The sequence below is a fragment of the Chinchilla lanigera genome, unplaced genomic scaffold (genome assembly GCF_000276665.1).
Source record: "Chinchilla lanigera isolate Chin_1 unplaced genomic scaffold, ChiLan1.0 scaffold00092, whole genome shotgun sequence".
In the NCBI taxonomy this organism is placed as follows: domain Eukaryota; kingdom Metazoa; phylum Chordata; class Mammalia; order Rodentia; family Chinchillidae; genus Chinchilla; species Chinchilla lanigera.
Genome location: NW_004955493.1, coordinates 4,159,206 through 4,231,294, shown reverse-complemented (window position 1 = coordinate 4,231,294; position 72,089 = coordinate 4,159,206). Strand labels below are relative to the sequence as shown.

General features: G+C 41.7%; 1 protein-coding gene and 1 long non-coding RNA gene across 2 annotated transcripts in view; both read right to left on the bottom strand.

Moving 5' to 3' along the window:
- Hs3st4 (heparan sulfate (glucosamine) 3-O-sulfotransferase 4) overlaps nucleotides 1–366 on the bottom strand; it is a 222,580-nt gene extending 222,214 nt beyond the window's left edge. Inside the window, exons 1-2 of the mRNA XM_005405131.2 lie at nucleotides 293–366; nucleotides 36–161 (exon numbers count right to left, since the gene is read on the bottom strand). Coding sequence (XP_005405188.2) covers nucleotides 36–161; nucleotides 293–366 — 200 coding nt within the window. The remainder of the gene's footprint in view (nucleotides 1–35; nucleotides 162–292) is intronic.
- A 16,979-nt stretch (nucleotides 367–17,345) lies between these two features.
- On the bottom strand, nucleotides 17,346–51,286 carry LOC106146732. The gene is made up of 3 exons (XR_001231293.1): nucleotides 51,210–51,286; nucleotides 18,447–18,584; nucleotides 17,346–18,324 (listed from the first exon to the last, which is right to left on the bottom strand). It is a non-coding gene; the product is annotated as an uncharacterized LOC106146732 (long non-coding RNA).
- Between the last annotated feature and the right edge of the window lie 20,803 nt (nucleotides 51,287–72,089).

The window sequence follows — 72,089 nt, the reverse complement described above, 5'->3', positions numbered from 1 at the left end:
AGATATAAATACGGTTCCTACTAGTCATTTGTTACCTGTGTGACTTGGGTCGAGTTGTGGAACTTCTGTGGGTCTCGATGCCTTCATCACTACAGTGAGGGTAATAACAGGACGTATCTACTGGAGTTGTGGCCGGGACTAAGGGAGATAATACAGAGAGCCTAGCATGTAATAAAAAAAAAATTATCATTATTAGTGTTGTCATATACAGAAGAGTAATGAATCCTTATCAAACAGAAGTAAGCAGACTTTTACTAGGTTCTAGAAAACCCACCAAATTATCTCAAACTACAGTCTGCGAAAAAAAGTCCCACCAAGAGTCAAGAATGCTGGCCCTTGGACTCCCAAGTAAGTGCTTATTTGCATGATTTTAGCCACTCAACTGCTCCAAGGTTGTCTAAAAAATCCATTGAGACACTAATCATCCTCAGCCATTCTAAGAAGCTAATTCCTCCATTTCCGTCTTCCCTGGAAAGCCTGGTAGTTGGAAGATCCTGCTTCTGAGGCAACAGAGGGGACAGCCCAAACTGTGTTGGTTTCCAATCTAAATAAATAAATAAATGGAGAAATGAAGAGATCGGAGCCCCACCCTTCTGGCAAGGAAGACGGTCTATAAAAGCCAGTGCAAAAAGATTCAATTGTAATCCAACTAATGCATCTCCACAAGGGTTGTTCTCTGCTGCAGAGCACTCCCCATTAAAGAAATCAATTTACAATTCGACTTCCCCTGTTGCATACTGAAGTGGGGCCTGACAAGGATGGAAAACAGACTTGTGTTAAATACTGCCAATAAAGCCTGTAGCTCAAGGTTACAGCAGTCAAAGGCAATCCAGTGCCTTGGAAACCTTGAGTCCCTCATCCATCAGCTGATGTCAGTAGCTTCTAAAGGAAGCCATAGATCTGGCTCAAGAAGGGAGGTGCTGTTAAGATCAGGATTTGGGGCCAAGGTAACTTGAGGGGCTCGTTTTACAATAGGCTTTTGAAATTGGTCTGAGCTTCTAACTTATTGTGGTTGCTTCCGCAACCTCCATTCACTCTTTTTCTGTCAACAGAACCCACTTTATCTGCTCTTCTACCTCGGAGTCTGTGAGATCTCTTCAGAATTTAGCTGGCCCCCAGCTCTAGGAGCTAGTGCCTGCAAGTTCAGCCTGCCAGATCAGACCAGAACAGTGAGAGCTTCAGGGATGTACAGACAGCCAGAGGAAGGGAAGCCAGAGCCAGTCAGATTCAGAACTAGAATTTATTTTAAGTGTTTGGTTACAAGAAATCATCTTTCAGCTGGGGTGGCAAGGAGGACAGAGCGCAAGCCTAAAGCTGCTGGCAACAATCTCGTTACAACACGGCGAGAGTGGAAACGACTCACAGAAAAAGAGAGGCAAAAAATCAGACAGAGATCATCAAAATCTGATCTACCTCATTTCAGCTCCTAACTTAAGCTTGACCTGAAGACCAAGCCCTGAACTTCTCAGCTCCTAGATCCAGTAAGTTTCATTTGACCTGATTTTCAAGCAGTGTAAACGCACTTGTCATTGCAAAATACTTTATCACTGTCACGCCCAGGGAGCTGTGTAGCACAGATGAAGGAGGCCTGCTTAGACAGTGTTGGCTCTCTGTAAAACCCTATGCACGGCCACACTCAGCATTTCGTCCCATCTTCCAATCATCTCCAACTTTCCAACCCATGAACTGCATGTAGGCACATCTCCGTAGACTTCAAGTGATTGGCAGGAAAGCAGGTACACACTGCAAACCAAGTATCACTGAGTGCTGGTGACTCTACCTAGAACCACTCGTTCTCTTGCCATTTTCACTCGCCATTCTAACTACCAACAAGGAGTCTCTCTGTGTGTTTGGAAAGGCTGCTCCCAGGTTGTAGAATTCCACTTGGCCTCGCTTTTCACAAGTCAGTAGTTGCTGGACACTAAATTTCCCTGGGCCCAACCCCTTACCACTGGCCAACAGAGTGGAGTTAAGCATCCCACCTCTCCAGTCCTTTGGTGTGCATTGCTTTGAGGCATATTTTTAACCACATGTCTAGCTTCAGGCACTCCCTGTGATAGCTGGCTTGTTAATGCAGCCCAAATCAACAGCCTTTTCCTCCCCCTGTCATCTCCCTTCTACTTGGTGGTACTCCTGCCCCTCCTAAGTAAAAGACATATGCTCAGCCTCTGCTGTCCCATTTCTGCTCTTGCCTTGAGAACAGAAACTTCATCAAACGTCCCATTGGACACCTCTGTCGTTCCCCTGAAGGGAGCGTCTCCCCCCTTTTTTTATTAAACCATTTTTCATTAGGCCACCGAATCTTCTGCAAATCCCTTTTTATGATTCTTAGAAATTCATCTTTTCTCTCAGCCTTCATATTCCATGAAGCAAAACAAAATCTTAGAAGCTCTCACCTCCCTTACACCCACCTCTAAAACTTATCAACATAGTCACAGAGTAAAAATAAAGATCTTCCAGAAGGGAATGCTGTCACCACCCAAGTACGATTTACCTATAAATACCAGAGCAAAGGACGGGCCGCAGGCACAGCGCTGGTGTCAAGAGTGAAGCTGGAAGTCGCTAGCCGAGTCTTCCAGGTTCCCCACAGTCTGGCTCCTGCTCACCTCATCTCTCACCTGCTTGTGCTTCCCCGCTGGCATGTGATGTGGATCCAGCCATACTGAATGAACTGTTTGCAGTCCCCCAAAATAGGCTCTGCTATCTTCTTCCCTTCTGCCTCCATCTGCCTAAAATATCTTGTCTGCTCAGAGGTTCTTAAGGAACTTGCTTCCTTCTCACTCCCTCCAAACTCATGTGTTTCAGAACTTTCTCACCCTGCAGAGGGAACTTGGAGTGGATTGCTTTGCAAGACTGAGCTTCCTTCCCTCAGAACAGATGCTCAATCCAGGCTTGATGATACCGTGGCCAGATGTTACAGATGGGATCACAGATCTGAATAATGAAGTCATTCCCAGGGTTCAGGGCAAACACAACCATTATTTTAGGTGTTTTGCCAGATGACTTTAGGAGGTACGCAAACACGGTGGAAGATCATACTAAAATACACAAGAAGAAGGATACCCGTGTTGCATTTTTCTTCCTCTTTTTTGGTTCATTAAAAAGAGACAGTCTAATTTCTGATGCTCCTCTGTCTTAAATGCCTAGCATCTGCTAATATCTCAGACTTAACAGGCAAAAGCCAGAGTGCTAATATTGTTTTCTTCTTCATGTTGCGTGTGTATCATTCTCTTCTACTTATAGAAAGTGCTACCTTCTGCTTCTTTTCCACTTTTATGTTAATGATATGAAATTTTACTTAAGTGCAAAGAGTCAAAATCAACAAAGATTAAGTGCTTAAACACACACGCATGGTTATCAAGTGTGATATTATATGCGTATACACATTAGGCACTGGTAGTGTGCCTCATTGGATACAACAAAAATCTGTGAAGGGGATACTCAAATTTGTGGTGGTAAGACTAGAATGGTCTAGAGTAGCTAAGCTTGCAGACTCCTTCCTTCCTTGATACACAGTCAGTGTAGGAAGTGCTTGGGCGGACAATGCCTCAAGGGACGGCCCTTCCCAAAAGCTTGAAAATAGAGAGGTGGAGAAGCTAGCTAGAGCTGCTGCCCAGCTTCACAGAGGGCTTTAGAAATCAGGCAGTAATTTGAACTTTTCTTTCTACTCCCCTCCTCTTAGGGGAAACTAGGCTGAAATTTCACATTTCTGGATGATTTCAGAGTTGAAAAAAATTTTTTCAGCTACATTTGGCTCTTCTGAAGTACAAGGCAGAGGAAGTACCCATCTCGCTAAATCCCAGCTATGATGTAGGACAAAGGCTTTTCTGACTTTGATAAACAAATGAAGCTAAACATTAAAGAGGCTTTCTGATCCTCATTTAAGGAAGCAGCCCCAAAGCAAGACAGTTAGAACTTCCCAAACAGCTTCTGACATCAAGGGTGAAAAGTACCAAGTGGTTAAAAATGTCATTTCTATTCTGAAATGTGGCTGGAAGATATGCCGTGTAGGGCTTTTCTCCTCTGACCCTTTCTGATCGCTCCTTCTCCTACAGCCAAATCAGTCTGATGAATTTACTAAGGGAACCAGCCGCTGTTCACAACAGCAGCCGTAAACAAGAGGCCAGAACCTATGAAACACCTGACCGCTAAAGCTCCTGTTCCAGAAAAGAGGAGACAAACAGAAAATAAGAAAAAAATGCATGAAAAGTTAACTCCAGGAGAATGAGGTCATTTGAAAAATAAAACAGGAGTTGACGAAAGTTTGTGGGAGGGGTGCACACACTCACCCCCGCACGTGTGAACATGTGTGCATTCAGTGAGTGGGTAACCAGGGTAGTCACTGATCATCTCTGAAATATTTTCATTTTAGAGTTAAATATTGAAGAGATCAGCCGTGCAGGGTCTGAGAGAAAGGCATTCCTGGTAAGGGAACAGCATGCACAGTAACCTCGCACTGAGACTCTTTCCATTTTCCTCCCTTCCTCTCCTCGGTCAAAGGTTGACCCTTCTCTCCCTGCCTGCCTCTTCTTTTTTATGTGGCTGACACGGAGCTCTGAACTGGGTTGGATCCCTAGTCCCATGATGAACTAACCAAGTGACTAGTCTCGCTAATCTCAGTCTTCCTATCTGTAAAACAGTACCAAGAACGATGATGTCTGTTTCACAGGAGTGCAGTACAAAGATGATGGTTAGGAAATGCCCAGTCTATTCCCACGTAAATATTTAGCAATGGCTATTCAAATGTAATTGATTTGTGAAGCTGGACAAACTTCAGAGGACATCTTTCATGTGGGCAGGAAACATCTCACCCCGAGTTCTGCTCAAAGCTGAGCTGAATCTGAATTCCGATTCCCTACTTATTTGAATGAGTTTGGGATGGATCGCTGTGAAACTGAAGCTGATGTCATTTTCTTTCTTCTGGTTCCAGGTATTTCCTGTGGTCTCTTCAATAGCATGCATTTCGTATCCGCAGTCCTCAGTGTAGGGTTTTTCAGTAGGGATCCAATGAGAGAAACAGCCAGTGCTTGGCCTTTGAGGTTCAAAACAGGCCTTTGAAACTCGAGGCAAGGACTAAAGGCTTTGAGTTTTAGGAACCTTGTGTCTTTGGAGTTTCAAAGGACCATATCCAGGGCCAAATAATAGGCATAGAAGAAATATGTTCATTGATCTGGGAGAATGAAGTTTTCCTGTGCTAAAAAAAAAAAAAAGAAAGAAAAATCCTACAGGCTGGGGAGAAACAGGAGAAACATAGGGGTTGGAATCCGTCTGGCTGTCTGGTGAAGCCAAGTCCAGTGAAATATTAGAGTGAAGGCCAAAAATAGAGAGATGAAGGTAGGGAGGAGGATTTCCTTGCTCAATGTGAACCGTGAAAGTGAGCAGAACCCATGAGTTCTCCATCCTCTACTTATCTACAGTCTAGCTCAGTGCAATAAAAGAACAGAGCTAGACTTCTGGACTTAGAGGAATTTTATGGACAAAGGCAAAGGTAATCCTGGGAGCATGGCGTAGCAACATGTAAATTAGTCCTCCCGCAGACACCAGGCAAGTGCAACAGCCAGTATTTCTCTTGCGCAGGGCTCAGTCACGTTCAGAAATCCGCCAGTGCCCCAGACCTCACTTCGCACCGTCTGAATCACTCCGCATCGACAAAGCCCCTTTACGATGGCTCAGAATAGTCGTAAGCGCTCAAGATGGAATGGTGGCTCTAAAAGTCTAGCTGAATAAGCCTCAGCGCTGATGCTTCAGTGGGACTGAAAGAAGCCAGCATGAGTTCTCCCTGGAACTGGCAGGACAGTAAAACACATCTTCATTACACACTTTCAGTCAAAAGAGATTTGCTGGAGAAACAACCCACCATCCACAAATTAATGGCCCAGAGAAAAAGGAGCAGAAACTGCCTGACGTGAAGCTGGCATCATCCTCCGCTCCCTGCATCCCACAACTCAGATCTTCTAGACCCGAAATCAAATTTCAGGAACATAAGAAGCAACAAAGTGCTAGATGGGGGACTCTATGCAGCTTAGACTCCTGAGCTTACCCCTTGCACTTTCTAAGCCCACACTCCAGAAGTCTTTCACAGGAGCAATAACTGCCACCTAGAAGCGGAAAGATGGACAGAGGGGCTCAGAATGCATCCAGTTTGCCCTGAGATCCATGGGCGGTAGAACACAAGCCACTCACCACCAGCTTCCCTGAATTTACACTGCCTCTGTTTACACTGAGATCAAGAAGAGAGAAGGACAGATGTTCTTGCCTCAGTTTCCCTAAGGAGACAGAACTAGATTTAAAACAAAACACAAATTTGTCTAAAGATAATTTCACCTTAATCTCCCATGTCTAACAAACACTGAATAGCCCTGAAGTGCCTTTTAGAAATACCCCATGTTCTTTGGCCAAGATTTCTTTACTTACCTTCCTTTAATTTTGCAACTCTAATGAGTGACGCTTTGGTTAAGTTCCTTTCCTCAAAATTTATTTTAATTTGTACTGACAGACAAAAAGATGTAAACTCACTCAAAAATGGAGTTGAATACTGTTCAGTAGTGCTTGTCCTAAAGCTGCCTCTGAACATATTTTAAGTTTGGCTTGAAGGTTTTATCAGACACAGTGAACTGTAACCTAACTTGATGGGTGAACAGACTGTAACCTACTCTTCTAACATTTAAAGTCTCAGCCAATCAGAAACATTCCACTGTTCAAACCAAGTGTAAATAAGACAGACAAGAGTTGTGACCAATCAGACTCACTTCTGTTTCCTATATGTCATTTCCTTTTCTCTAGCTATAAAAACAACTTGCCTGGGAGGTGAGACTTAAGTATTGTGAACTTCAGGGAGATTCTAGAAATCACCAAAATAAGTCAGCAAAACTATAATGATTGTAATTTTGCTTTTAACAATATCTTGGTCATTAAGTGATACAGCTTAGATATATTTGGCTACAGGGACCCTTATTTCCGTCACAGCCTTCTACCATTCTTGTTAATCTTTTCTACCAGGACCTTCTTTCCTGTGAACTTCCCACTCGTTCACAAATGGTTGTTAAAAAACATTTAACGTGGCTCAAGCACCAATTGATTTTTTCCACATACCCCTTTGATGGGTCAGTCATCTATACCAAAATTAGTGTAAGAACACTAATACCCTTCATCTCACAGGACTTCAGGCAGAACTAGAGGGGACCAGCCATCAGTACAGCCACCACATCCTCCCAAACTATCCCGAAGTCTACAAAAATCCATTACTGCAGTCCTAACTGGGGATGTACTCTTAATTTAAAAGACATACCAGGAAGGAAAACCTCTGTAGTACGATGTCTCTATTCATTCCACACGCCTGTTCCCATTTTCACTCCATTATTTCATTTCTTAATTTAGCAAGCCAAGCACTCTATGAGTTATTTAGCAATTACTGGGGGACTCACAGGTCTAACACTGTGGTGAGGGTAGGAGGTAGCAAATGCCCATTAGCACCAGGGCCAGTAATGGCCTCATAATGCTGCCGTGCACTTAGCCAGATGAAAGCAGCTATATATTCTAAGGAATTTTAAAGGGTGTCACAAACCTTAATTAATTCTCAGTGCACTGGGAGGAAAGTATTTACTCCCATTTGAGATTCTGTGAACTACCACACAGAGACAGTTGCATGTCAAAATAAAAATACCCTTCAAAAGTTCACCTTCTAGTCTACAGAAGTGATTCAAATTGCATTTGCACCTGGCACCATTAGCTCATTCCCCAACTATTTACTGTATGTCAGCCACATGCTTGGCACAGGGCTAGGGGCTGGGAGCAACAAAGGTAAAAGGAGAGACACAGCCTCCAGTCAAACAGAACTTAGAGTTACAGGGATGAAAAAGCCCTGAATGTAACGAATCTCACACATTCATTAATCACACACCTCCTGGATAATAAAGGAAAGTTATCTGGCACTAAGACAGGAGCCTGATACGATCCCCAGTCTCAAGAAAGATCTCAGGTTTGGGTAATTTTACTACTACTTTCATCCACCTTTCCTTAGACAATTTTCTTAGCCTTTGGTTCCCCTATTAAACAGTGTCCCATCAAAATTCTGTTGAAAGACATACGGGCATCAGTGCACTGTGCCTGCCCCCAAGTAGGTCCTTAATAAAGGCGAACAATTACAGCTACAGTTATTAATTTCCATGAGCCGCCTAAACTGTGGAATCGTGGCTCGTCAAAGAAGTATAAAAAGTTCTGTAACTGTTCAGAACTTAATGGACCTCTACAGGCCTGCTAGGTGCAGTTACATTGAAGATTATCCAGAAGGGATCTAGGTGAGAATCCTGAGTCGGAAACACCCTCATTTCCTTTTGGGGGCTCTTCTGAAAATACCAGCTGGAAGACAGAAGCCCTGGAAGTTGTGTTTTTTTTTTTTTCTAAAACAGCCAGAGGACAAGGCTTTCCATAGTCCTTTCAGTAGCCTGCCGATAGAAGCCTTAAGATATTGCCCACCATGTTAGCCAGGAAAGGTGGTAATGTCAGCCTTGGCCTCATAGTCAATATTGTCATCAAGGACTCGAATAAGGACTGATAAAAATACATGTGTGTTACACAGCTAGGACTTTACCTTGTAGACAATATGTTATAGAGTGGAATCAGGATCCCAGAAGACCTCCACCAGCTGGTGTGGAAGACTGAATTACACAACATGAAATTTAACAGAGATAAATACAACGTCCTGCCCTCTGGGCTCAACAACCATCTGGACAAGTCTTTAATTGGGAACCAGGCGTGAATGCACCTGGCCAGATTTCACCACCTGCATGTTCAATACTAATCAACAGTGTGACGTGGTTTTCAAAGACAGATTATTGTTTGCTGCATTATTTCAAGTAGAGTTCTAGAACAAAGGAGGTGATATTGCTGTTCTGTTTTTCCTATCATTGTATCTTTGGGTACAGTTCTGATCGATATTACCACTCTTAAGTATCATAAAATAAATGTCACCAAAGAAGTAACAGGGACTTAAAATCACACCCTTGATAGTTGAAGAAATTGCGCCAAATGAAGACTGGTGGTGCATAACTTCTTTTTCCTAATTCCTAAGAAGGTATTTAAAAAGTAGCTTATTTGGGTCAAGTAAAGGCTGAACGCTGGGCATGACGCAACTCCTTCAGTTTGCCAAGACTCTGTTGCTATTTCCAATTTAAGATGAGTAAACTGAAACCCAGAGGTTGAAACACAACATGCGTGAGACGCTATGGCTTTGCGTGATGGACTTAGGATATGATTTAGCGCTTTGACCATAACCTACATGCTTTACGGAAGATGCACGCCTTCCCTGGAGATTCATCCTAAATCAAGTCAAATAGAAAAAATACCTCTTGGTTTTCTGCTACACCGGAAGCTCCTGAGAGACAGGGCGCTGTCTCAGTCTTCATTGCATCTCCGGTGCCTAGCTCATGGTAAAATCTAGCAAACATTTGCTGAAGAAATGAGCAAATTAAGGAATGAGTACAAGCCATGGCACTCCACATGGAGAACTCGCTATAGCAAGAACTACCTGTATCTTCACGGCGCAGGGCTGCCATAACAAAGTTCCGCAAATGGGATTGCTTCAAAGAAAGAGGTTATTTTCTCATCCATCTGGGGATGAGCAATCAGAAATAAGGGGCTTGGCAAGACCGTGCTTCCCCCGAAAATGCTAGGGAAGAATCTTTCCTTGCACCTTCTAAATGCTGGTGGCTTCATGCATTCCTTGGCTTGCAGCTGCTTCACCGCAATCTCTGCACCCACCCACCACATGGCCGTCTCTTCCACATGTCTATCTCTGTGGCTCAAGTCTTTCTTTTCTCCTAAGTACATGTGTCTTTGAATTTAGGGGCTTTCTTAACTCATTACGACCTCATCTCTGCTTGACCACAACGGCAAAGACTCTATTTTCAAGTAAGTCACATTTAGAGGTTCTGGAGAGACATGAACCTGGGGGAGGCTGCTAGTCAGTACAGGACAATCCCTGGAAAAGATGAACCATATTAAGAGGTAGGGCATGGTGGTAAGAGCTTAATAGTGAAGATGCAGGTCATAGAATTAGAGCAGATCTATGATATTATCCTTGTATTCAATAAACATTTGTGGATGCCAGCTTTTTATCTAGCACTGCCATGTAGCGGGGATTTTCCAACATGAATGAGCATAGCTTGATCCCTGGTGAGTCTCTAAGTCTGCTTGCAGGGGACACACGTACAAAGGAACAGCCAAATATGACAGAAGAAAGTCTACTCTGAAGAGCTACAGAACCCAGAGGTTAAATAAATTACCTCAGCCTGGAAAAGAAATAGAGGAGAATAACTCCAGTGTCAATGATGAGTGAAGTTCTCCAGGTTAAAAAAAAAAATTATGCCAACAATGTATTGTCTCCACCAAGGTTCCATCCTTCCCCTTTCTAATAAAAACACAAAATTTCACTGGGCGTGGTGGTGCATGCCTGTAATCCTAGCACTCGGGAGGCTGAGGCAGGAGGATCATTGTGAGTTCGAGACCAGCCTGGGCTACAAAGTGAGATCAAGGCCAGCCTGAACTGCACAGACAGACTCTGTCTCAAAAAGACAAACAACCAAACAAACCAACAAAAAACCCCACAAAAACCTTTGAGAGACATTTTGGCACTAATGCTTGAGTGGGATACCCTCACCCATAACTCCAAGGGTTTCAGGCCAGTCATTGTATTCCAATTCCTTGACTAATTACTGTTGGTTTCTGGGTCTATAGGCAAGAGAAGTAGGGGTTCCACTGCATTTGGTGCTGTAAGAATGTAGGCTTACAACTGCTAGAGCCATCTTGCAACCAGGAGAGAACCCTGAAGCTGCCAAAACTGACGGCAGATCCCAGGAATGGAGACATCTGTAGGACTCACAGCAGAGGCTGGGTTCTGATGAAACTGTTTATGTCCCACACGAGCCATACCTAACGTCGAACTCACCTATGGGCCTTCGTTATGTGAGTCAGTCATTTTATTTTATACTGCAGTATTCTTAAGTCAGCATGAATTGGTTTCCCTAGAAACTACAACCAAATGATTACTAACTGAAACAGCAGTCCAGGCTGCCGCATGCCATGCCAGAAAGCTAAAGGGACAAAAACATCAGTGTTGTGGTTTATAACCAGGTCTTCCCAAAGCTTCATGCGCTCATAGGGGAGCATATAAAAGGTGATTGCGTCATGGGGGCACTGTAGCTGAATGTGACGTCAGGAGGGGGTGTTTCTTGGAGAGGCAGCCCTCTGAGGGTATGACCTGGAAGGGCACATTTCACTTCCCAACTAGCATGACCCGAGCAGGTTCTCCTCCACCAGACCCTTCCGCCATGCCTTTCTGCCTTGAAGCAAGCCAACTTCATCCTGAAACCTCTGCAAAATGTGAGCCAAAATAAACCTATCTTCCTTTAAGTTGTGGCTATCAGATAGTTTATCCCAGAGACAAGAATGTGACTAAGGCGACCGTGAGAATGAGAAGGTAGTGCAACTGAATAAAGGAAATGGCAGGTGAAGAGGCTGGTGGAGGTGTCCTCCGAAGGAACTTCAGGTCCAGATGGGCTCTGATTTCATTGTGAATGTTAAGTCCCTTCCATTTCTGACATTCTTTAGTTTTCTGAGTTTATATCCCAGAAATGTTTCAAGAGAAAGGGAACATTTGCCCAAGAGTAGTGGCTCTGTCTGAGTTACAGCCGCTGACCCCAGTGTGCCAACTGATGCCATTAAATGCGGCTGGGCATTTTATCTGTATCCATCAATCTGCAGGGCACCAAGGAGTCAGTAAGAACTACTGATTTGCGTTTCAGAAGCACATGATACTAGGGTGAGCCTTGGCCAGGATCCCCCATCATGTGCAATTTGCCATGCATTCATATACAGGGTTGCTAGAAATTTGCAGTTCTGGGCTCCAGACAATTTGTAAGAGTAGAAAATAGAACCAAAGTCCGAAGTCACGGCTTAATGTACAGATAGTCTCTAAGTCACACAGTGTGCTCAGCAGCTGTCTCATAAAGGGGCAAGACTGCCCATGCTGCCAGAAGTCCATCCCACCCATTTCACACAGGCATACAGGTTCACGTGTCTACGTCTGCAGAGACAGCATGTCCACCACACTGAACAAGACATGGCTACACACAGCCTGCTTACACATGCCACCAGTGCCATGGAGGACCAGTGAATGGCACAGAGGGGGCACCATCCCTTCCCTCTTCAAACGGGATCAAGTGAATGAAAGAGTAGCAATTTTTTTTTTAATCAATGGGCTCACTCCCAGACAACCAAGTAGCAGAAAATAGAGAACAATTTCAGATCTCGTTAAAGCTATAGAAAAGTCTGTTGATCTGGACTTGCCTTGGTTTTGTGACTGTTTGACTGTTAGTTGTCCATTTAATCCTCTAAAGTATAGCTTGTGAGAGTAGTAACCTTGTCTTTTTCGATCACGGCTATATCGTATTTGTTTAATAATAGTAAACCAGTAACACTACACTGGAACTACAGTGAATCAGGCACTATTCTAAACATTGTGTGAGGGGGCTGGGGATTTAGCTCAGTGGCACAGCACCTACCTGGCAAGCGCAAGGTTGTGAGTTCGATTCCCAGTACCGGAAAATAAACATTGTGTGTGTGAGATGTCTTTGATCCAACAACCCCATGATAATCTGAGGCAGAAGCATAACAGCTTGCACAAGGCCAACAGCTAGTATGTGGTGAAGTCAGGATTTAACCCAACACTACATGGTTGTAGTGTTGCACGGAAGTTCATACTTGCATCTTCACTTCATGTATATTATCTTTAAAATTCCTCAAACATATTTTTTAAAAGCCAATGAATATTTACTACATACCAGCCATCTTCCTTTGTTCTGGGATTGAGCTATGAGTAAAAGAGGTGAGGAATTATTAAACACTTTCTAAATGGATGGATGGTTTAACAATGGATGGATGGAAGGACAAAGGCACAGATGAATGGATGGAAGGTATATGGGTGGATGGAAGAACTGATGAATGAATGAAAAACAAGGCAGGATTCAAATATGTGGAAAGGGTCCACTAAATATCATGGGTAAGGCATCAACTGAAGAAGCTATGAGTTTCTCTTGCTGCATCGGATGGCAATCTGTCAGCAGAATGTGTAAGGGCTCTAGGATTATAAAGCCTGGCTCCATGGCCTGGAGATGTACTTCAGAGGTAGAGCACTTGCCTAGAAGCCAGGCTCCATCCCTCTACCAACTGTGTGAATTGGAGCAAATCACTCAACCCCTTGGACCTGTTTCCTCACTTATAAAATGAGTATAACCCCAGCTATTCACATCAGTGATGTGACCTAAATGTTATTTGCTATTGTTTGGAGACCAGTTCAAACATCATCTCTTTTCTGTAGCTTTCAGTCCAGTTCAGTTCAATTCAACTATTTGACTTGTGCCTCTTAAACAGATTTTGTGCGGGAGCTAAAGGTGTAACAGCAAATTAGACAAATACAGTCCTTCTTGCATTGAAATAGGTATGAGTGTTGAGGAGAGAGAAGTGTGTGACAAGGGCAAAATGTGCCTTTCCTCCTTGATTTTCCTGCATTGCTTCACTTGGGTTGGCTACTGTAGTATACATTTGCTTCCTCTTTCAAACATGGCTCCTAGGCAACTACATGATGTTCACAGAAGAAATAACCGCACCACATAGATAGATACAAGGAGGGAGAGAACTGGGAGGCAATAAAGGCATAGATAAATGGGCACAAAAAGCTGAAGCGGTGATCTGTTGGTAAGTGGGAATGGTCAGGACTTTACAAGAGCCAATTCCAGGAGCACATTGTGAGCCCATGTCCACAAATGTAAGAAACGGAAGAAATAAAAATATCGAGTCAAAATTGAGCAACACCAGAAACTTCAAATGAAAAGACAAGAATGAGATGAAAAACAGCTCTCAACTCTAGGGGACACTGCTGGTAAAAGGAACTCTTTAGACAGCTAGACCCAGCAGGACAATTTACCAGGACAACCGTGGTATATTGAAAAATGGTCACCAATGTCTCCTGTCCTTAGAGATACATGCTTTTACCACTTGCCCTTGCAGTTCATCCCACAAAAGAAAAACCAATTTATTCATCTAATCTTGAAACTCGGCCTTGTCCAGGAGACTTGCTTGGTCCCTGGGACAACAGCAGAGGTAACAGCAGGAGAGTCTGAGAAGCAGTTCTAATCAGGGGATTGCTCTCTCTTAATTGGGGGATTGCTGGTTTGGAAAACCCCATCACCACTCCGTTGTGAACTTTCAGACTACCTAAGCATGACAGACCCATGGCTGAGTCAAACCTATTGTCTCGGCTGGCACAGAGTCAACTTCCAGGTAGGACTTGTACCAACCTATAGCAGGCAGCCCCTGCTAAGCTGTCAGCTGACTCTGCAGATCAGCTGAGGGGACCTTTCATCTGAAGACCCATACAGCCAGTCATGGAACCATGAAAAGTAAGAAAATTATTTTCAGCCACTAGTTTTAGGCTCACATGTTATATGTGTTATATTCTCACTGAAAAACAGGGACCCATGACTTCCAGCAGACTGAATGAATGTGCTACTGTGGATAAAGCCCTTCGTTATTGTCTAACCTTGAAGCAGAGAGATAATTCTGGGGAAAGAAAAAACCCTTCCCACCAGTATAAGCACAAGTTAACCACTCTGAAACTAGAGAGAAAGCTTGCATACAAACACAATATACAAGGGCCCTGCCCCTATCTGGGTAAGTGATCATATAAGGGACTAGAACAGAGTTAGGTCGAACTGGGCTATTTTCAATCACCACCCTCCATTACCACTGTCCAGCTTTCTATCCCTGGTCTCACAGAGTAGAATAAATACAGGCTTACACCCTCATTTTTACACACCAGGCTGAACAACGACATCACATCAATGTTGTCACTGGAAAGTACTGAGCAGGAAGTGCATCATGATATTTGTCTGACCTGAGCATGAGTCTTGGGCCAGAGAAAATCTACCCAAATACTGCTTTACAGCATCCAGTAAGAAGGAACGGCACCTATAGGAACTCCTAACCATATTGAAAAAGTCAAGACATAGTGCTGATTTCATTAATTTCTCTGTAGTTCAATTTCTTTGCTAGGAAAATGAGACAAACAGTAGTTGCTACTGTGCAGGGTTGTTTTAAGGATGAACTGAGATCAACTTGTATATATGCAAGTAATTGGTTCACCACCGTAATCACTCCATGTGTATATGGCATTAATTTTAGTATCTTCTCCCTCACCCCTGTCATCATCCTACACTCTTGACTCTAACAAGCCCCAAAATAGGCTTCTCAGAGTCTCTGCACAGGTAACATAACTGACGGGCAGTTGTAGACTGAAGACTCCACTAGCCTTGCCAAACTTTCTAAAGCTGAGTCTGCGGTCCTTCTGCACAATCCCCCTTCCTTCGCCCTCTCCTTTGGGAGAGTCAGACCCACATTGCAACGTGAATGCAATCTCCCTGTCACCTCCACTGCCCCCACTTTCTTTTCCCATTGAAGCATTCTTCCAAATTTTCTTGAAAATCTCATCTGATATTGGCACTAGCTGCTGCTTCTGGAAGCCTCAAACTAAGGTGCTGATGTGCACTGCACTCTATGCATGTTCCTCGATTTCCTCTGCTGCCTGTAACTCCAGGCAATATGCACCTCCACAACAAAACAGCTAGAGCCTGAGACCCAGGCTCTCCTTTCTCTACGGAACAGGAGAGACCAGGAAGAAGCATCATGTATCTGTCAAATACCCTCCATCTTCTTGCTTCTACCTTAAGTACACCTGGGCTCTCACACTTCTCCCGACCCCACTGCTACTGTCTTGGTCCGGGACACTATCCTCCTTGCTGGACTGTTGCTGGACTTTCCTAGCTGATCTCCCTTGTATTCTAGCTTCTCTCCAAACTACTTTATTAAAACTAACGATCCTATTAAAGGCAAGTCAGACTACATAACATCTCTAATCCCTGTCTTCCAAAGTAGTTTTCCATTTCACTCCATTTCACTCAGACTAAAAACTCAAGTTCTCACAACAGTCTAAGAAACTCACTCCCACCTTATTACCTGATTATTCCACTGTCTCCATTGGCTTCTTTTCCTTTCTAATCTTCAGCCTCAGGTAGGGGCTTCTTTTCTCCCTTGTTTTTATACAGATGCTCTTGAAGACAGTCATTTGATTCACTCTCTGGTCTCCAAAATCTTTACCCAGATGTTCCTTTCTTACTAAGGCACCCACTGGCCACCCTACCTGAAATCTGAAACTTCCTCATTCAATATTTTGTTTTAGTTTTTGTTATCTTCATCACAACCATGACTACGTAACACAGTTTGTATTTTACTTATCTGAGATATTTTCCATCTCTCCATAATAAAACGTGAAATTCTGTGAACAGGTAATTGTGGTTATTTTATTCACAGTTACAGTGGCAATACCATGTGGCCAATATAAGATGGATGGATGGCTGTATGGAAGTCTGGATAGAGGGATGGAAAGATGAATGGCAGGAAGCTGAGAAAGGGCTCTCCAGGGGCTGGAGGTGTTGTGAGACTGATACATGCATAAGCAAATGGATACAACAGCGACACAACTGATGCCCATGGGAAGAGAATCCATGGCTTTACTCTGCAATCCTCCTGCTTAGATTCAACTGAATTCATCCATCAGGCTGGGTGCTGAGTGTGACAATATAAAGTTGGGAGGCCTGTTGCTTCTACTTGTTCACAATATGCCAAAGACAGAAATAAGCACCCCAGAAAGGACTGAAGAATTAGAATGAGACGGCCACGTATCTGAATCTTGGTCCTGCCTAGTCTTGGCCAGGTTATTTAGGCCCTGTAAGTCATCTTTACTTCATATTTAGAAATAAGATAACAGCGGCTGGGGATATAGCTCAGTGGTACAAGCATCTGCCTATCAAGCACAAGGTTCTGAGTTCGATTCCCAGTACAAAAAAAAAAAAAAAAAAGAAAGAAGATAACAATATGTTAGGATAGCAACAGAGGTGTTCTGAGAATTAAAGAACATATGTAAATAGTGTAACACTTAGTCTAGAATTCAGCAAATGCTAATTATTCCTAGGGATAAATTATTCTGCATTTTTGCTTTCCCATCTGGTTATTGATACGGCCTGCTGATAAGGATTTCTGGGAGGGTACTGGGCTGATATCAGTAACGATTAGGAAATAGGAAACAATTGCATAAGTGTTAGCAATGCCGCCATCCTTACTGTGAGAGAATGGTGCATTCTGAAGACACCTGATACACATCCAAGATCCCCCAGTGAGACTGGGTTAGCAATTCAATTCCTAAGCCCTTTTGTATATATTTATAACATGGGGATATTTATTTATTTTTGCATCTAAAATAAGACAAAAAGAAGTCATACAAGTTTCTCAAAGTTAATAAATGTGCGAGTTACAAAACTAGGATCTGAATCTGCCTTCACATCAATGGCCTCTTGATTCCAAGGCCCATCGCCAGCTCTGGCAGGCAAAGCTGCCACAGCCTGCCCCTCTCCCCTTGTGAAGAGAGGGATGTTATTTCCCCCTCCAGGCTCTCTCTGTGACCCTGCACAACCAATGCTGTTTTTCCACGGAGAGAAAATCACCAGCCTGGTCCCGGGGGCTGTAACTCGGCTGCAGCCTGTCCTGCTCCCCAGGAGCAGATGGCTGCCTCTGAAGCCATCTTTCATTTAGCTCCATCCTGGTACCCCAGGAACTTTCAGTAATTACCTCTATCATTCTTACATTAAATAAGAGTGAATAAATCAAGATTCCCAAGGCATGGGATGAGAAGGAAGCACACCCAGACACACACGCACACAAGCGCTGAGATGCCACAGAGAGTTTTAGAGGCTGTGACACAGACAAAGACAATCTCAGGGCATCATCCTACCCAGGCACCTGCCTACATAGAAATCTTCTCATCCAATTTTCTTCCAGGAATATACAGTGTTTTATGAACCTCCTCACCCCCACTTTCCCTGCAAAACCATGGCAGGGGGCAGGCAACAACTACAGCGACAAGGGCAAAATATGTTTCTCTGAATTCCTAACACATTTTTAAAATTGACAATCTGAATTACAACACTTGCTCCTGAAAGAAGTAACTCAGGAGGAGTTTAGCCTCCGGAGGAAATGCGAGGTTTTTCTTGTTTGGTTGAATTGTGAACCTTTTCAAACTGATGTCTCACCAAACGGTCTCTGTTTATGAAATATTTTCTCCTGCAACTTAAACAGTGGTTGAGTTTCTCTTTCCTTGAAGACGACCCCGAAGCCTTGCAGGCTGTCGCTCTGTGTCAAGGTGCTCCTGGCTGTCTGCTGCAGGGTGGAAAAAGGGACATCTGTTGTCAAGGCCCGGACTCCTACGAAGGGAGGGAGGAGGAGGAAGCGAGAGGAGCAGGCTGTGAAGCCTGCTGTTACAGCCAGATTTAGTACCCTACCATGAATCTTCAATGTTTAAAAAAATCGGCTTTGTGGCATAGAAGTTTCTGCAGTTGCCGAAGTTCTGAACCCGCGCTCTTCCCTGCAGAGCATTCCAAAGGATGAAGCTGGTCCTGGCTCTTCCGGTCTTGGTAGCACTGCACGTCATGGGGGACGCAGGGAGAGGCAGACATGAGAGGAGAAGAAAGACAAACAAGGTGGATGTAGATTTTGAGTAGAAATATTGGTATCTAACGTAGACTATCCTCCCAGCTTTATTGTCTTATTTTCCTACTATCTCAAGAGAACACTATGGGGAATGTGTATCTACGTATCTCTATGCCTACCTTCCTGCCTGTGTCTGTCCACCTGCCAGCCAACCTATCTATCATCTATCTATCATCTATCCTCTATTATCTATCATCTATCTATCATCTATCCTCTATTATCTATCATCTATCTATCTATCTGTCTATACTTGATCTTAGCCAGAAGGCCGAGAAGCGATATATCTATCCACCTACCTACCTACATACCTGTGTCTGTATCTCACAAAGAGGAAGACTGGAGCACAAAAACACACTAAGTTCCTGATATATATCAGACTGAGAGGCTGAGTCATTTGCTTGTACATGGGTGAGGAGATTAACTCAGTGCTTCTAACTGCATTCAGTATTTTTATTCAGGACCTCACTGACTTAGTATTTCTTAATCATAACTACAAACAATTGCAACATTCATTCAACTTACATTTATTAAGGCACCTGTTATGTGCAATGACCTATGGCTAGTGAAAGTAATAACAGCCAAGTCTCAAGGATTAAAAATACCGTGTGTGTACTCAGCACTCTGTTTTGTGTGTGTGTGTGTGTGTGTGTGTGTGTGTGTGTGTGTGTGTGTGTGTGAAGGTGAACACTGATTGTACAAAGTCAGAGTAGAAGTGCAATAATGTAGCGCATATTTGGATTTTAAAGGATTTTAAAGTCAGTCTCATTTATTTCACTTATGAATATGGTCTCCAGTTGCATCCATTCACCTATAAAGCCCTGAGTTTATCTTTCTTTAGAGCTCAGTAATACTCCATTGTAACCTGAGTAAATAAAATCTAAAAGGTACAACAGATAATGTGAAAAGGAAAGAAACTGCTCAAAAGGAAAGAATAACTGGGATGAGGAAAAGAGAAAAAAAAAGAAAGGAAGGAAGGAAGGAAGGAAGGGAAAAAGGAAAGAAGGAAGGAAGGGAGGGAGGAAGAACCATATATATATGTATATATATGTATACATATATGCATAAGATAGCTAGGATAGTTGTGCTGCTAATTTCCATTGGTTTATGGAAAGGAACAGTTAATGTTTAATTGTTTGATCAATCTTGCATGCCTATATTTGGTAATCTGAGACACTACTTTGAAGATAACAATATGTAATACAACAACCATTGTTAATTTTCTATCATCTTGTTTTAAAATTCTGTATCGCTTTTATTGTTTGTTTGTTGTTTTGCTTTTGTCTTTCTTTTTTTTTTTTTTTGTCTTTTTGAGACAGGGTCTCGTTATGTAATTGAGGCTGGCCTTGAGCTCACTTCGTAGCCCAGGCTCGTCTTGAACTCACAACAATCCTCCTGCCTCAGCCTCCTGAGTGCCGGGATTATAGGGGTGCACCACCACACCCGGCTTCATGTCTTTGTCTTTCTTATCTTGTTTCTGTTCTTTTCCCTTTAAAATAAAATTTAAAATAGTAATAGTAATAAAAAGCCAGTCTCACTACTCACTAGCACAGGATAAAAGCTATTCATGGATCACTGTACGGCATCAGACCCACTTCTTAGAGATTCAAATCCAGCAGTTAACCGCACCTCTGCCCTTGCAGTTCCACAACCCAGGAGAAGTGGCTGCACTGGTTGCTCCTGGCAGCAGGGTTATTACCTTTTTATTGTGTTCCTTCTCCAAACCCTGTCTGACACTATCCTCTGCGAGTCCTCACTCAAACTCTGGGGAAATTCATGCACACTGTGGACAGGGGCCATCCCTCTGGAACCCAGGGCTTCGGGCCCAGGGCAGACAGAAGATGCAGGGTTTGATGGGCCTTCTTTAATCTCAGCAGGTGTTATGATTTCAAAGATCAATTTTATTTTAAAGTTTGCTTTAATTCTGGCAAAGAAAAGACAATGTAAGTTGGATACGTCTTTCTGCGGTCTGATGTGATTCAGTCCCGCTTCTCCTCTACGTCAATGGACAGAAGGGTCACATAGGGTGCTCCACCTTCTCATAAAGTGACAACCATGAGACTCAGAGATAGGGGCCAGGGATACACCTCAGTGGCACAGCGTCTGCCTGGAAAATGCAAGGTCCTGAGTTTGATTCCTGGTACCAAGAAACAAACAAGTGAAAAAACACCTCAGATAGGACAGTGAAGTATGATACTGATTATTAAAATCCTTCAGCAAGATCCCAGATCTGGAACAACAGATCATGCTGCTTCCTTGGAAGTGAATGTTATTTTTAATATGGAAGAGCAAGCCCGCTAGGCACAAACTGTGTCTCTTAATCTTCAGTAAGAATCATATACTACTTAAAAGTACAAGTTAAATTCAGTTCATGACATAAATGCAGCCTGAATCATGAGCCATGTCTATGGGCAGAATTGTTTCCCCTGACCAACTCATACATTCAAGCCCTAATTCTGGTTTCTCACAATATATCTGTATTTGGAGATGGAACCTTTAAAGGGCTCGTGGAGTTCTTTATATAGTTTGAATATTAACCCTTTCTCAGATGTATGGTTTGTAAACACTTTCCACAATTCCACAGATTGGTATACATAGTCTACCCATAAGGCCCCATGGAGTTGAAAGGAATGCCCACATAAAACCCTGCACTGGGACTTTTGTAGCAGTTTTACTTATAATTCCAAAACTTGAGAGCAACTGGGATGTCTTTCAGTGCATGAATGGCTAAATAAACTGTGGCATATTCAGGTAATGGAATATTACTCAGCTCTTCCAAGCCATGAAAAGACACTGGAGGAACTTTCAATACATGTTGCTCAGTGAAAAATAAAAGTCAATCTGAAAAGGCCACATACAATAGGATTCCAACTACATTAGGTCCTGGAAAAATGCAAAATTATAAAGACAGTAAAAAAAAGTCGGTGGCTTTCATGGGTTAGGTTAGGATAGACTAATTTGAGGGCAGTGAAACTATGTTGCATGATACAATAAGGATGGATACGTCACTGTGGGCTTGTCCAAACTCACAGAGGTACATCTCCAGGAGCAAACCCTGATGTACACTGTGGACTTTGGGCCATTACGGTGTGTCAGTATCAATTCATCAACAATAACAAATGTACCACTCCAGTGGAGGATGTTGGTAAAGAGGGAGACAAAGGGAGGGGCAGGAAGGACACAGATATTCTCTGTACTTTCCTCTAATTGTGATGTGAACCTAAAATGCTTTTCAAAGATTAACTGTTAAAAAATAAAACACGCAACACAAGCCAGATGGAATAGTTCACATCTGTATCCTAGCACTCTGGACCCTGGAAGGTTATACAGGAAGATCACAAGTTTGAGTCCTGCCTTAGGTCAGGAAGATAATATAGGTAATAGCCCCCAAATCCTGCTATATGCCCTCTCAAATAACTTGACCATGGTCTCACTTACTGGTCAGGTGCAGTGGTGCACACCCGTGATTTCAGCACTATAAAAGGATGAAGCAAAAGAATTACAAGTTCAAGTCCTGCTTAAGAAACTTAGTACGATCCTGTTTCAAATTTTAAAAGGGATGTAACTCAATGTAAAAGCCCTGAGTTCATTTCTCTGTAGAAGTGTGTGTGTGTGTGTGTGGGGGGGATGCTGCCAGAAGTTGCGAGAACTTGAAGTAATTGATTTCTTGCTTCCATTTTACACTCTGACTCCTAAACAACACAGTTTAGTTTTGCCATCAGTAGGTAGAATATATTAGAAAAGCAGATCTTAAATCTGGTTTAGTGTCCTGGTCCTGCATTTACTAGGTACCTTCTTTTCCTCTCTCTGTCTCGGTTTTCTTAACTATGAAATGAGGATGGTATACAATTCCCTCATGATAGGACCGTGAGAATTAAATGAGATGATACATGTGAATTGTCCTGATTGGCTTAGCGCTCATGTCATGGTTATTTGCAGCTATTCTCTTCTGTACTTTCTGTCTTGCCAGATATATATATTTCTTAAAACTGCTAGTCCATTAGAAATACAGAGAAGACTGCATTAATATCAGATGTTAAAACAAGGTTTTGCTTTCTCCCCTCAGAACCAACAAAACAACACTTTTTAAAAAATAAATTTATGGAAAGCACAAGGAGGTGTGTCAGGTCTACGGAAGGAGAATGTGGGAGCGAGCCCCACACTGAAGGAAATGACTGTTGTGTAGCAATGAGTAGCTCTGGGTTCCAAACCCAAAGAAAGAAACAGGAGAAGTGCCAGGTCTCCAGGGCATTCGCAAGTTAGAAAATTAAGAAGTTATATTCAGAGCAATCAGACATAAAGAGAGAAGACACAGAGACAATGTTCAAAGCACTACAGATACGAGTGAGAATTGTTGAAGTGATAACATTATGTAAAATTCATCCAACAAGTTGGGAAATTCATGCAAAATGAATGACTTCTTGAGAAAATATAATTTACTGAAATTGACTCAAAAAGAAGTAGAAAACTTGAGTAGACCAATAACCACTGAAGAAATTGGAAATGCTGTGAAAAGAAAAAATACTCAAAACAAGATGCTGGTGAAAGCAATTTGGGAAGAGCTATTAAAATTAAAAACACTCGTACTTTTCCTCACTGACATCCCACTGCTGAGAGTCCATCAAAGGAAAAGAAAGCACCAGTACCACAGAATGTGAGTTATGGCTGTTAATGCAGACGTGTTTGTAGAAAAAATACAAAAACCAAAACCAGGAACTTGAGAAAATGCCCCAACACAGAAAGTAATTGTCATGGTTTGGGGGACATTGCAAGGGAAGAACATAATACAGGATACATATTTTATAAGATTATTTATGATAGTCACTCAAAGAATGATATACAAGAGAGTACAGGAAATCTGTCCACACACTATAGGCCAGGAATCCAGCTGAGGGCCTGGATCCCGTGATAATTTCCCATGTGAGTCCAGCTGAAGACCTAGAGCTCTTAACAGTGCCTCCCACAAATCCACCTGGAGGCCCAGAGCCCATAACAATATCTCATGCAGGCCTGTTTCACAGATCTGAGCTGGGAAGGCCCAAAGGTCAGTGGTGGAATCTAGGAAGTCTGTGCCAGCGGGATGAAGGACCTGTGCTAGTAGGCTGAAGGATCTGCACTGGAGCCAGGAAGCAATGTGCAAAGTAAGAACCAGAGCTCCCCCGAAAAGTACCACAGCCATCCTCAGCAACAGTGAGGTCCAGAGCTCCTCCAATGGTGAAGACAGCTGAGTTCCCATCAGGAAAGTCAACCCAGCAAGCTTCTTCAGGAGACTGAGCTGTGCACCTTCTTCCCCTCCAGAGCCAGGAAGCGATACTCAGAGTGAGGACCTGAGCTCCCCCAAAGTGAAATGGAGCTATTCTCAGTGCCAATAAGTCCCTGAGCTCCTTGGAGGATGAAAACAGCCGAGTTCATCAGGAAAGCCAGCATGACGAGCTCCTCCGAAACAACCAACAGCTCCCAACAGCTTCTCAGCTCCCAACAGCCTCTCTTCTTCTCCAGTTCTGCCTTTTATGTTGCTAGCAACAGTCCCCAGGTGGGCCTCCCACACCCAGCACCAAGCTGACTCAGTTCAGCTCGGTGTTATAAGCTGACCACCAGTTGTCAATCCCCTACAATAATATAGCAATAAAAAGTGGGCTGCATCTCTATCAGTTGATCTGTAGCAATTTCCAGAAGGTACTGATACTGAAAAAAAATGCAGCAGCATGTGTATGTTTATTTCAACTTTTGCAAACAGTACTCAAAATATACCCATCACGTGTGTGTGACTGTATACGCACATTTGTGCCATTTTATAAGCAGAGATAGCGCTGCAGAAATATATACCGATCTTTAAGCATCAGTTATAGAGTGAGAGCTGGGGAAGAATTGAGAAGGAAAAGAATGCAAATGGAAAGAAAGGAATTTGGCAAAAGAAAAGATGCCAAAGGGCTAAATTAAGGATTCTAAGATAAGACGTTTTCATGCTATGATCCCATCTGTATAGAATTATATATGTTTACATCTCAGAGTGCATGTATGAGTGTGATCTAAAGACACAGTACAGCCAATGTTTAAATTTAAAACTTCATTACAGTGAAAGACACAATGCCATTAATCCCCGTCAAAATATCTCCCTCACTTCAAACGCAATGAGCGTCTGCTTCCTACTCTCTGAGGCAGTTCTGAAGTCTTGTTTCCTGAGTGTCTTTAGTCCCACTATTGTGGTTGCCTGGATGTCCTCAGTTAATTCAAAGTATTTGCTTTCCTTGGTCATTTTGAATTTGGGCGAGAGCCAGAAGTTGCACAGTGCCAGAGGCAGTGAATAAAGGTGGTCTGAGCAACTGCTTTGCAGATACCAATACGCAATATAATAACCATTGTTAATTTCCTATCATCTTGTTTTGAAATTCTGTATCATTTTAATTGTTTTCTATCTTTAAAATAAAAAAGTGGATGAACATGTACCGTAATGTTTTTATGAGCCCACCTTTCAGTTAGATGACACTCAGCAGCAGCATTCTCTGTATTTTGTGTCAAAACTTGGAAAGACACTCAGGAAAAAGAACTTCCAGTACTACTTCGGGAAACAGCCTGCATGATGGATAAGTGTGTTTGAAGCTAGGGAGAGTATTCAGGGGTCAGGGGTATTAACAACAAAGAGACTTTTATTATAAGAAGTTTTAAAATTTACACATTCACTGAATTTATTACACCTCATATATATGTGTCTGTTTGTTTTATCAATACTCACGACTGTGAAAAGTAAAAGCTCAACACCAAACATGAATAAATAAAAAAGGCACCAACAGACTTTTAAAAGACAGTCCTGCCCCACCTTGAAGATGCAATGGGAACCCCTAGAACTAAAAAGTAGAAAGCTTCTCGGCTTGTTCTGTGAATCCTAAAGGGGTAGCTGAATAAATATCATCTGCAGACCCATGAGAACTATAGCTTCAGCTCACTGGTGAAGATAAAGCAAACCAAGAGTCAATCACACCCAGAAGCGTATAGAGGACTCACAGCCCACAGCCACCCAGGGCTCATTAAATAATGTCACGAGACACCCTGTTTCAGTTACAGCACTTCTGCCCTTCCAACAACAAAAAATTGATCAAACTAAAAAAAAAAATCAATAACTTTTCTTGGATCCATCAAAGAACTAAAGTCACAAGGCAAACCACCACCTTGTCTTCCGGAGAGACTGGTGAATGGAGAGAGCTATAGTCAAGACTCCCTTATCTGGAGAAGAAGCCCCTGATCCCATACAGTAATGAAATGTTACATGGTAATTTTAACAAGTTGCTGGAGGTTGAGAGGGAAATCCCTCTCTCCTCCATAGCCCCAGTCATAGATGATCTCTGGTTTTCTGATCAAGGAGGTGTTCAACAATTCAGTTCCATTCTGAGACTAACTACTCACTGGTAACAAAGATCCCCCACCCTAGATTAAAGAACTCATTACAGTAAGACTTAACAACAAGACAACAAACAACAAGACACTTCAGATACGAGCCACAAATGGGGTGCCCAGTATACCCATACTCCCACAGTCACGTACACATTCAAAGGTCCCCACAACCAGTACATCAGATTTGAGAAATTACCAGAATGACTCACAGAAGTGAAGTAAACACTTAACTTTGTTTACAGGCTCGTCATAAAGGATACGACTCGGGAGACGCCATATTGAAGAATTCTCCACAGCGAAGTATAGGGGTGAGGAGGGTCACAGCTTCTGTGTCCTCTCTGGGACCCAGAACTTTCACAGTACATCACCGTGTTCACCCACCCAGAAGTTCTCCTTGCCCTTGGGAGAATTTGTATGCAAGTTGTATCACACAGACATAGTTGAGCAAATTATTGCCATTGGTGATTGTATTCAATCTCCAATCCACTTCCCCTCCCCAGAGTTTGGGGCGTGAGGCTACAAGTCACAGTGCTCGGACCAATGCCTTGGTCCTTCTGGTGACCGGTGGTCATCCTGAAGTTATTGGGGGATGGCCTTTGAGTGAAGTCACCACTCTAGCATACAATGCCAGGAAATTCTAGAGGTTTTGAAAGTTTTATGCAAAGAGCCAGGGACAAAAACCAAAATATACCAAAACATGTATGTTTTTATTATACTATAGGGTAGCACCCACACTTTTACCAGTTTTATCTCCAGAACCCCAGTAGCTACTCCCTATGTGAAATTCTCTGTGTCTCTATCTGGTTGGAAAAGAGGGAGAAGAACCACCACTGTGAAATATTTATTCCCAGACATACAGGGCTACCCTCCAAGGGATAACACTCGCAGAGCCTTATCTCACTTGCGGAGAGAGCATTCTCTTACTCCAGGCACCAGCAGACTTCCTGGCCAAACTGAAGAGAGGAGGAAATGAAACACTGTGACATCACAGCCCAATGACGTCAAAGCCCAGTGACGTCACAGCCCAGTGACGTCACAGCCCAGTGACGTCACAGCCCAGTGACGTCACAGCCCAGTGACACCGGCCCATTCAATCAACGAGATTTAATCACAAGGTCTAGAATGCTTCCCTCCACACACCTTGCCAGCCCACCGACTGGGCCCAGGGTTATAACAGCAAACAGTATCTGAAAGAACTACAAGAGACAGCATCTCTTTGAGGACTTGAGACTAGGGACATCTAACGTCAACAGAGGAAACCAAAATGCTGGAATACGGGAAACCTCTGGCACCTAGGGCCACAGCAAATCAGTCACAACCCACCTGATAGATTAACATGAAACTTCACCCTGGAGGCGTGCTTCCCGCAATTCCTATGACATAATACATCACATGCCACTTTAAATAAAAAATAGATGGCACGTTAAGAGGCAAAGAGTGTAAGTGCTAACCAACTACAGGGATTTTATTGATACTAATTATCTAACGAATAAGAAAATGGTATTTAATTATTCAAATAGACACTGGAAAAACATGCCATACATTTTTGCCTTTCCTTTTCTTCCTAGGAAAATTCCTAGAAAACTTGCTTTTAAACTGAAGAAAGAATATCTACCAAAAGTCTACAATAAATGTCAGTGTAAGGAAGTCCATAATATGATCCAGCAATCCCACTTCTGAGCATATGCACAAAAGAACCGGAAACAGACATATTTGGACACCTATGCTCAAAGCAGCATGACTCTCAATAGTTAAAACACAGAAGCAACTCAGGTGTTTATCCATGGATGAATATGTAAGAAAATGTGGTCTGTGTATACAACAGACTATTATTTAGTTTTTAGAAAGAAAACATTCTGTCATATCTATAACATGAGTTAAGAGGATCTGTGAAAAGATAGCTGTATCTTCCTCAAACAAGTAAGACACACAGGGGAAAAATATATCTATGGAAGTATCTTCAAGATGATCTAAATAAAGATTTATGTTTCTCACTGGGAAAATTTAATGCAAAGATTTTAAATCTCCAACTTAAAATCTCTATAAATTAAGTACTCAGTGAATTAGTTTTGAAGAGCATTTTTTCCAAATTGACCAGCTATTATTGTAATAAATATATTCAAAGTTTCATAAAAATAGAGGAAAAAAAAATAATGAGGGTCACATGTTCCATCTGCCTCACCAAAACATTCTGAAGCTAGGTGTGGCACACAAGGGTAATCCCAGAACTCTGGCACGCGGAGGCAGGAGGACCACAAGAATGAACCCAGATGGGGCAGCTGAGGGACTTAGAGTGAAGCTGTCTCAAAATGAGATAAAAAGAGCTGGAGATGAAGCTCAGTCAAAGGTCCGGAGTGCAATCCCCAGTACTGCAAAAGAAACACAAGTAAGAGAAAATGTCATGAGAACAGAGTAACATTAGTAAGATGGCAGAAGAGACGCTTCTCGCTAGCATTCATCTCCTCATCACCCCTGCAAAAAAATCAGTCTGAAAAACCCTTCATGAGAAAGCATACTTTCAGTAGAACTAAGTACTTTAATTCAGGTGACAGCGTATAGCTGCCGGAGCACAGAAATCAGGCAAGACGAGGACAGGAGGGTAGGAGTTCCCCATTACCCTCTCCATCTGCCCCAAATTCATGCAGCCTAGCATGGAGAGAAACGCCCTACACATTAGGGCAGACCCCTCCACCTCAGTGAACTCAGGCCAGCCCTTGGCAAACACAGACGTCTGGCTTGACCCAGTACCAAGCTAGTCCCTGAAACCCCAGAGCCCAAGCCAGCCAAGGAAATAAGACTGATCTCCCGCACAGACCCAGCTCCAAGGCAGCCTTCATCCCACCCGGTTCTGCAAGAAAGAAACTGCTAAGGAGAGTGTAACTGGGAAAGCCGTCATTCAGAAATGGAGGAAAGAGATGAAGAAAAGCAGAAACTGAAGGAATTCATCACCATGAGACTTGCCTTACAAGAAATGTTAAGGGTAATTATTTAAATTGAAAGGAAAGAACGCCAACTACCAGCATGAAGATATACAAGCATAAAACTCACTGTAAATGTAAGAATACAGGTCAAGTTCAGAACACTCTAACAGTAACAGCGTATGGATCACTTTTATTTCTAGTATAAAAGTTAAAAGATGAAAGTATTTAAAATAACTGTAGCCAAAAAGTCTGTGAATGGGTACAGAATATAAAAAGATATAAAATATAGCATCAGTAACATGAAATGTGGAAGAAGTTAAAGCATAGAGTTTTTGTAAACAACTGAAGCTAAGGCGATGCCAACTGAAAACAGACTGCAAGAGGATTTACGTAAGCCACATGGTAACCACAAAGAAAAAGCCTGCAGCGCTGCGGGTATAGCTCAGTGGCACAAGCGCCTGCCTGGCAAGCACAAGGTCCTGAGTTCGATCCTCAGTATCGCAAAAAAACAAAAAGAAAGAAAAAGCCTGCAGTCGATAAATAATAAAGTGAAAAGAAGCAAAGCATACTGATATAAATAAATAATCTTCAAGTCACAAAGGAAGAGAGTAAGAGAGAAAAAGGATCAAAACAACTATAAAACAGAAGACAAAAAAAGGGTCATAGCAAGTCCTTCACTAGTAATATTTTTAAAAAACATAAATGGATTAAGCTCTCTAATTAAGGGCATAAAACAGCTAAATGACTTTTTAAAAAAGATCTATACATACCCAAGCCTGAATCATGAAGAACAGAAAATATGAAAAGATCAATAACAAATAAAGTGATTGAATCAATAATAAATAAACTCCCAACAAGGAAAAGCTTAGGAGCTGACAGTTACAATGGCAAATTCTACCAAATGTTTAAAGCATTGATGCCACCCTTTCTCAAACTCTTCCCAACAAGTCAAGAGAGGGAACATTTACAAGTGTTTTTACAAGGCCAGAACTACTGATACCAAAGTTGACAAGGACATCCGAAAAAAAAGAAAATTACAGAACCAATAACCTTGATGAAGACAAAACTAAAAACTTTTCAACAAAATCCTGGCAAACAGATTTCCAAGCACAATAAAAGAATCATACACCAAGATCAAATAGGATTTAACCCTGGGATGCAAGGCTGATTCCATACATGCATATCAATAAATGTAAACCATCACACAACAGAATGAAGGATAAACTCCACATGCTCATATCAATAGACACAGAAAAAGGACTGGGCAAAATTCAACACCCTGTCATACTAAAATCTCTCAGCAAGTTCGGTACGGAAGGAATGCACTTCAAGATAATAAAGGCCATATATGCCACAATCACAGCTAAAATCAAACCCATTCATGAAGAGGTGAAAGGTATTCCTCTAAGATTAGGAACCAAATAAGGACATCCACTCTTACTACTTTGATTCAAGATAACACTGGAAGTCCTAGCCAGAAAATTAGGCAAGAAAAGGAAGTGAAAGGAATCCAAACTGAAAAACAAGTTAGTGTGCCTGTCCCCGGAAGACATATTTCCCCTCCCAAGTCTCTACCAATAATCTGTTAAAACTGACGGACAATTGCAGTAGAGTTCCTGGATACAATGAACACAAAAAACTCAGTTTCATTTCTATACGCTGACAGCAAATGACTTGAAAAGGAATTAAGAAAACAATGTCCTTCAGAAGCACATTTTTAAAATAGTAACCTGTTTAGGAATAAGGGGTCAGAATATCTCTATACCTGTAACAAAGCTAGTGGGAACAAGCATATTGACGCAAGAAAATATAAACAGGCTAGCGCGACAAAACACAGCAGTCCAGAGTTACAGTCCTGACTGCAGACAGACGTGCACAGCAATGCAGCTGGCGCTGATAATTGGAGACACCTGGTGTTACTCATGGCAATCACTAAGGTGGCCAGAGCCGAATATACGTTTGGAAATTTCTAAATGACTCAAGGCTTGCCCTTCTCATGACCATCACAAAATTAAACTGCAGGTAAAGACTCAGATATCAAAAACTGGAGTGACTGCTGAACAACGAAAGAGAACGCTTCTGCAATATTGGAATGGGGAAATACAAGACATGAAACCACAGGAAGAATCACTGGAAACAGTGATTGACTTAACCCATAATTAATTTAAAACATCTACTTGACAAAGATATTTTAAAGAAAGTTACAAGGCCAGTTCAAGAGAAGAAGCATTGTAGGAGAAATTATTTGTATACCATACAATAGAAACAAAATGGGTGTGCATAATATTTCAAATGCTCCTATAACGTATTTTAAAAGACAAGAAGAACGATTATTCATTTTTTAAAACAGAAAAAATTAGCACGGGATATCCCTAAAAGAATAAATGCGAATGGCTGGTAAAGATTTAAAGAGATATTTAAACATTCCTGATCATTAGGAAAGTGGCCTCATTCAACTTCGAGAAGAGGCTGGCCATAACTTCTTGTGCTCTTTCCAAAACTGGCCAAGTTCCCATCCTTTCTGCTATGTCTTCATTCACCATTAGCTTTCATTCCTTACAGAACTACAGTCTTTCCACTAACTTTGCCCTGTGTTCTGAAGGCTCATTTTACACTGCGACACTAGTTGGTAAAAATGTTAAGGAAATTTTAGCTCCTCAAAAAAAAAAAAAAAAAAAAATAGTATTGGTCTTCTAGGGCTGCCTTAAAAAGACACCACAAACTGAGTGACATAAAATGAGGACAATGTATTATTTCACAGTTCTGGAGGCTAGAAATGTAAGTCACAAAGTCAACGGGGCCACTCTCCCTCTGAGAGCTGCATGGCAAGAATGTTTCTTTGCCTCCATCTAAGGTCCAGTGGCCCCATTTCTTGGGCTGTGGCAGCATGAGATTAACCTTCATGTCTCCCTTCAGTGGCCTCCTCTCTCTGTGTGTTTCTGTGTCTTCACGTGGAGTTCTCCCTGTGCCAGTTTATTCTCATAGAGATATCAGCCATAAGACAGTAAGGCCTCAACCCACTCTCATATATGACACTGACTTACCTAAGTACATCTTCAATGACCCTATTTCCAAATACAAGCATATTCGGGGGTACTCAAGGAATAGAACTGAACAAATATTTTGAATAGGACACAATACAAACCCATAACACTGCACTCAACAATAAAAAGCAATGAACTATTAACACACACAAAGACTTAGGTGAATGTCCAAGGCATTATGCTGAATGAAAGAAAACAATCTCAAAAGGTTACATATTTCATGACTATTTATATGACATTCTCAAGAGACAAAACTACAGTGGTGGAGAACAGATCAGAACTTGCCATAGGGCAGGAGCAGGGGAGGGGTATATTATGCAACGGTTGTCAAAATTCACAGTGAATGTTTAAACTTTATAAATGTACACGACATGTACAGGTACCAATTCCCTATGATGAATGTGACCATTATGTATACCTAAAATGTACCAATAAACATAATTTTTAGAAACTGTTAAGTAAACTTTTAAAATATGGCATTATAATGATACACATCATCCTTAACCCCCCTCAAAATAATCCCCACGTTTACGACACTGTTATGCGATCATTATTGCCAGCTTCTGAAGCAGTTCTGGAAGTCCTCTTTCATGAGTGTCTGAACCAGGAATGATTAAAAATATGATGGCTGCTGTTGCTGAGTGCCAGCAGGCGGAAAGGCAGGCTCCTGAGAACACTGGACTGCTTCCTCTTCCACCTTCTCCTCCTGCTCTGGACTGGGGAGACTTTTGGCTCTCCCCTAGAGTCAAAGTAATTACGAAAGATAAACATTTTGAGTCAGTTCAGGACCTCAAAGCAGCCGTGCCAGTGCAGCTAAAGGCACTCAGTGAAGAAGACTCAAGAACTGCTCGAGAAAGTAGCAAGAATGATGGTATACATGTGTTCAAAGCAAGGGGAAAGTGTTCTGAGGCGGATTAGGGACAGTGGGTGTTTCACCGTAATAACTGATTAAATTCTAAACAGTCATCCTACTTTTGGTCATAAGTTGTAAAGAAGCCATACACAAGACTGGTTTTTGGTGGTGAACAAAATTGCTCTGTAGTTTGTTTGCAGCGGTGGTCACATGAATGTATGCACGTGCTTAAATTCACACAGTTAGATTGAGCGTAGCTAATTCAAAATGTTCCAAAATCCAACGCGTTTTTGAGTGCCAACACGATATCATAGGTGGTGGAAAATACCAGTTGTACAAATCAGTGGCTGAGTAATACCTTTGCTTTTGGATGATTCAACCTGTACAAACTTTGCCTCATTCACAAAATTATTTAAAATACTGTATAAAATTATATTTAGGCTACGTGTAGAAGGTGTACATGAAACATAAACTTCATGTTTAGATTGGGTTCTTAATGCTGAGATACTGAATTATATGTGATTAAAAATACAGTGAATGTTTCAAGTTTTCATAAAAGATTATTAGAGCAAAAGACATATTAATTCCCTTTAAAATACTTTCCTTTGCTTCAAACACACTGACAGTATTTCTTTGTTCTTGGCAATGTTGTTTACTGTAATAAGTTTTCTTTTTTTTAACTTAAACATTCACCATATCTTTCAATCACGCTTGAATATCTGCAAATGTTCCTAAACCTGAAAAAAAAAAAAAAACATGAAACACTTCTGGCTCCAAGTATTTTAAACTGTACTTAAAAGTGAGCTTCACTACATTGTAAATCAAGAAATAAAAAATTAAAAGATACCACAATTCAGAGTATTCTTGAACCTCTGCATTGTACTGGTTTCAATGTTCAGAGGTCCACCCAAGTATTTAGACTACAATGATACACTGTGTTGTTTGAGTCACATAAAATCAGCCCCAAGCAGAATACAATGATTCTGGCATATTCCCATCTTACATGTATAGCTCTTGATTTGATAATTTTTCCCCTATTGAGAACTGTAATGCAATATCATTTATTCATCATATACTTCACAAAAATTGATGATCACAGAGTCAGTCTGACAAAACCATAGAATTTCTTTAAACAAAAAAAAGAGAAATGGTTGTGCTGTGCAATCCTCATGTAATTAATATAACTCAAATATGAATTGTTTTTCCAGAGAATTTCATAATGACCCAATCCTTCCATTACTGTAAAAATCACTCTTTAGCACTGTCCTATGATCATCTTGTTCCACTACTCACACTGTAAATATTCAGCCCATAAGAGATAATTTGTGTTTTGTGTTCATTCAATCCCTGAGATATGTAGATTTCTGTCCAAGGCAATGCACAATTTTTATGCCAGGCTATTCTTGGTTCTCACATGTGGAATCTGAACAGTTTCAGTTCTCCTTTCACCAAAGTTCTCTGATCTCTAAGAATATACTTATGGGCATAACAACAAACACCTAGAATGCCTTGCTCCTAAGGTAAGTCAATTATGGGCAACCTGGCTGGCTACAGCCTCTCCTACATCTCCTTTCTCCAGAACCCAGTTCATAAAAACTTGGCCTGGGAAGATGGAACAAGTCTGAACATCCCAGGCAAGGTGACTGGGATGTACCAAGTAAAGGAGATTGTCCGCAAAGCCTAAAGCAAGCTGCTTAACTCACACTATCTGGATTTGAATCACTGCCGCAACACTTCCTGTCTCTATGATCCCAGAGGCATTAGTCAGCATCCAGGTTCTCCATTTCCTCATCTGTTTAATGGGGAAAATAAGAATAAACTGCTTCACAGGGTGGTGAAGACTCGGTGAGCCACTGCTCAGCAAATGAATGCATTCTACACAAGTAACTGCCAGTATCCTGAAAATGGCAAAGGCCATTTAGAGGTTTTATACAGGGAGTGACATCATATTTTGATTGAAAAAGAAAATCTCATTCTAGCTGGGCTGCAGGTGACAGAAGATGAGGAAGCACGTGATTGTGAGTAGCAGCAGGGTGTGCTCTCCTTTGTGAGACTGGGTGGTAAAGCAGTGGGAGGCACTGGGCGTGGATTTCACGTTCTGTCAGGAACTCAACCCAATCAATCAAGATCATAGCTAAAAGCTAGAGTTCAGTCTCCATGGATCACCCAAACAGAAACAGCCAGCATACATGTGGGGGTAGGTACAGGCTGTGGACGTGAACATGAAGGGTCAACCTGCAGAAGTGAGTGGAGACGTTGCTCTTCAGGGAGTCAGTAGAACACAAAGTAAAGGCAAGCGTTTCGGAAGCGTTTGAGCAGCTTCAGGGGAAAGAAGTCAGAGAAGAGATAGACAAAGAGATTTAAGAATGAAGCAAGTAAAGGAAGGGGTCGTAAGATCTAGTTGCCATGACAGACCTGTAGCTTTTCTCGTTTTGAGGATATCTAAGCGCGCCATATCAGAATTAGACCTGATTCCAACCCCAGCTCTACCACTTAGCTACTCACCCAATTTTGCATGGGTCCCCTGATGTCACTAAAAGCCACGTTATTCAGGTATAAAATCATATAATACAAAATGCCATGATGCTCCCATTGTTGAATCAGTGTTTAAAAGCCACAGGGTGTAAGAAACTCCAACTCCATCTTTTCTATCAAAGGATTTAAACTGAAGCTCCATCTTAAAACTCCAGTCCACCCTAGCTTGCCCTCCTGCATCCCTTATGGTAGGGTTTGTAGAAATGCCAGCTCAGTTTAAATTCTACAAAGATAGTTTATCAATAACCAAGGACTTTCTGTTCCCTACACCCTTTCCCTTCCAGGTCTTCCTTCACCTTAGTAACTCCTCCAATCCTCCCCTGGTGCCACTTAAACTAGTCAATCAAGATAGATTATGAACCTTCAATCCAACCAATAGGAAAAAGGTCAGCTGATCTCCTGTGTTAGAGATAAAAGGGACAACCCTCCTTTGTCCTGTGTACCTGGTACCTCATTGCTGGGTTGTGCTCATGGCCTTTTGCAAAAGTAAAAGCTTTGTAGAGATTTCCTAATGTCTGAGCACTTTATAAACTACACTGACAAACTGAGTCTAGGGATTTATTTCCAAAAAGAGAAAGACATGCAGCACATGTCTGTAGCCACCCCCCACTGTCATTACACCATGGCCAGATCCACTAAGAACTTCCAAAGTGTTCTCAGGCATTTCTCCTCAAGAAAACATATGTAACCACTAAAGCTGAGCAACTGAATAGCAACCTTTGGAACTAGTCTCCACCTAGGACGAATTCAGTGTTTCTTAGTCTAGCATGATTATTTCCAACACACCAGCTCCCGACACACCTGCTCATGCCCCACAGTGTTCCCTCCTGATCCCACTTTCCTCTACTTTGGTAACAGAAATTGTCCAAGTTCCCTGATGTCCTGCACCAGCTCTAGTGAAGCTTTCTTTGCTTTTAAAGGAATGTGTGTTTCAGCTACCTCTGGCCACTAGAATGTGCAGGGATGGGGCTAAGGGATTGAAGGGCACTCTCAAGAGTAGCCTAAGAGAAGAACAGTGTTGGGAATCATTTAGGAAGAAAGAGAAAGGCACACAATGGCTTGAGCCATTGGGCATGAAGTGGAAACAAGGGAATAGGACTCTGCAGCACAGGGCAGAGAGGAGGAGCTTCACTCCAACAGCCTTCTCAGGAATACCAAATAAGCACCGAGTGCTCACAGAGGTAGAAGAGTGGAAACAATGCTAACAGTCCTTTGTAATACTCCCTCAGCTGCGAAACAAGCAGCAGTGGAAGAACCAGAAAAGCCAGAGGCCAGATATAGTCACTACAGTCGTGTGTCCACGACTCATCCGACACACCCAGAAGTGTGCCTTATTAATCCCTTAGATGGCTCCCAACAATCAACTTGACAATCAAGATTAACTATGACATTGCCCAACCTGCCAGTCAGCCCCAGAGAAAAGCCAGTATATGATCTAAACTACCAGTGAGGGGCTGGGGATTTAGCTCAGCGGCAAAGTGCCTGCCTGGCAAGCGCAAGGTCATGAGTTCGATTCCCAGTACCAGAAAAAAAACTACAAAAACAAAACAAAACAAAACAAATTTTCACTACCAGTGAAACCCAAAGCCTTGTACAGCACGGACCATAAAAATGGGAATATACTTCATTCATTATTAGTGCCACAATTCTTGGCCATGGCCCAGTTCCCTTGGAAAGTTCCTCCTTGAGTGAGCTTTCCACGTCCAACTGCACATTTTAGGAGTACAACCACCTAGGATTGCCAGCCACTGAACTTTGGCAGTAAAATGAGAAATTACTCAACAAAAGGTCCAAGTTTAGTACAACGCTTTTTAATGGGTCGAAAGATACAGCATCTCCTTCTGCATGAAAAGCGTGTTTCTTCATAAAAATCCGCATTGTTTTCATCCTCTCCCACCATACTTGCTGGTCTCTCCTTAGCACAGAACTGTTTAAGCCACCATGAGAGGTTAGAGAAACCCTGAGCAGAGACCATACTTTCTGGCTGTCAGTGTGCCCCTCTATAAAACATCCTTTCCTTTCTCCAGTTTGCAATCCCTCCAGGTGCAGAAGGAATAACCTCAGAAGACCCCCAAATCTGTACTGTGCACTGCAGAACCAAGAATAGCACGGTCATCATAATTGTGTGGAGGAAAGAGGAAGTATTAGGGATAGAAAAATAAGAAACAAGGTGTCTTGGTTACTTTTCTCTCATTGCTGGGACAAAACACCCAAAGCCCAAAATTAAGGAAGGAAAGGTTTATTCACCTTACAGTTTGTGGAGGTTTCAGTCCATGCTTGGCTGGCTCCAAGACAGAGTGGCACATGGCACAAGGCAACTGTTCATGGTGGTGGAACAGCAAAAACAGCCAGAGCAAAAGGGAGGAATGGCAGCTGGAAAAGCAAGCCTCTTTGCCTCCCTTACACTGTATGCAAACTACCTGCCCCAGGGCAAGTGTAGTACTCATATCCGTAATTCCAGCACTGGACTGTGAATCAATCATAAACTCTAGAAGCCTGCCCCATGACAGCACGAGGCTTTGGGGGCACATCCAGATACAAACCATAACACAAGAAAATAAAAATTTGTTTTAATGTTTCAAGAATCTAGGAGCAAGGGGAACACACACACCTCTGAATATACTCAGAGGTTGGATTTACATGTAATGAAGGGATTTAAAGATAAGGAAGAGGGGTCCACCTACTTTGGGGCCAGAGAATTTTTGAAAAGGTTTCCCTTTTCAAAGGCTAAGTAGAATTTGTCAAGTCAGTCAACATGTGGGGGTTTTTCTAGCCCATTAAAAATGTTCAAATTTTTGATGCCATACATGAGTGTTTAGAAAGGACATTTATAGCTTCATTATAGAAGTCATAAAACAGAATAACCCCAAAAGATTTAAAATAAGACACAAAATATCATCAAATAAAAATGGCAGAAAATGGAATTGGTAACACAAACACCATAACAAATAGAAATTAAAATAAGACGTGTCAGTAAGGGACCCAGGAAGATATTTTATTAATATGTGATCCGTAAAGAAGCTCTCAAAGTCTTTATTGGAAATAAACTGAAACTTATTCACCCAACAACAGAACTTCAAAATATTTATTTAAAGCAAAACCACTCAGAATCTCGTGGAGAAAGTGACACGTCTTGCTCAGAGACTTATAGTTTAAAACATTATAAAGAAATAAGCATAGTGGTGCAGTCCTGTAATCCCAGCACACGGGCAGTCAGACGCAGGAGGACCACAAGATCCAACCCATGAGCTCAGCCTGGGCAACTTGGCAATTTAGCAAACCTTGACTCAAAAACTCAGAAGGCCAATGGGTATAGTTCAATGTAAAGGCACTGGATTCGGTCCCCAGTACTGAACGCAATATCTAAAGGATACCAAGGCTTTCATGAAAATGTATATTTTTGTGGACATATTACTGTATCTTCCATTGCCAGTGACATAATACCACAAACCAGGTGAGTTACAAAAGGAGTGAGAGAAAGAGTTATTTCAGCTCATGGTTCTCAATACAAAGTCAAAGGGCCACCTTTGCTGATGCCCCAGGCCTGAGGCATCTCCTGGCGGAAACATGGAGTGTGAATGTGTGTGAGTGTGTGTGTGTATGTGTGTGTGTGTGTGTGTGTGTGTGTACCTGGTCTCTCTCTCCCTCTCCTTAGAAAGTCACTAACTTTCAATCATACAGGCTCCAAACTGATGACTTTACCTAATCTTTACCACTTTCCAAAGGACCCACCAGTAAACACCGTAATTAGACTTAATTTCAAAACGTGAAGCATCAGGGGACACTCAAACTGGAGCACACATCTATATTCTGTACACAGAAAACCAATATCCTTTAAAAAAATTTATCAAAAAGTCAATGTGTTTATTAGGCCACTAACAAAATGTCAATAAATTACCCCAAAGTTGAACATTTTAAAAGGTGCACAGAGGAATTAAGGAGGTATGTTTAAAAACTATTAACAAATATCCGTTTGAAGATTTAAAATAGCTTTCTAAATAAGTCTTGAGTTAAACAGAAATTCAAACCTAAAATTATGACCTGTTCAGAACTAAAGAAAGAGAACACTACACATCTAAATTATGGAATGTAGCAGTAGTCTAAAAAAAATTTATGACTTTAAATGCCTGTATTAGAAAACATGGAAGACTGAAAGGGCACAAACTAAACATTCAACTCAAGGAACTGGAAAAAAAGAACAATTAAAAAAAAAAACTAAAGAAAGTAGGAAAGAAGAATGAATAAAGATACCAATAGAAATAAATGGAATAGAAAAGGGAAAAAAATAGGAGACTACAGCAATAAAATTAAATGCTCACTTTGTAAAAGCAGCAATAAAATAAATTCCTGACAAGATGGATCAAGAAATAAAGACACAAATAACAATGTTAAGAATGATAAAGAGGAAATAACTACAAATGTGGAGAAGCTTTACACCATATGTAAATTTACATCATTAAACCTGAAAGTCTACATTAGGTAGATGATTATTAAGAAATTATCAAAGAGGAAGAAAGTCAGCAAAGTATCTAACCCTCCCAAATCACTTAACCTAGAAGATAGTTTCACGAACAAGTTCTACCAACATGCCTATAACACATAACCTGCCCTTTATTGTGACTATTTTAGAACACTATAAAGACTAAACCCTCAAAAGAACAAATTAATGCATAAATCCAAACACCAAAAAACTGTATAATAGACTGTTGGTTTTAGTTTAGCAGAATCCTAATGCAGTAATGCATCAGAAAAAGTAGGATTTTGGGGGGAAGCTCTGATGGCCCATCAATAATGAGTGAGGGCACAGGATTTTGTTTGTGATTTATTCCTCTAGGGGTCTCTGGGTGTCCTAAGTCTCTCCCATTTTTCCTCTTGACCACAGAATAGCAGTGCTGATGGCATCTGTTAGGAAATGAACCATCTTCACAACATGAAAGGAAATCCTAGATGTTCATTTCCATAAATGTTAAAAATTTTGATAGGTATCTGCCTGAATGCCCAACAAAAACTCACAGCAAGCTAGAAACAGAAGTTTTATTTCATCTCATAAAGGACATTTAGCCCACATCCAATGCAAAAATCACACTCAGGAGTGACACACATAAGTATTCTTTTTAAAATACAGAAGTTGAATGTTGTTAATATTCAACATTGTTCTGGATATTACTGGCATTGAATCAAGTTTTTGAAAAAACTTAAGGCTATTAAAATTGTAAAGAAATCCATTAACGTCATTATTTGCATATGTTATATTTTTTTTACCTAAGAACTCCTAAAATCAACTTAATTTTTTAATTAGAAATTTATTAAGCTGACTGATTACCAACAAAAATCAGTAGTTCTCCTAAATATAACAATGAGAATTTATAATGGAGGCTATATGCTAATTATAACAGTTGATACAAAATTCCTGGCAGTAGATGTAATAAAAATGTACAAGATACAAGGAAAATAACCCAAACATACTGGGGTATATTAAAAATCCTTACATTAAAAGATACACCATGTCCCTTCATCAAAAGGCCATGCACCAATGTCCTATCTCAATGTAACTCCACTAAGAATCCCAATATAATGTTTTAATACAATTTAAGAAACTTCTGGCTGGGTGTGGTGGTGCATGTATGTAATCCCAGCACTTGGGAGGCTGAGGCAGGAGGATTGTTGTGAGTTCAAGACCAGCCTGGGCTACAAAATGAGCTCAAGGCCAGCCTGAACTGCAAAGTGAGGCCCTGTCTCAAAAAGACAAAAAAAAAGAAAGAAAAAAGAAAAATAAACTGCTAGTAAAATTTAAGTGGAGAAGGACAAATGAAAATAGAAGTCCCCAGGCCCCTCCCCCAAATTCTCTGATGTTGGGAGAGGGGGGAACATACCCGGGTATTTGCCATCCTAGCAATCAGCATGAGGACAAGCAGAATGTGTCAGAAGCTGTAGTAACGGAAAAACTGCTTCTTCTGGAAAGATGAGTGAGCGGGGCAGAACAAATAATGCTGAAATAGACCACGCCCATGTGGAAAACTTGACTGTGTTATAAGAAACCTCGCTCCCTACTGGGGGGAATGGAAAGTATTTTCCCATAGTAGACCCTGAAAAAAATGAAATTCCAGATTGATTTGTACACGTAAAATAAATATGTAAGAAACAGAACACTAAAATCACAAACAAAAATAAAAAGAAGATTCACTACTTCAAAATGTACGTACCTGTGAGCCAAAAGGTACTCTAAATAGAACTGAAATACTGAAGGCAAATTGGGGGAAAAAAATACAAGGAACTGGGACAAAGAACACAATGTTATTCATACCAAAGTGACAGGGAGTGTGGGGCCTTAACTCAAAACTCCTTATCAATTTCTTTTGACTTCTCCTGGCTCCATTACAGACATTATAAATGTCCTTGTAGCGCAGGCTTAGCCTTCTGATAAGAGGGGCAGATGCCACCAGCACTGCTAATCTAAGATCAAGAGGAAAAAGTAGAGACTCAGGACTCAGCAGAGACCACTAGATTAGAAAAGAACAAACTCTTGTGCCTTAACCTCTACTCATCAGTAGCATGATTTGTGGATTTAGACTTTCTTCTGAGGCAGACAGGAATTTAAAAGGGGTTCGTGCTAAAACCCTCGCCTGTTCACTTGGGCCTGCACATGCTCAGTAGGTAACTTAAAGCAGAACACAGCTAGGTAACTAAAAGCAGAACAAACCTGGACCTTCGTTTTGTATCCACAGCCTTAGAACTCTGGCTGTAGGTATGTTAATCGTTTGGCAGAAGTCTAACATCCCTAAACTGACCTACTGTTCTATCTCATCCTCGTTTAAGATGAAGGACACGAAGGTAAGAGTAACTAACGCAACTGTCAGGATTCATTACGTTGTCTGTTTACCAGCTTTTGTAAGGTTCGGTTCTAGACCTCCTCCCTGGAGCAACTGCTAGAAGCCTCCAGCCGTTATCCTGAACCAGCAGTCAACTGAGTCCTGGAAAAGCAGAGCCTCAGAGGATTCACACTGTCACAAACAGTGAGAGTCACTTCCCGGGGACTGACCTGTACCTCAAGCCATGAGGATTCCTCCAGAGCTGTGATGCCGGGACTGAGATAATGACTGTCTAGACTCCAGCCCACCTCAGTACCCTGTAAAGTAATCTCTGTTCTTTTGTGGCTGAGCTGCTCCAGTCCTCTTCATCAGAGCCGCCCTCCTCGGGCTACTCTAGCCGGAGCCCTTTCCTTATCCCTCCTCTTACTTTCTAACTGAAACTCATGCCTATCAATGCACACCATAGCTTTAATTTACTTGATCACTAAAGCAGAGGTCCGTGATAGCTGGTGACACACAGAGACCCCAGGGCCGAGAAGACTGAGGCCTACGAACAAATGCCCACTGCCTCCTGTCTCTAGGCCTCACAGTGCGTTCAGAAAAATAAATGTTTATTTGCTTAAGTCACTATTCATCTTATTCCTGTTCCTCAGAAAAGATGCTTCCAGTTACTAACAGCAGCATTTAAAAAGCATTGTGGGAATCACTACAGTAAGGACAAACAATCCAACAGAACAATCAGTAAAGATCAGAATAGATAACTTAAAGGAGAAGAATAACAAAAGGTACACCAGACTCATAAGAATAAGCTTGTTGTCAGGGACAGAATAAAATAGTGAAACAGCATTGTTTAGCCTTCAGATTGGCAGAAATGAAGATAGACAGAGGAAGAATTAAAATACCTAGCGCTGTCAGGGAGCAGTGCATCATCGCTATCATATGAGATTTCTTGGCACATTCGTTTTGAAAGTTCATTTTCAGAGAGATAATCAGAACTAAAGGGTCTTCCCTTAACCCAGTGCTTCTACCTCTTAGACTCCATCTTACATTTTTTAAATGCATGTGCGCACAAAGATACAGGTTCAAACTATTGTTAATTTCCTATCATCTTGTTTTCAAATTCTGTATCATTTTTACTGCTATTATCTTTAAAATAAAAAATATATGTTCAAAGAGACTCACTGTTGGATTGTAATAAAAAAGAGCACTTTACATATCTAATACCCAAAACTTATGAAGAAGTTTACTTTGCCTTATGGTTTTGGAGGGTTCAGTCCACCCTGGGTGAGATAGCTCCAAGAAAGAAAGGGCAGGGTGGAAAGGTCAGGCAAAGAAAAGCTCCCAGGAGTCAGAGAGTAAAGGGTGGGGCCAACGGCAAGAACACACAATCCCAGTTCTTTCCCCTAGAGGCTCTCCTCCTGCAAACCAGGCCTCATCACCTAAACAGCAGAGTCAGCTACGGAGTCCTCAATGAATTAATCCACTAATGACAGCAGTGACTGCATGTTCTAACCACCTCCCAAAAGCCCCACCTCTGAACACAGGAGAACGGGGGGAGGCATCACAGATCTAAACCACAACAAATGGCTACATGAATAATCACACACAGCAATTAAAAAGAGTAAGAGTAACTTTATGCACTGACATGGAAGAATGTCCAAGACATATTGTTTTGAAATAAAGTAAAATTTCAAACATACTTTCTCACTCAATAAATAATTTCTGAGTGAATAAAAAGGAATTTCTACTTGAATGAATGAATGAATGAATGAATGGATGTTCTCAATTTCGTTTAAGAAGCAACAAAACTATGAACATATCTTGCAAAAGCATAGAGAAAAGTCTAAGGGATTGTGTACCCAGGCATTAAAAAAATAGATACATTTAAGAAGAATGAAAATGAACTAGGTTTGGTATGAAATGTAGCTTTCTGCTTTAATGCTTCTATTTCTTTCTGCCTTCCTTCCTTCCTTCTTTCCTTCCTCCCTCCCCTCCTTCCTTCCCTCCCTCCTTTCCTTCTTTCTTTTCTTCCTTCCTTTTTTTAATTGTTACTGGGGATTGAACCCAGGGCCTTCATACTGAGTTATACCCCAACTCTTTTTCTTTAATTACTTTAAATTTTGAAACAGAGTCTAAGTTGCTATGCTGCTGAGACTGTACCAAAATCTTGCAATCCTCTTGCTTCAGCCTCCCTGAGTGCTAAGATTACAGGTATTCATCACCTTGCCCTGTCTCTCTCTCCTCTCTCTCCCTTCTTTTTTATAAACATATATTCATTTGGGAAATTTAAAAAATAACTGTGTGAAAAATCTGCTGAGTGTTCAGGGAATTACTCCTCTAACTGATTTGCAGGTGAGCTCAAGAATACAAACAAAAAGCTTACATTGTAGCAAAATACTGCAAACTGCTCCAAAAGTACAAGATATAAACTTTAGGACACTGGGCCAACTTGAAAGAAGCCATTTAAAACCCATTAAAATGAAGTTCAAGCAGTGCCAAGCCAGACCACCTTGCACAAAGCAATGCTGGTTCTCAGAATGATAATGCAGGCCAAGACTTGCATGATAATCAAAGAATCCTGCATGCAAAGCCACAAGGCACTGCCACGTGTGTAACAGGACTCATTAAAGGCCATGACTGAAAGACTGAACCTGATGGGAGTTGTTAAACGTAGGCGGTCATTCGACGGATCTTCCACAATGTTTATTTCCAGAGCCTCTTTGCCGAAAGAGCCAAGATTCCTTTGCCAGCTGGTCTCCAAAGATATCCTTTTAAACCCGAACCCCCCTGCAAACCATACCTCCCAGCATTCGTCCCCTTGTCGTGCTTCTTCCTTTCAAATCTGTAATGGTGATAGATTGTACTTTTGACCAACAAAATACTGTAGAAGTAAAGCAGGTCTACGCTTTTCTCATAGCCTTGCATCTTCCACTGGGAGGCTTAGAAATCCTTCTTGGAAATTTGCTGCCCGTGAGAGGGCAGCAAGATGGAGATCACCACATTGTGAAAACCCCAAGCAATATGGAAAGTCACAGGGAGCACTCCAGAGGACAGCTGTCAGCCACTGGGAGGCTAAGCCCAGGCGAATCCTACTGGAACTGCTCAAGAGAACTAAGTACTGCTCAGCTGAGATAAATTAACCCACAAAACTATGAGAAATAATAATAGTCTTTTCCATCTACTACATTGGGGGGTGGTTCATGTGAAGCAATAGATAATGGGAATAATCAGTCATTTTCCAAGGAGAAAATGATACTAGAGCGGGGATGAATTGAAAGATATGCTTTAGAAGTGCAGGGAAGCTGCGTGTCAAGATTTAGCAAACAGTTTGCATTTATTGTTTATATTGCGGATCTCTTTATATGGCTAATTTTATGAAATCCATTACTTCAGAAGCGCATCATTATTAGTCCCATTTTATAGGTCAAGAAACCAAAATTTTAGAGGGTTAAAATAACTAGTTCAAGATCATATAACTAGTAAACACTAGAGCCAGCACATTTTCATAGCACTTATTCTCTTGGGAAATACAAAAAGAATATGAGCAGATATTGAAAAGAAAAGTATGAGCAGATATTCAAAGCAAAAGAACTAAGCTCCTTAAGTTCAAGGTAACTACTGGCCCTTAAAGATCCTGATTTCTAGGATTCTGATGGTTGGAGCCATATCTGAATGACTTCCTAATAATGAGGTTAATAAAGCACAAAGATAAAGTAAGTTTTCACGGTGAAGTCAAGTAATTTACTAGATATTTAAAACATACCAGTCCAGGTCCTAGTTTCTAAGGAAAGAAATTTTCTAAAATCCGTACACACATACTCGAGTTCCCCCTTCAGGAATCACTCTCCACAGTGGAAGAGACACAGAAGAGAAAAATCACATTACAGTGAGGTAAGCAGAAAAATTAAAATCTGTATGAAGTGCTTTAAAAGCGACTGGAGAAAGCCTACATTAAGTAATGCAATTATCTTCATTTATTTTAACATAAACTCAGATCTTTCCCTACGAAATTCTTCTACATCAATATTGTAAGTATTTCATTCAGCCTTAAACAAATGGGTCATAGTGCCATGTGTAATACCCAAATTTAACCCAAATCTCCAAGACTCCCTGAGGCGACCTTTTCTTCAACAAAAGACAACGTCACTGGAACCACTTCTCTGCCCAATGGAAAGGGCACATTCTGCAGCTGGACCCACATATGATCAAGAGTCCAAAATGTCAAGGAGCCATTGACTCGAGAGTTTGTGCCAATGCATTGGAAATACGGTTTCTTCTCGTGGTGGGGCTGGGCGCGGCCCCAAAGCGCCAGATGGTGCTGGGTATTCAAGAATAAAGCCATCTGCACAACAACTCCTTCCCTGGCCGTTACAATTTGTACTGATTATAAGCCTCCATCAGAATGTCTTTGGGATGCTTATCCATGGATATTCCTGTCCTATTCATTACAGCTCTGAGTTTGCGACTACACTTGCAGCTAGAAGACCAGCAGAAGCATACTGGAAGGATATGCTCCACACCAACCATCTGTGCAGGTCTTCATGTTCCTCAGGCCATCTTTATTTAAAACTCATGGACTATGAACATGGGTGTACATATATCACTGTGGTATGATGTTTTCAGTCCTTCTGGAAAAGTACCCAGGAGGGGAATAGCTGGATTGAATAATTGTATAACTAATATCTGCAGGTTTATTCAAAGGAACTGTTAATGTGTAATTGTTTGATCAGTCTTGCATGCCTATATCTTGTTATCTGTGCAACCATTTTGAAGATGACATTGTGCAGTATAACAACCATTGTTAATAACCTATCACCATGTTTTGAAATTCTGTATCATTTTTTATCGTTCTCTATGCTGTTTTGTTTATGTATTTGTTTTAGGTATGTTGGTTTTTTTAAATGAAAAACAAAATTTATATGTACATATAAGGATACCTGGAATAGGTGTATTGCTGATGTCTGTGGCTTATTGAGAGGAACAGACAAAGCTTAAAATTTTCTTTTTTCTTGACCATTTCACACACTTGAATCTGGTAATCTGAATGACTGATCTGAAAACAATATGCAGTATAAGAAACATTGCTGAACTCCTACCATTTTGTATGGTGATGATCTGCATCCTTTCCAATGCTTTTTTTTTTTAATTATTACATTTTTTACTTGATACTGTCTTAATTGTTTGATCAATCTTACATTCTTACGTCTAATGGACTGAGCAACTTCACTGAAGATAACAGTATGTAATGCAGCAACCAATGTAAATTTCTATCGCTTTGTCTTGAGGTCATGTATCATTTTTGCTGTTTTACTGTTGTTTTGATTTTGTCTTCATTGTTGTTTTGTCAGTTTTTTAATTTTTAAAATAAAAACAATCACGGACTAGAAGACAGTTTAGGCTCACTCATGAAGGCTCATCAAACAGCACAAAGAACTACACGGGACCGACCCTGATTCTGGATGAAATCGAAAGGGGAAAAAATTAGAAGAGTTAAGTACAAATTTCATCTAGCCAACCATGAGACTCATCCGTCTCAAACAAAAAGTCTACTTGACCACACACAGCTTACTGATAGGGCTTGGCAGCTATAATATCTAGGTGTGGCCTGCAAGCATAAAACTATATTGTTTATAGGACCCAAGCTGCACGACTATGTAATTCCTTAGAAGAGGATGTTCACTAAGTGATGACATTCTTTTCTGAATCAGTTTCGGCCCCTGTAGGTTGATACATTATTTCCTCACAGCGCACAAAGCACTAAAGCACTCATAAAATGAGTTAATGACCCATTTAAAAATGCCCTTTATGGAAAAATTCACTACTCTGTTCTAGGAAACTGCCATTACATTATCCTTACTGTTATAACATCATAGCATCTAAAAACTATTTACATGGAAGCACTGTCTAGTCTGGAAGTTATATGATGACCAACAATCTATGTGATACTGGGAGTAAAATACACTATGAAAGTTATTCTTTATAACTTATCAAAATACTCCTTATTAGAAGAGTCAAGACTCCATGTCGTGTTCATAAGTCCATACCCATGGCAAAGCTTCTGAATTGTAGCAGATTGCTTCTCAAAATAGCTCAGAATAATCCTACACCAACCTCAAATTTCTCCTGCAATAAGCAAAGCTTTTTGTCAGTTATCTGCAACAAAGGACTTCCTGGTAACATTTTAAGGACGTTTATATCACAGACATTGAAGGAACTGTGCACAGGAATCTTTTTGAGACTATCTCCATCACACTCTACCATGTTCTGGGTAATTAACAAAATGTGAAAATGATTAGGAATGCCTCAAGTTGTTAGAACTGATCAACCAAAAAGAACATGTGGTTTTTATTGGTTAACACATCATAGCCATATCATTCGGGATGTAATCACTGTAATATAAGACAAATACAGCACATATGTATGATCTCCTTTCTGCCTTAAATTTCTTCTTGCAATCCCTACTGCTAGTCTTTTTCCCACAGAGATTGGACCTTCCTTAAAACTGATCCCAAGTGCCATGGTATACAAAGTTCAAAGCCCGAACTACCTTTGTGATCATGACTTGGCCAACACAATTAAACATTCTTCCAAAAGGAGCATGTCAAGGGCAAAAAGTCCTGTCCTTAGATTCTTACGGCTGGTGAAACTCTCACTCTGACAATTTATCATGTACCAAAATGTGAAGAGAGTGGTGATCACTGACCACAACAGGTAAGGCCCTGTATTTTTATAAACACTAGAAAGAACATAACACCCCAGTGTGAGGAACACGATAAAAGCCAAGTACACAGCTCACAGAGCCTTCTCCTGTGCTGTGGAGACTGGAGGTCCCCATTCAATGATAGCAGTGGGCAGGAGGGTGGAGAGGATGTTTTCCTTTTCCCAGTGAACCCTCACAAGTGCTAAGACACCACGACTAACTATCCTAAAGGCAGAAAAAAGAGAAGACAGGATTAAGTGATAAACGCTTTTATCTAAACATGTGACTTTAAGCTTCTCTTCATCATGCAGAGAGAAGACTGCTGGTAGAAGGTCCAACAGTCTTGTAAGCTTCTTCGGTTTTCTCTATGGCGTCCCAATAGAGCCAGACACTTTTTCCCAAACAGCTACATAAATAATAAAGTGATGCACTCCCTACATTCCATAAATATATTACATTTGTTCCAAGAAGTTAATCTTTATAGATCTATTTAAAAAGATCAATACCAAAGAGGATATGGAACACAGTATCGGATGTACCTGTGTCAAATACTTGAATTTCCACGGCTTTTTATACGGCTTGTCTCCTGCACTGTGGCTGGTCTTTCGATGGCAGTGGTGGTTACCTGACAACTTGAAATCCAGTGGACACCTCAACCTGCCAACCCGTGTAACCAAAGGCCCCATTTCACAGTGCCAAGGCCAGCATGGTTCCATTTTATTTATGTAGAACAGTGACACCTAGTGGCAATGAAGGCAGACCACAAATGAGAATTCTCTGGTGGCATCTCCCACCCCTCAAGGCAACGAATAGAAAAAGTGACCCTAAAAGGGCTTAAGAATTTTCTTCGCTTAGCACTGGCACTGTTCTAAAAGTACACAGTGATTGATGAGTAAAGGCCATTGCAGTGAGCTGGACCTAGTCCAAGTTGTGTGGAAAAGTGCAGACCCAGCTATAGTGTTCAAGGGTAGCACGGTCCACGAAAAGACATGGAAGGTACTGGTGTTCTACAGGTGCAGCATGAGTACACAGGGCCAATGGAGTTCCTAATTAGTCAACTGGACACTGGTAGATCATCAAGAGAGTATAGATTAATGGCAGCTGAGGAAATGTTGTCAGTTACAGACAGATGGGAAATGTGCTGCGAATACGAACTGCAATCATATGCTTCTTGGTTTTCCACCCCTAGACTATGAGTTTCGTTAGAGCTGGAACTATTATCTTTCCCTTTTGTTAGAACCAGCTATGTATTTCTGACAAATGGCAGGTACACAGTAAATCTTGAATGAAAGACAGAGAGGCAGAAATTAAGAGAAATAATCAGGTTAGTTAAGTTCTTCTGGGGAGGCTGCAAAAGATGAGACATTTCATTAGAGCTAAGACAATTTTAACGGACTTGATATAGTTAAATAATAGTGGTGATAGTAGTTGATATCTACTGGGTACTCGCAATGCACTACTCAAATGTATTCCTCTATGGGTAATCCCATTTAACATCCGGGAAACAAAAGCATGCTTACACAGCTAGGGAGCTGCAGAATGGATTCTAACCCAGTAGCGTGGTTCCAGAACTCTGGCCCCATGTTGTACTGCCTACTCCAATAAAAAGGGTTACATTCCAGTACAAGTATTTCATTTACAGACAGAGTTCTTTAAAGAATGAGACCAACTAGTCCACTGAAAATATGATTTACACACACTTCTTCAATGATTCTGTTACAGACACAGAATCATACCCTCTCATGAACCACAGAATGGGCTCTCCTGGTAGGAATTTACATACCCTTTCAGATAGTCGAGGTAGGGTCTGAGCCCTTCCCACCTCCAAGGTGCTGGACTTCTACAACTCTGGCATATTTGACACAAAAAATTCCCTCTGTTCTTCCCTCTGGTGTTTTTCTGAGTGTAACAATTTTGTTTTTAATTATTCTAATTGCATATATTTGTGGGTTACAGGGTGATAAGTCAACACATGTACACCATGTATAACATCAAATCAGGATAGTTAGCATTTTTGTAAACATGTTACCGAAATATCACACTGTGCCTTGTAACTATGCATAATTATGTGTCAACCAAAATGGTTAAATACATTTAAGGATACGGAAATGACAACTACTCCCAGGTTGAAGAATGAGATTCCATCGTTTCTTAAGAGGCCTAGAAGATATCTAGAAAGTAGACCTCATAATTTTTTTTCACATATCCCTTATTCAGCAAACACTATCTCTTACTGAGGCCATAGCCAACTCTGATTTGCTTCCCTTGGCCATTCGGAATGAAAGTGAAATGTAGACACACACTCACCTTCAGCATCTGTGTATATCTCATCGAAACATGAATGACCTGGATGGTACCCAAGGAGTCTGGGACCCCGAAACAGTCTGCAATGGAAATATGGTATCTGTGGTAACTCTACTCCCCAAAATATGATCAGCTGTCACACTGAAGAAGGAAATCTGGTGTCACCTAAGTTCCACTTAAAATTATCCGTTAACTGCAGATTGGATGAGCAACCATAACTGCTATCAACCCATCCTCACTCAAGAAAAGCTGAGGGCAAAAAGGTCCCCCAGAGAGGAAGCAAGCACCGAACTGTGTAACTACTCCTCCTAAATGCTTTTCTCACTATTTTCACCAGTGTTACACATGAAAAACAGCTGTCAAATACGTGTTGTTGTCAAATATGCACCTGAAGATCCTCTTAGTAATTCCAAAATCACCATAACTATACATGGCGTAGGCCTCCTTCCATCTCAGTTCTTGCTACCTTGGGTGTTCTACTCCTTACATCCTTTATTCAAGAATTATGCAAGGTTATACCCTGGGTCTATTGTAATTTAGCATTTATAGTTCATGGCGCCTCTGGGACTGGATTACCTCCCTGCATGATATTGTTTTTCATTTCTATGCTGACAAACACACCATTTCAACTGTCACATAAGCAGCCAGTTCAAACTCTACTGTTATTTTAGCTCCATATTGTCAAACAGGTGGATTTATAAATGTGTTACCTGAAGGAAACCTTCCCCCTGAACAGCAGAAATGGAGACTTTATTTATTTATAATTATTTGTTGGATTTGTACAAATGTTCCTGTTGCTAGAAGGCCTCTGGCTAGATACAAATTAAAACACTTTTGAATGTAGTGAAAACAGCAGTGGCATCATTTTAATTACCCATTGGGGGACGGCAGGCAGCGAAGATGTATTTCTTTCTTTCTTTCACTGTATAATGTGACTGCCTGCTTAGGGATACAAACTTCCCGTCTCCGTGTCTATGACAAAGACCGTTTCGCCACCTAATGCATCTTTATGTGATTCGGGAATCTCACTGTGCCCGGTATCTGGGCAGAAGAAGTCAGGGGAACAGGAGAAGGAGAACTCATTCGGTTCTATTTTGAGTCCCCAGCACCCACTTTTCCCTTTCTAATCATTTCCTGAATACTTCTGGTTTTGGGGAGAGGATTATTCTCTTCCATTTTGTCAGCTTACGAGGAATGTAATTCAGGATGACTTTTTCCCAAACCACAAAAGGGCAGCTCCTCCTCCCTCTCTGGCCTGAACCTGGCTATGGCCCTTGCTGCCTGGCTCTCCAAACAAGTGTGGTATTCCTATCTTCCTTAACATTCCTCAACTGACTTGGAATTTCCCAACTAAGTTCTTGTCTGCCTACTTCAACGAGCTAGCATCAATTGCCACTGCTTGTCATCAAGAAACTTGGCTTTATAGAGAGTGAGTTAAAATAAAAATAAAGGACCTAAAACAGCATAGATTACCCTTTGATATAGAAGAGAAGACGTTGAGATGTTTACAGTCTCAGACAGCCTTGGATAAATTAGAACCGCACCTTTCTTTAGTAAAAAGAGCGCAGAATAGCGAAGTATGCACCTTCATGAAGATGTGATTTTGACTTCAGACTTTGATACTGATTGGACATGAACAAGTTTTTTAAGCTCGCTACTCCTCGGATTCCTCCTGTGTTCTCTGAGACCTTTGATGTGAAATGCATGAAAAGCACTTATCCGGGTCAATGGCACATGGAACAGTGCTCAATAAATGTCAGCCAACGAGATTCCTTTCATCATCTGTCAACTAAAGAATAAGAATATCCACACTCACTCTTCGAGTCATTCTCAGTATGAAATGTGTAAGGCAATATTTTGAAATATAGAAAAAGTCCACACATAGGAGGTCACGAGGCGGTGTGCGCCCAGGGATTCTTCGGGCGGGGGATGTTCAGCAAGTGCGTGCAAGTTCTGACGCTGCAAGAGGGGAAGGAAAAGCTGCCGTGGAGGCTAAGAGGAATATTTTCTAAAGAATCTCTCTTTTCTAAATTAATTAGTGATGTTGCATTTTAGACATTCAAACAAATATAAAGAATAGTAAAAGCCAGCCTACCTATCACTCACCGGAGAAATGAAACCTTGCTAATTGTGACGAAGTCTTTTGCATAGTGTCTCATCCTGGCACATTCCCTCACTTCTCTTTTAATATCTCTGTATTCATCACCAAGTATATATAATTGTATACGTGTATCCTGTTTCCTACATATTTAAAGTGTAATACAAATGTGTGACACATGGAATGGATCCTTACATAACACGGTTTTCTGTTTCTTTTTTCTCATAATAAAGTTTACGAGACACAAGCATGGCAGGGTGCAGTCTTGCTCAATGATAAATGGTAAGACCCTGTAGGGCTCTACCATTACAATTCCCTGGTGATGGGCACCAGCACACTTCCTAGCCCACTAGAACACTTCCTAGCCAACATCCTTCCACTGCTCAATGCCGAAATTTCTCTATGGCAGTACTAGTCCTCAAACTTGAGAAATGACCATCATCTACTAGGGGAAGGAGGTCTTATAAAAGAAAGACTACTGCACAAGATCAAGATAGTTGATTTTAATTTAGTGGGACCAGTTTAGTAAGACACAACAATTTTCAGCGTTGAAAATTTCCCGGGTTGCTATGGTCTGTTTCCCTTCAAAACTCATGATAAAATCTGATTCCCACTGTAAGAGAGTATGGAGTGGCGATAGGGCCTTTAAGATGTGGTTAGGTGAAGGGAGATTAATGCCTTTTGAAGGGACTAGTAAATGAATTTTCAGTCTCTCTGAGTGGATTAGTTACTCTGAGAATAAGCTGCTATAAAGCTAAGGCTGGCCTTCACGTTTTGTGAATTCCACACATCCTCACTTTCCTCTTTTCTTTTTACCATGAGATGAAACTAATGTTACACACACAGCTGGAGTTTGCCACCTCTAGAATCATGAGCTAAAATGAACCTCTTTTCTTTATAAAATGTCAAGTCCAAGTATTTTGCTGTAGCCACAGAAAACAGACTAGGACTCAGGTGATACTGACATCACTGAGGGGCCACAGATGAGAACCTCTGCTCAAGGCTACATTTAAGAGAGAGTGGTGTTTCGTGCAGTATAAACACCTTCAGCCTTGCTAGATATCATCAAGTCATTCTGTAAAGCAGTTAAACAGAAAATGTTAGTTGTTCCCATTTTCCAAATTCTCACCTATCCTAGAAAACCATCTGTACCCTGATTTTCAAAGTTGCTAATGCAGGTTCTCTACCAGGAAGTAGGATCTTCATAGTGGAATAGTTTCATCACACCTAGCACACAGCATAATTTGCAAAGGTTTTTTTTTTTTATTTTAAAGATGAAAAAAACTAACAAAACAACAATGAAGACAAAATCAAAGGAACACAAAAACAACAACTCTACATGACCTCAAAATAGCAGATTGGCCAGTTTCAGGGTTCTGCTACAATATCCTTACCTCAGGAGGAAAAACACTCAGGTCTAAGAGTCAAGAACGTTCACAGAGCGTCCCTCTGTGAACGGGTCACGCTTGGTGACTGTTTATTAATTCCCTTGCATGTCAAGTTCTTTTTCTTTCATTACTCCTCTGTGCATATCCAAACAGAGCTCAGGCTGGCTGAGGCCCACCCGTCTGCTGGGGTTCATGTTACGTGGTCACTTGGGGTGCCTGTTGTCAAGACAGCAGGAGAAAACCCACAAAAATGAGGTTTCCACCAACACCACACCCTTGATCTTGTTCAACTTTAACAGCAGTCTGTGGTGCAAGCATCATTATCTCCAATGATAAAGTGATGATAATAATGATGATGATAACAGGAGCTAACGTTACTCCCCATGTATGAGGCACTGCTCTAAGATATTTAGGTAGACCAGCACATTTCTTCAGCTTTATGAAGTATAACTTGTATGTAATAAAATTTACCCATTATTTTAAAAATCTTCCTTATAATCCACAGTATGAGTACCGGCTCTCACCACTTCATACACACAGCAAACATTTAGAGCACTTAAATGATGTGGTCCCAGTCACACCACCAGTTAATGAAATGCAGGCCCAGCTGACTCCAAGATCAACTTCCTTCCCTTCTGCAGCTGGTCATTACAGGACCCTTCACTTCCTCTCATATGAAATGGAATCCCTGCTTTAGGAGCATGCAAGTTCAATGTTGTTTCTGTTAATTCAGCTGAAATGAGTCCCAAGGATCCCAATCTATGAAAGCAGAAACACACAGGGAACTATGTGAAGAATATTTTTTTTTTCCAGAGAAAACTGGTCAGGTTCAATAGAGCAAATCTCCAACTGGAAAGCTGCTAAGGAGGGCTGGGAATAAACATGAAATTTAATTTGCAAATATATTTTCTGATACCTCTCCTGTCAGTCCGACGTCTACTTGATGTGTGCCCACATCTAACAGCTGTGAACTTCAACTGTTTTTCTGTAACTGGTCAGAATTACTGCTCAACAGAATATTCACATTCAGAAGCCTATGTCTTCCCCAGACCTTATTTTTTTGTTGTTTTGGGAAATATAGAGAGAGCTGCAAATTATGCTACCAGACAAGATGAATGATCATGAAAACAGTCAGCAAAATTTTTAAAAATGGACAAAGGAAAGATATTAATATCCTTTCTAAGGTAATCACTACTTTTTGTCCAACAAAGAAATTGCCCACCATTTATGGTTTATGCAAATAATATACGTGAATGTAGAGGCTGCACAGTCTATGTAGATTTGCATTGAAATGTTTGTGGAAAATACGTGCCAATATATTTTAAACCTTTCCCTCATATAAACACAAAGATTTCATAAATACACAGCATCTTGTTCTTAAAAACATTTATTATAATTTTATGCAATGCAAATCACATTAGAATAATTTTTTTTTGCTAAAACAGCAATGTCAGCAAAGTTACAGGAAAATTACAGAATTACATCAACCTGAGCTGACGCCCTCCTGTGTGGTGCTCACCGGGATGGATGCTTTTGCAGTGAGCTCCTGGTCTCGCAGTCAGCCCAGGGCCTCACTTCACTCGCGGCTCCAGCCTTCACTGCCTGACCCTCTAAAAACAAACTTCCTTTACTGTGGGCTACAAATGACATCCCCTAACTGTAATTTTATTTTAGGATATGAGAATCAACCCTGATGACTAAGGAGCAGGGTCACAGTAGAGACTTCTTTAAAGTGACCAACAAGCAGATATGAGAGAAAAAGATGTATGTAATTAACTGGGAGTCTCCTAATCCTATCTTCGCTCACATATTCACTCAGCTAAGCACCTGCTATGTGCCAGGTATGATTCTCTCATGAAGCCAGAACAATGAGCACTGCAACATGGACCAAACCCATGTCCCTGTGAAATTTAGTCTTGGGGCAAAAGCAGACTTTAGGTAAGCACACAAAATAAGCCAAGATGATTGACTCAGACAGTTCTGAGTAATGGACCTGCCGTGGCTGGGTTGGTGGGGATCTCTTCATGGCGTGAGGGAACACTTCTCTTTAGAGTGACATTCGAGACCAAATTTCAACTGAGTTGCAGTCAGGCATATGCTGCTGAACGGAAGCACTCAGGATACAGTGAAGGCAAAGGCCTGAGGAGAAGTGAAGCCAGGGGGCTGAGAGGAAGGGAGAAGGGCGATCACAGAATGGCCACGGTTCTGGAGGCCTCGGCATAGAGCACAGTGCTGATTCTAAGTGGATGGGAGGCCACTTTGTTTACGCATGGCTTTGAATATTCTGCATGCTGCTGTGTGAAGGACAGATTGAAAAGGAGAAAAGGCAGCCCAGCTGCAAGGCTAGTACCACTCAGGCTGAGAAATGGAGGAGCTCTTGGGCCACAGGGATGCAGATCAACCTGGGTTATAGCAGTGGAGAGCTGGAAGAGACAGAACTTGCTGATGGATTGAAGGTGGAGAGTGAATGGATTGAAGGGCTCAAGAATAACTCTGTTTTTGATGCCAGCATGTTGGTCAGAGAATGCTTTCTCTTTTGGTAAAGGAAAAACAGACTTGGTGGACATCAAGATCCCATTTTACAATGCTGATGACATCTCTGACGGTAAAGGGCAGGTCCATCATTGGATACTCCAGGAGGAACTCCTAGGAGAGGTGAGGGAGATAGAAATCTGGGATATTAAGACAGCCTGAGTGCTACAGTTTTAATGCCCCTCCAAAAACTCACATTGACATTTAATCCCCTTTGTGAGATGTTATGAGGCTGGAAAATTGAGGCAGCTACGGTAGCTGGAGGTGCAGTCTTTGGGAAGTGTTATGGTGGATACACTGTGTCAAGTTGAGAGGTCTAGAAGCTTAACTACGTGACTCAGCAGTTTTACACCCTGGGGTGTAAAGGACATGCCCTCACCTTTAGGAGTTGTTCATGTGTCAACTTGAGAAGTCTAGAAACTTAACTAAGTGACCCAGCAGGGGGCCACGGTCCTTATACTGTTCACATCCTCATCCTGTGCAAGAGGAGAGCACAGAGAGAGTGTGAGTGCTACACCTACCCTAAGGCAGGTAACCTTATGATATAAGGGAGGAAAAGAATTTGTTCTCGCCCCTTTTTGCTCTTGCCACTTTTGCTGTCTTCTGCTACCTCGAATGGTTGCCCTGTGCCATGCCACCCTGCCTTAGAGCCAGACAGAAACCTCCACACACTGTGAGCTAAATAAACCTTCCCTCCCTTAACTTTGGGTGTCGGGTATTTTGTAGCAGCAACAAGAGGAAAGTAACCAAGAGAGGAGGTAAGTAGAATGAGATGGGGTCATGAGGATGAGACCTCCATATGTGTACCAGTGGCTGTATACGTAGATGAGGAGAGACTGAGCTGTCAGGCTCCCCCCCGTTTCATACTCTGGTGTCAGCACTGGCCTGGGACTCTGCTGAAGGTCCCCAACAGCAAGGAGATGCTGCCTCCTTCCCAGTCTCCGCAGCTGTGGGCGGAATAAACCCTTACTATTCATAGGTACTCAACCTGTGATATTCAGTTATAACAACAGAAAACAGACTAGGATAAAGCACTTCCACCTCAGCTGGACAGAAGTTGCTTAAAGAAAACACGGTATGGTAGCTAACACATGTAATGCCAGCACTCTGAAAGGCTGAGGCAAGAGGACTGCAAGTTCAAGCCCCAGCTGGGAAACTTAGCTAGACCCTGTCTTACAACAAAAAATAAAAAAAGGAAGTAAAAACAAAAAGAACTAACTGGGATGGGGGAAAGGAGAAAAGAAGGAAGATATATATATATATGTATATATATAATACATATATATATGGATATATATATATATACATATATATATACACATACATACACAATAGGTAAGATAACTGTACTACTAATTTCTATTGGTTTACTGAAAGGAACACTTAATACTTAATTCTTTGATCAATCTTGCATACTGTCTTGGTTACTTTTCTCTCATTGCTGAGACAAAATACCTGACACCCAGAATTAAGGAAGAAAAGGTTTATTTAGCTCACAGTTTGTGGAGGTTTCAGTCCATACTTAGCTGGCTCCAGGGCAGAGTGGCACATGGCAGAGGGCAGCAGTTCATGGCAGTGGAAGACAGCAAAATCAGCAAGAGCAGAAGGGGAAGAGCAGCGGCATGCAGCCTCTTTCCCTCCCTTACATTATATGCAAATTACCTGCCCCAGGGTGAGTGTAGCACACACACATGAATCAGTCATAAATTCCAGAAGCCCGCCCTATGACTGCATCAGGCTTTGAGGGATTATCCAGACACAAACCGTAACACATACCTATATTTGGTAATCTGAGCAACTATTTCAAAGATAACAATATGTGATATAACAAAACTGTTTTCATTGTTTTTTTGTTTTTTATTCTTTAAAAGAAAAAAAGAAAGAAAAGAAAGGAAGAGCTAAAAATACGCCTCAGGATGAATGCCCTGGATTCAATCCTTAGCACCATGAATGAATGATGAATGAACGAATAGATGGACGAGGCAGAAGCACGAGATAACACTGCCTGCCAGTGCAAAAGAGGAATCTTCACTGGAGTGACAAAACATGCACAAGCCAAGGTGGCGGCAAAAGACGAAAAGTGGAGAAAAGCGAAGTAAGTACGGGATCGTGATGGGCATGCTGATCTTAGCTTTATACACACCCTGCCTCTGATTTTACCCAAACCTTTTTGCCTGCTATCTTCCAGGCATGATAATGGGTAACAGTTTATCTCCCCAACAACGGTTTCCTTCCATGGTAGAGGACGCTCACGTAGGGCTGGCGAGGTACTCCTGGCTCTCTGTTCTCTTGCTTACCTCAGGTAAATGGGGAGATCTGTCATGTACAGAGAAAACTCCTTCCTCTTCTAGGCGCAAGCTGCCGACTATAGGTCAGACTTCTCTTGTCCTTCACGCAGTGACATCCTGTCAGCCAAGCGCCCACAAAATAAGGCTTATCCCAGCAAGTGCCATCAGTGCCTGGGTAGGTAACTCAATGGCCAACAGACCCATTTATACCACACTAACACATGGACTGCACTAGACCAGTAATAAAGATGACTGACATGACTGCCCCCATCTGTCACTCCTTAATTTTTAAACAGAACTCAGGCCCAAAAGAAGGAAAAAGAAGGGATGCTGCTTATTGCCCACCTGTTCTGCCTGGAGAATACCACCAGGCACTTGCAAACGCATTAAGTTTTACATCAACTGCATACCGCTATTAATAGGATCCACCTTAAAGACAGGAAAATAGATGTGCAATGAGATTAATTACTTGCCTAACTTTACAAAGCCAACCAATGACCAAGTAAGTGGCTTTGAATGCATGCTTCTTCCTCCCGAACAGTTTCAATGCCAGCTCTGCTGACTGCAGCTCTGCAGCTTGCAACAAGTTTGGGTATCAACAGCATGGGTATCATGTCACAGAAATACACTGGGAGACTAAATGAGAAAGTTCACAAATCAGTACGACACACACAGGCCACTGTCTTAGGAACAGGCTTCACCACTGAGACACAATATCCAACAATGACAGCTTAAAGGAGGACAGGTTTATTTTGATTCATTGTTTCAGAAGGTTGAGTCCATGGTAGGCTGGCTTCAAGAGGGCAGGAAGACTATGGTGGAAGGATTTGGGGTAGGATGGTTGCTCACGGCAGGGCAGCCAGGAAGCAGAAAGAAAAGGGAGGCACCAGAAAGGGAGATTTACCCTTCCAGGTCCCACCCCAAGCAACCCACCTCCACGCAGATCTGACTGCATAACAGCAAGTCAGCTACAGAGCACCTGTGATTCAATCACCTTACACACACATGCAACTTTGAGAGGACACCCCAGATCTAAACTATAGCAATCATACTTGCTCTTGAAAGAGATTCCTAAAAACTGAAAATTTTAAAAAGTATGTAATATAAAGCATCAATAAGAAGACACTAAATGCAGCATGTTCAGTGATTTTTATTCCAACTACTTTCTGGTATTTTGGATCCAACCAGATTCTTCAGTAAATAACTTGAGTTCCTCCAAAATAGAAACAAAAAGCTTGCTATTTTGTAAGGGCCACATTTTTAGGTTTATGACACCGACAATTAACAGAAGTTTAAAAGGCAGAAAGTCCTCGAGCAGCTGCAGTTCATTCAAACCTGTCAGTATGTGTTGGGACTGCCCTACGCCACCTGGATGATGTGCGCACCTGTCACAGACACCTGCGTTGTAAGGTTAGGGTACCAATCATAGGTGCCCTGCTTATTGCTGGTCCTGTAGGGATGGAACTGATCCTATTCTTGCTTACACAAGGAGAACACTAGTTGGTAGAACTACATGGATTTCTAGGTTGCTGATACACACAAAGGCCATTTGATCCAAGAAAAAGCCAGAGATAGATAATAGCTACCTGGATCCCAGTGGCTTTCTGATACTTAATTCTGATGCCTTATTTCCCCCATCCTTCCAATTTCTGGCTCCAGTTTAGCTCCATCTCTTATTAAGTTCCATTTCATATATCTTTGAATCTTTGTAATAGTGTCCTCCTCTCGTCTGCCTTAAACCAGTTTGAATGATCTTCTGTTACTCACAAACAAAGGCAGTCCAGTGGACGCAGCTTTGCGCTGGGGCTGGAGATGACACTGCGGATCACTGTCTTGAAGACGGCACATTCTAGAAGGCTTGAAAAGGGCAAGCGTGTCTGTGTACTACAAAGAGATAACCCTGCTCACAGAATTTATACGCCATGAAAGGCATTAAAATCACCGGTGAGATCATGAATATAATCACCACATGCTTCAGCCACGGCCTCCTGGCCCTCTAACTGACCTGTCCAACTGTTCTCTTCTTTGACTTCACTAAGACATTTTGTCACGGCTCCTATACCATCTCCACTTTCTTTCAGCGCCTTGCAACCCCTCCTCTTACTCATAACATCCCTCCAATAACGTCCTTGCTGCTCCACCCCTTCCTCACTTGGCTACATCCACCAGAGGACGCCTCCAGTGCTAAACAAACAAAACGCTCCCCTTTTATACATCATGAGCTGAATTATACTCTGCCCACTTATATATCACGGCCCCATTCCCAGGACACCCAAATGGGATGGTACTTACACACAGGATTTTTAAAGAGGCAATTAAGATCGATCGACATCATTGGCGTAGTCCTAACACAATGATTCTTACAAGAAAAGGAGACTAAGACACAAAACTAAGGAGGAAAAGCCATGCGAAGACACAGAGAAAGGATGACCTTCTACTAGCCAAGGAAAGAAGCCCTCCGAAGCAACAAGCCTGACAACACCTTGAAGCTGACCTTCCAGCCTCTGGAAACATTACCGGATAGATGTCTGCTGCAGCCACTCATCTGTGGCACTTTGTGAGAGCCACCCCACCAACGCACCAGACTCACCTAAAACGCCATGCATTCACCTGAGCGTCGGTATGCTGCTCGAGAAAGCTGCGTCATCCCATCATCCGGCACAATGGCTGCACTCTACGTGTGTCACCACCAGCCCTGACCGAACCCTCGACCTGCTCAGGAATCCTGCTACTGTCCTCTGGGTAACTGTCACGTCCACTCTCTTCAACGACCCTCTGACATTTTCCGATCCCTCCAAATGTCCCCCACTCCACTCGTTATCTCCTTCAGTGCCCCTCTTAACTCGAGTTCACACACACAGCTGTCAGACACAATCCTGCCCAACTGCCCACCCCTCTACCAGGGACCCTACCTGCGCATCTGCTTCCTCTCCATTCCTCCCTCCCCTCCGGCTCACGGTCTGGCCACGCCCCCCTCACCACCCACGGCCTTCTCGGACTTTTATTTCCCACCACTCCCCCTCCACCACCTTATTTTCACCAAGGTTTAAAAAGTGCTCGGGTCCCTCCCAGGTTATCTCAGTTTGTCTCGCTGTAAAACAGATACAATCAGAACACTGTGCTGAGTGCTGTCTGTGAGTGTATAGCGCAGGCCTGGAACACAGCAGACATGCACAGTCCCGCCTGCATTTCAATCCGAAGGATAATTCGGCATCCATATAAGGATAAGAGTGTTTTACAGGTTTTGCAGTTAAGGGAGAAGAGGTAAGTACACTTCTTTTCCTGGTAGGTACTTGAAAAAGTTTGTAAAAATTATTTAGATCCCTAAGTTCTGACACTCTGATGCGGGCTGTGTTTGATGAGAACTGCAGAGGACAAGCTCAGTGTCACATGGAGAGGCCAGAACGAGCTCTTTGGCACAGACTGGTGTAGGCGCTGGCCTTGCATCTAGGATTTACATAGAAAAGTCAGTCGGCGCTCTAAAGAAAATTCTTAGTTAAGAGAAAGCGCAAGTCCTTCTCCACAAAACATAGGGGAAGCAGATGAGAGGCGCTGGAAAGGCCATGTAGGGTGGAGGCTGCCTTCTGCAGCTTGGACTGACCAAGAGTTCCCATTGCAACTACTACCCCGGGGAGGAATCTCAGTGTCACAGTGTCTCAGGCCAGGTCTGCTCACCGTGATCATGGCCTTCTGACTCCCAGCCATCATCATCATCATCATAAGAACCAAGGGGACCACTGCTTCCGGATGCTCACTCCTCCAGCTATTCTCCATGGACCAGAAAGACAGCATGTCCTTTACTAGACAACAGTTCTGCTCTGTCACAGCCTACCCGTCATTCCAAGTCCAGCATGCTTCTGATGACCAAGGAGGCAGTATTTGTGGCATCCACCGAGTCATAAAGCTCTGTGGTGGCATAAACAGGAGACCAGTGGTCACCACTATAAACACAGAGAACAAAGAGTCTTTTCCTTGCTTTTGTCTTTGAGAAGTTTAGGCCTTTCGGTTCAAACACAGATGTCCCAGGGGAAATCACGAAGCAGAAAATACAGTGTGTAACAGAATCCCCAAACAGAAAGAACTTGCTGAGCGAAGGAAATCCATTCCTTGGAATGGCACAAATATGGCCACCACTCCTAGATATAGAAGGGACAGAATTATAGTACTTACTCCAGAATCCATACTCCAAGACCTCCCAGTGGAGCCCTAAAATGGCAAATAGTTCCAAGTCTTACATACACAGTTTATGCATCCCTGATCCAAACAACCAAAATCTGAAATGCTCTAAAATTCAGAATCTTTTGAGCAGCAACATGATTCAATGAGCAGAAAGTCTCAGAAGCTGTTTTGTGTATAAGCTTATTTTTAAAAATTCTATAAAATTAACCTTCAGGCTATGTGTATACATGTGTATACATGAAGGTATATATGAACTAGAAACAAGTTTGTATTTAGTCCTGGACTCCAAGATATTTCATTATATCCAAATATTCCAAATATTCCAAAACCTGAAAAAAATATGGAACTTCTGGTCTCAAGCATTTTAATTTAAGGATATTCAATCTGTATTCTGCTTTTCTCCTTCACAAACATATATACCTTTCATAAAGTTTAATTTATAAACTTTACAATTCTAATTTTTAATTTTTAATTTAGGCACAGTGAGAGATTCACAATAATCATAGAATATAACAATTATTATAGTGTAATAAAATCACCGGCACCACTACTCTTGCTTTTTGGGGCCATTCTTAAAGACAAGCACTAGGATAGCATGACAGGCAGTCTTATAACTGCGACAGCTGCTAATTGATTAATGGGCAGGTAGCATACACCTGATGGATACATAGACAAGGAGGTAATTTACATCTAGGGTAGGAAGGAGCCAGATAGGGAAAGATTTCATCACACCACTCAGAATGATGCACAGCTTAAAACTTAGGAACTTTTATTCCTGAAATAATCCATTTAATCTTTTCGAACATCATTTGACCACAGGTTACAGACCCTGAAACTATAGAAACAAAACTGCACATAAGGGGCTATAGATGTGACTGAGACCTATTCAGGTGTTCGTGTATACCTGTCTGCCCAGAACTCTGGGAGGGGGACCAGGAGGATTGTAAGTTTTGGTCCAGCTTGGGCAATGAAGCAATTCAGTGAGATCCTCTCTCAGAATGAAAATTTAAAGGGGCTGGGTGTGTATCACAGTGCGCACTCCAAGAAAGAGAGCAAAAGAAAAAGAAAGAAAGAAGGAAGGGAGGGAGAAAGAGAAAAAGAGGGGAAGAGAAAGAAATAGGGAGGGAAGGAAAGAGAGAGAGACAAAGAGAGAAAAAAACAGAAACAGAGAGACGGAAAGGGAGAAAGGAAGGCAGGCAGACCTGACTGCATGCTCCTTCTTAAGAAAGCAGCATACTGTTTTCAACTAAAAACAGAAATTCCACTTGACCCAGCTATTCCTATTCTAGGTATCCTCCCCAAAGACTCCAAAGATACCATGTGACAGTGATACATGCCTACCCATGTTTACAGCCACACAACTGATAACAGCTAAATCTTGGAAGCAGTCTGTAAGTCTATCAACAGACAAATGGATAAAGAAAATATGGCATTTATACATAATGGAGTACTACTCCACTCTAAAAAAATAAATTTGAGTCATGTGTAGGAAAATGGATGCAACTGGATAGCATAGTTTTAAGTGAAGTAAATTAGACACACAAGCTTAAATATCACATGATTTCTCTTCCATGGAAAACCCTAAGTATAAATAAACAGCAAACTAAAAGACAAATAATAGGAAATAGGGGAATAGAGTTTTGCAAAGGCAAAGGAGACCAAGAGATGGGGAGGGAGGGGAAGGAGAGGGGAAGGAGAGGGGAAGGGAATGTAAAAGTAATTAAGATGTCATATCATGCACCAACTCCCCACAGTGAATGTAATCACAATGTGCCAAGGGAACTGGGATGCTCTGCCACAGTTCCCCTCTCCAATATGAAGGAACAAGGGCTGGAGATAAAGGCACAGGAGAGGGAGGAATCTGCCTGGATCTGAAATCTCTCCAGTCCACTGATCCCCAGCAGGTAGTAACTCCGACCCCCACCCACCCACATCAAGATACAGCTGGCAATGTCTAAAGATCTTTCTGGCTGTCACAACTGGGAATCAAAAGACCAAGAGGCCATGCCAAGAAAAGAAAGAAACACTAAGAGCAGGTGGGTGTTACGGCCTGAGTGTTTACGTCTCCCAAAAGCTCATGATGAAATACCTCAAAAGCGATGGTAGGTGGTGTTAAGAGGTGAGGCATCTGAGAGGAGACCATCACGAAGGTGGTGCCCACTTGGATGGAGTCAGGACACTAATAAAAGAGGAGCAAGGGACACCCCTGACCCCTTCCACCACATGAGGCTACATTTACAGAGTGGCCACGTGGGAGGAAGCCAGTCCTTACCAGGCACCCAATCTGCTGGCACCTTGATCTAGAACTTCTCTGAGGGCTGTGAGAAATAAATTTCTGCTGTTCACAAGCTACCTAGTTTATGCTATTTTGTGATGGAAACGTGAACAGACTAAGATACTAAGCCTTTGCAGAATAGACCTTTCTGACCAACAGAAGCTCCAACAAAGAGGCTGAACTAGCCATGTCGAAATATAGGGGAGGACAACAAAAACAAGTAAATCTAGAAGCAAATCTAGAAAGCTGTCTATGAGACACGAGATGCATATGCCAAGCTCTTGACCTGTAACTGTTAAGGGATGAAAGGCTTCCCAAAAGGAATCACAAAGCCAGCAGATTAAGACTGATTTGATGACATGAAATTTTTTAACTCTATTATAATAAACTACTTTAAGAAGAAAATGACCCTCCAGTGACTACTGGCAATACATCAAACAGATCTGGAGTAGGAGCGTTACTAGGTTAAGAGTCCTTACAAATCAATTAGACGAAATATGTGCAAAAAATGAGGGAAGTATGTAAGTAAAGTGACCAGCCCCTCTTCCAATACAAACTTGAGAATCAGATAAGCAGTAATGGATTTAGTATTACTGAAAACTTCAAAGGTACAACGTTTATTAAGAAAACACTCTTAATCGACAATATTTGAAGTGAATACAAAAATAAGTATAGCCTCTAGTTTTGCAGAAGGAAAAGAAATTAGAATGTTCTTCAGCATCGGTTCTTAGATTTCTAAAGTGATAGAAACAGTGGGAGGAGAAAATAACATGTATCAAAATCCCCAAATAATAAACTATTCAGCAATCCCAATCATTTGAATTGGTCCTAAGGACCACTGTCAGGCAAGCAAGTGAACAAAGAAACAACTGCAAGAAGAAATTCACATCACACTGACAAGGGACAAGGTGGAAGAGGTTTCCTAAGATGCAGAACAGCCATCGGAATTTGGACTTGCTCTCTGCAGAGACCCTGCAGTGAATGGGCAACAGGCGAGGTCAGTGAGTAATTGTCAGGTGGACAAAAGCAGTCTCAACTGTCCCTTTCTGTGTATATGGCATGAACATCCTCATGAGCTGGTGCAATGGTAGAACAGTGCCTTTGAGGGCATCTGAACACTCAGAGAAAGGAAGAAAATACTTCAAGTCCCCTGGGCACTTCCTGAACTCCTGGCATGATCAGACATAGCAATGAACGTAGAATCCCTGGCTCGGGCTGTTTCCCCGACCAAAGGCAAACTCACGGTGTATCTGAAAGGTGCCTCTCCTATTATTAAAGAGTCTCTGTCTCAAGGAAGACAAATCACTTCCTTCCGGAGCATTCCCAGGAGCATATGTCTAGTGAAGTTGAAATTTCATCTAGGACCACAGCTCTGGTGAATGATGACCAGATTCTGTGGATTAATGACCCAAGATCCACCAGCACAAAACAGATGAACCACACGCTGCGGCAGGGAGAAGCAAATCTGACAATCCCCCAAGTGGGGCAGCAATGGGCGCAAGATTTCCAGAGGGAAATATGTGCTCTCTTAGTGTACTGCGTCTAGGAAGCGCTGCCTTTCTGCAGGCCCCTCACACACTAACACAGACTGTACAAGGCTGCAGCAGAATCATGACCCTTGGTAGCTTCACACATCACGTAGGAAGCCCCAGATCAAGGTGCTAGCTGATTCACTGCCTAGTGCGAATTCACTTTCTGGTTTATAGACCACACTTTGTGGCTGTGTCTTCTCATGATGGAGGAATGCTGGTCTCTTCAGCTTCTTATAAGGCCACTAATCCCATTCATGAGGTTGCCACCCTCAGGACCTAATCACTTTTCAAGGATCCCGCGTCTTGACCCCATCACATTGGGATTATGCTTAAAAATATTAATTTGAAGAGACACACATGCAGTCCATAGCAGAAAGCATTCATCGTGTGGTTTTCAAAGTGTTTTATAAATGTTAGGGGACTGTGCCACGTATCAGTCTACCTAGATCCACATTTACTAGTGAAGAAAGTACGGCTGGAAAAAGCAGAACGACTTCTCCACAACGGCTGTGAGTGTCCACATGAGGACTGAATGACCCCTGAGGCCCAGGCTTGCGCTGATAGTACACACCAATTCCTGGCTGCAGAGACCACACAATACATGTACGGGGGGCGGCGGCAAACGCATCGGGCAAAGGGCATGACAAACTTGTAACTGTGAGCCACAATGAATGCAAATGGATGTATGTCTCCTACAAAGCAGCACAGCTAAGTAAACCATGGTTAATCCACATATCATGAATTACCGGTTAAGCAATAAAAATAAAGCTGTGTAAATACAGTTACTTACCTAAAATATATCTTCCATGTGTTGATAAAGGAAAAGAAGATACGGGGTGGAACAGATTGCAAAGTACAAGCCTATTTTTATTTTTTAAAAGGCAGAAAACATACGTGGTTCAAGCTTTTAACTGCTAAGGTTATATTTCCTCTCTTCCTCATGCTCTCCTCTGACATTTGGCCCAGAAGTGCAGCAGATTTGGCCTGAGAGAATATATAGTATGTATTTTATATAACTCATTGCTGAGGATCGACACATGCTAGACATATGTTCTGCCACTAAGCTACACCCCCACCTTGCCACTAATGTTTTCCTGGAGCAAAGCTACACCCATTCATTTGTACTTATCCAACGGCTTCTTGCACACTCCAACAGCGGAACTGAGCAGCTACAAAGAGACTGCATGTCCACGGAGACTAAAACATTTGCCATCTGACCCTTTACAGAAAGTATTTGTCGACCTCTGTGCTAGCTTACCAGGAATCTGCGAGTACCGGGACAAGCTACGGCCATACTGTACCCACTGAGCACTTAGCAGGCGGAGGTCCCTGTGAGCACCTGGCATTCCCTCCGTGGTCCTATGAGACGGATACTGTAGTTAATCCTACTTTGCTCTTGAGGAAACCAAAGGCTAAGAAGGCGAAGTGACCGGCCTTGGGCCACACTGCTGGAAAAACACTAGCTAGAGCTCAAAGGAGAGCTCTGAAGTGCAGCGCCTCTGGAGTCAACATCAAGATTCACATTATTGTTCTTTCTGATTCCTTTTATTTTTCTAACCTCTTGGAATCACAAATACACACAGTTCTAGCCCCATCCTACAACTCAACCAGCGCCTCTATCTTTGGGCTTACATAACACCTAATATCCATCAGACCCAGACATCAGTGGGAATGATGGGGTGCGGCTAAGGCAAATCACCATCTGAGGCAGGCAGCTGTGAGCAGAAGTTTCTGGAAGGGGTGAGATGAGGGACACTGGGAGCTTTTAAAAAATAGGTCAACAGAACAAAGAGCTAAACAGAGTCAAAAATGGCCTCGCGCAGTTTCCTAACACTGAAAGTCGCACTCGAGCTGGGAGGACATGAACTTAGTCTATCAGAGGTGGACGTCTGGCTTTCCAGGATACTCATCAACAAGCATGTCATATTGGGGTGTGTATATGTATACAGTTTTATAACAAATTCTTTTCATTCTGTTTCTCCTGTACATTCCAATTCGACCATTACAGCAACCTTTTCTTAAAAAATTATACTCATAGATTCATTATCTTATTTATGAATCTCATTTCAGGAGGTACTACAAAATATGCCTTATGAAAAGGGGACGCGTTGAATTCCTACCATCTTGTACTGTGAAGCTCTGCATCATTTCCAATTTTTTTATTACTTGTTACTGTCTTTAATTGTTTGCTCAATCTTACATTCTTATGTCTGGTGGACTGAGCAACTTCGTTGAAGACAACAGTACGTAATATAGCAACCACTGTCAATTCCTATCATTTTGTTTTGAGGTCATGTATCATTTTTGTTGTTTTTGCATTGGTTTGATTTTGTCTTCATTGTTGTTTTGTCAGTTTTTTAATGTTTAAAATAAAGAAAAAGGGCACACGGCCAAATGGATGTGGAGAATCATTAGCGTAGCAAATTTAGGGACCAAGAGAAAGTTCTATCAGGCTGGAGGTGAGGAAAGAACTGGGGATAAAAGCTATCAGGCAGTGAGTGGAGTGAGCTAGAGAAGGAGCAGATTATGTGAAAACTTTTGAGAACAAAATTAACTTCACCAAGAAACTGAAGCCTCAGGTAATCCCTTACTTTCATGGGTCCCGTCCACATACTCATATGCTCATGGGCTCCCTTGTCTGCTGGTTTAAAGAAAATATGTTTATTTCCTTTCTACTTAAAGAGGTCTCCAAACTGTATTCAGTGAGCCCCACTGTATCCATCACTGTTTACCAGGAAACAGATATAATGCAAGATGTATAACTATATAAGAATTTACAGATTGGCTTACGATGGCCCCACACAGCATCAGGTGTGGAAGACTGCAAACATGAGTCAGCACACTGGGGTTCCAAAGGATCCACTGGAAGGCATGGCGCTCTAGGTAGTGTCCCGTGTGAGTCCACATCAGCAGACCTAATTGTCTGTGTCAGAAGGCTCAGGAGTCAGAAGCCAGGAGATGAGAAGGTAAAACCAAAGACTCAAGCTCCTCCGAAGAAGGCAGAGGCAATCCCTCCCTCTTCACTTACCTTTTACAACATTGTGGTGATAACCTTCCCTAGGGTGGGTCGTTCACCACCAGAACGATGCTGAGCCAATTTAGTTGGGTGTTATTTACTTAAGTTTACCCAATCAATTATTTGCTGAGTCCAGCAAACCCTGGACTCAGCCTTGCTTGGTGGCAATTCCTGCTTCAGCAATGGGTCATACATGGATGTGTTTAAGCAGAGAAAAGACCTGCCCCTTCCACGGAAAGATCACTGGATGCTCCCTCTCCTGTGCGAGCAATCCATCTTGTTCCCCATTTTGCATTCCATCACAGAGAAACAGGTGATGCAGTTCAGATACGCCCTCTACACAGCCCACAAGCTGACTTAAACATCTCACCCCATGGCTCTCATGGTCCATCCATCACACTTTCAATCCATCAATTCTGACAGCTCCAAGCTCACAGAACAAACGCACTGTCCCCAGGCTGGGTGTGCCAACACCAGATCTTGCACCAACTACAACTTGCACCAACATTCACCTGACGATGGGCATTTGGGCTTTCTCGGGTTTTGGCTACTGTGAGTAAAGCAGATTTAATATGTGTATGCAAGGCTTTTTTGTGGACACACAACCACATTTCTCTTGAAATATTTAGGAGTGAAAATTACGAGTCATTGGATAAATGAATGTATAACTTTTATAAGAAATTAACGGCTAGTTCTTCAAAGTGGTTTATACTATTTAACAATTCACCCAGCGTGGGATATAATGTTCCAGCCAGATGATCCACAACATTAGCACTTACTTTCAGTTTTGTTTTGTTTTGTTGGTTGGCTGGTTTTTGTCATTTTAGTGGCTGTGGAACAGTATCTCATTGTGGCTTTTCTTTCTATTCCCTTGATGAATAATGATATTAAACATCTCTTTATCCACTTATCAGCTATGTATAGACCTTTTTCAATAAAATATCTGCTCAAATCTCAAACTTTCCTCTCATTTTAATGTGTTTGTGTATTTGCATAGTAGATATGTAGGCTTTCTTTATATATTCTGCACATGAGTCGTTTGTTTGATAGATACAGTGAATATTGTTTATACAGTCTGTAGGTTAAATACTATATGTAGCTGTTCCTATCCCATGAGGTTTTGGCTATAGGAGCCAATAAAATTCACTTTTTAAAAGGTCAGTTGAGGACTGGGGATATAACTCAGCTGCATAGTGCCTGCCTGGCAAGCACAAGGTCCTGAGTTCGATCTCTGTTACCAAAAATAAATAAATAAAATACAATAAAACGTCAATCGAGCTGAATCTCTGGACTTCATCCTTTGCAAGTCAGAATCCTGATTAAGATATTATAAAATACCTACCTCAGGGTGTAGCTGTGAGGATTAAATCAGAACAAATGGGGTAATAGCTGAGAAGTCTTTAACAATACCTACCACATAATAAATTTTTGGTATTGTTCTTGCTTAATGTGTATTCTTTCTTTCTTAAGGCAACTCTCTCTATTGTCAAGCTAATCATCTATCTATTGGGGAGGAGAAGCAAGCAGAATGTGGTGCCATGGGAATTTATAAAGAACTTCAAACTAAACCTGGAG